The following is a 72,089-nucleotide window of genomic DNA, read 5'->3' as shown; positions in this document are numbered from 1 at the left end:
GGAGGAACGCATGTCACCTCTTGGAGGGACATGGTCTTGGAGAGATGGCGCAAACACTCTTCCAGAGCCACAGCTACTGAGCCCTTTTCTGTACAGAGAAGGGATGCTTCAAAAAGCTTTCCTTAGCCTGGCTGTTCTGCTGCTGCGGAATAGATCCGCGGGACTCACTCGCGCGCCCCAGCCAGCCAGAAAGTAGGTGCGCGTTCAGACCGGGCGAGGGAGCGAGCGATGGAGACTCCCCCACCGCAGGACAGCAACCTTACAGCCTCTCTCCTCCTGCATTCATCATTCACCCGCAGGAGGACACCCTGCGGTCGCTGCATAACCAGCAACCTAGAGGAGGAGGAGGCGGCGGTGATGAGGGAAGAGGGAGAATCCTACCTGTCCCTCCTGCTCCTCTCTCTTCTCGGCGGCGGCTCCTCTTCCGTGTAGTCTTCGCTCGCTGACAGAGCCGCCTCCCCAAGTCTTCCCCACTTACGTACTTTTAAACCCGAAGGAAGATACAGCAACAGCCCCGGCCTCGCGCGGTGGACCCCGCAAGCAGAGAGCCTGCTCCGAGCAGCAGGGCGGCGCCGGTGTCGCTATCCATAGTGCTGAACCTGGAGACCACCTTCAGGATCTCAGCAGGAGATTGGTTTCCTCCCTTCGCGCTTTCTCGGGACCTAAAAAGAGGTCTCCGACGAACCGACATTCCTCTTTTCCCTACTTCTCTTCTTCTTTGCTTCCCCTTCAGACGGAGATGGTAGAGACCTCCTGGGATCCAGCTTCAAACGAAGCAGTCCAGCCAGCAAGTCTTCCGAGAAGTCCTAAGCACTCAGATGAGATGCTCAGTATCGCGCCCATAAAACAAGCAAGGAGGATCTTGGAAGGCTCCATTAGGGGTGTGTGTGTGTGTGTGTGTGTGTTTCCCCCTATTCTACGATTTAAAATATACACGTGGAAGGAGGCAAGGGAAAAAAAGCTGTGCTAAAGTAACGGACGCAAACTTGTAATGCAATCAGGCACTGTTGTGTTGTAGGTTTTGTAGGAAACTGCATCCAAAAACACACTTCTCCCTTTCCTCCCCTCTCCCACTCGCTCCGTCCCCACAATAGTCTCAGATGAGAGTTACTGTGCTCTACTTCTACTTCTTCCTGAGCACTTTGCTTTTTAGAAGTCAGACTCCAGAAAACTCCACAAAGAGTGAGCAAAGAACTTCCAAGACAGCCAGCCGGAAACTAGCTACCAGCATTCTCAGTTAAACAAAGCTGCCACTTGCATCTTCATTCCACAGAATCAGCACCAGCTCTATTTTCTAACACTGGTGGCAGGGAACAATCAGGAAGAGTCTCCCAAAAACAGCCCCAACACCAACTCCAAACCTTTATATGACTTCTCTTATCTACCTGCCCCACCAAACACTACCCGTGGATGGCTTGCTGTGGAAGTACATATGTGAGGACGGAAGGGCTGTCCGGGTTCTGCCGCTGGTGTTGCTGAAAATCCACAGGAAGAGAGCTGTTCTGCAGCCAGCATGGAGAACCACAACAGTCCTTCACCTCTAGACCCCCACCCCCCATTAGTCCCAGGCGTCAGTCGCAAATAAGCTCTTGCTGTGGAGTCCTTGGGGTTCTCTGAGCTTGGTTCTTTTCTTGCAAACGTTTCATTACCCAGCTAGGTAACATCTTCAGTGCACTGAAGTTCAGTGCACTCAAGCTCTTGCTGGGTCTTCCCCTCTCCCACCATCTCCCTCTGTTCACCAGCTGTCACCTTTGAGGTAGAAGTCACACACTGTTGCCTATTTTATTGGTTTAAATGAAGTCCCCAATATTTCGGTGTTCCTTTTCTCTTGATATACGCAGGCCTTCCTCAAGGTACCAAGCCAACAAAGTATGAAAGACGGATGTCACTTCGCGGGGAGAAGGGCTTGGAGAGACGGAGCGGGATATTGGAAGAAAACGCTTTGCCCGCTGCCCCGCGCCAGAGTCCTCCTGTCCATACCACAAAGGGCTGCTTCCCAGAGCCTTCCGCAGCCTGACCGCTCTGCTGATTCTGTACAGGCACACGAAGCGCACGCACGCAGCCGGCCAGGGAGCAGACGAGGCGATAGAGGCACTCCCGCCGCAGAGGAACTGCTTGACCATCTCTCTCTTCCTTTACCCACCATTCGCTAGCCGCATCACCAACAACCTAAAGGTGGCGGGAGTTGGGAAGCAGGGAGGAGAAAATCTTTCCCTCCTGCTTCTCTGCCCTTTCGCCGACCCTTCTCCTCTTCCATATGCTCCCCGCTAGCTGGAAGGGCCGCCTAGCGAACCTGTCTAGTTTCATACCGAAAGGAAGCTAAATGCCCCCCCCGCCCCCCCCCCCGCAGCCTTGCGCAAAGGCCCGCGCAGGTGTGCCTACAGGGGAATGGGGAGGCGCCGCTTTCACCACCTGCTGAAGGGCGATGGTGCTGTCCATGGTACTGAATTTGGAAGCCTCTCCTTCTTGACCTTGCAAGGCGTTTGTTTTCTCCCCCTATTTTTGCTCTGAACCGAAAAATAACCAACCACCTCCTGTCTTCTGCCTGCTCCTCTTCTCCTTCGAAGCCCCCTCCCCCCACAAAAAAACTGAGATGGTAGAGGCTGTCTGCCTGTGCTCCAGCCTCCTGGGATCCAGCTACAAACGAAGCAGTCCAGCCAGCAAGTCTTCCGAGCGATCCTAAGCACTCAAATTAGTTGCTGGACACCTTGCCGGTCAAACAAGCAAAGAGGACTGCGGAAGGCTCCATTGAGGATGTGCTTATGTGTTTCCCCCCCCTATTCTGCAATTGAAAATACACACAAGGAAGGAAGCAAGGAACAAAGCTGTGCTAAAGTAATGGGAAGTGAATTTGTAATGCACTCAGGCACTATGGTAAGTTTCGTAGGGGGAGGCATCCAAAAGTCCACTTCGCTCTGCTTCTCCCCTCTCCTGCTCGTTCCGTCTCCACAACAGTCTCAGATGAGAGTTACTGTGCTCTGCCTCTTAGGATATAATGCCTGTTACAATTTGATTTTGGTTAATTAATGTATAATTAATGCATTCACTTTTTTTTTTTTACTCTTATGCTTGCCACTTTCATTTAGAAGGGAAACATAAAAGTGCTGCTGTTTGGAGGGAATGCAGTAAACATCTGCACGTGCACGCACACACACACACACACCCCACCCAGCAGGTTTCTATAGACATTGGACAAGTGATTGTGTACTTTATTCTGATGTCAGCCAACACATAATACATTTTTGCTTAATGGTTTAAACCTGTTAGGTTTGTCTGTTTGTCTGTTTGTTTATTTATATTGATTGGCCACCCAACTCCAGTGGACTGCACCTAGTTCAGTGGATCTGGGAACTAGATTAAAATTTCTCAAGGGACATAGAGATACCACCCCCAAGTGAAATCCACTGAATCACTGAGGATTATATTTTATTGATTTTCTTTCATGAATCAAATTTTTCCTTTTTTAAGGATCATGCCTCCTTTAACCAAATTATCCAGAGAGTCGCCTGCTATCACCCGTCTCATTCTCTAGCATGCTTACTTTGCTTTTTAGAAGTCAAACCAGAAAACCCCTCAAAGAGTGAGCGAAGCAAGTCGTTGCAAGAAAGCCAGTCAGCAACTGATCCAACTGATTGCCACCAGCATCTCCGCTCCAATAGCGATTGGCACCAGCTCCACTCTCTAGCAGTCGTGGCAGCATTGTCCCAAAAGGGATCCCCCAAAGCAACTCTGGGCCCTTACAGGATTCCCCTTGCCGATCTGCCCCAGCAAGGGCTACCTGTGGATAACTTAATATGGAAACGCAGTACTTACGCGAGGACGGAAAGGCTGTCCAGGCTCTGCTGCTGATGCTGCTGAAAATCTACAGGAAAAGAGCTGCTCTGCAGCCACCAAAGAGAGCCACAACCATCTTGCACTTCTAGTCTCCCCTTAGTCACAGGTGCCAGTTGTGCCAGGCTCTTGCTGGGCCTTCCTCTCCCCCACGATCTCCCTCTGCTCACTGATTGTCACCTTTGGGGTAAAAGTTTCTCACCTGATCTGTCAGGTTACACAAAGTCCCCAAGACTTTCTCTTAGTATATGCAAGTCCTCTCTGAGGTACCAAACCAAAGAAGCGGAGGGATGGAGTGGAGTATGGAGAGAAAATGGAGGGGGTGGCAGTGATGTTCCAGCTTCAGGTGTTGAGGCTGTGCATCCAGTTCTTTTGGTCTTCTTGAGTCCACGATGTAATGTGTAGGTGGTTTGTCTCAAGTTGTGAGAGCAGCTTCTTTACTATGTTGAAGTGCTGGGTAATGAGATGTTTCTCAGTTAGTGTGGATGTAGGTCTTCTGTCCATCCATAGTTCCCTCATATGTTTCATATATCCCCTCTCATTAGGACTACTATTGTAGTAGCATTCTATCAATTCCAGGTTCTCTTGTCTCCTCCATGTATGGTTTGTTCCAGTAGCCCACTTTACATCAGATTGTCCTGGTTCCCCAACATCTGACGCGGACCTTGTTAATCTGGGCAACGTCCGAGCCGGCATGACTCTCTTAGTTTGTGTCACTCTCATATGTGAGGTAGGCAGGTGAAGCATTAAGGGGTCTTTGCCCAAGGGCCCCTATTGGTAAGATAGGTACCAGCCAGGATTTGAACCCCAGTCTCCCGCGTCAAAGGGCGGTGTTCTAACCACTACATTACCCAGCTGCTCCACTACGCTATCTATCTATCTATCTATCTATCTATCTATCTATCTATCTATCTATCTATCTATCTATCTATCTATCTACCTACCTACCTACCTACCTACCTACCTACCTACCTACCTACCTACCCACTTCCTAGTCTTACCAGGATTTCTCATAAAATGTCTACCTCAGTATTTTATATCAGACTTTTAATAAACTCCATAGAACTCTATTAGATAATTTGCTGTACCAGCTTTCAGTTTGCTGCTGGGGGTTCCCTAGAAATTATTCTAAGCATCAGTTAGTCGAATGCTATGGCTATAATGAGTTGTTTGCAAATGGTGCTTAGAAATAGATAATAGCGATCTCGGTGACCAAGATCTATTTAGATTTTATTTATTTGTTACTGCTTGTTGATTTACTGCTAGCATTTCTGTTTCTGAATTCCAGAAAAACTATAACCAAACAGGCTTGGGTGTCTGAAAAAAAAATGACAGCAAAGACACTAGTCAAAGTGCTCTAAAAATAAAGCAGCAGCAGCCTTAAAACATTCAGAAGGAACAAGAGCAGCAGCTCCTTTGAAAAGAAATAATCTAGAAATGTTGCTAGCTAGGACCATCACCTAGTGCCACAGCAAAAGAGGGCCATTTTTTGTAACTTAGAAAGCATGGAACTTTTTAGACAGACTGATATGGAGGAGGCCAACAACTAGGATCCCAGACTGCTTAGGTAACCTTCCCTAATGTGGGAACATTGATTATGCTGGCTGAGAATTTTGGGAATTGTAGTTCAATACATTTGCAGGACCCCATTGTGGACAGCTGGCAAAGGGCTTTAGAACCTGAGCAAGGAGTGTCACTGGGAAGCAATGGAAATTTGGTACCCACCCCTCCCTTTCTTGCTCCACTGGTTTGCAAAACTATCCACCTTGCTGCTGGAGAATATATTATTTCCCAGGGAACTTTCTATTGCTAAGTGTAGTCTTGCCTGAAGTTCTTGCTGGGCAAGAGCCAGAGTGCATGGATGTTTGGATTTTCAAAAGCAGAGCAATCTTTTCAGTGCTATTCATCACTGATTTTTTTGCTTCTGTTTTTGGTCAGAATCTGAAGGTCAGCTTCTTGAAAGGAATTTCAGGGCAAATCATCGATATCCTCAGATACTTCAGTTGCAGTAAAAGAGATTTCAGTGCCTGACAGGTTTGTCTTTTTAAGATTGCTTGGAGGTTGGCAAGTGGTTGTCATGGTTTCTGAATGTGGCGTACGAAAAAGAACATTAAATCATTAAATCATTCCAAACAATGAACAGAACTATAACAAATGGAATAGCAGATATTTTATTGAAAAGGCCCACAACCCAGTGTTCCAATATCTTGCACAAAATTTCCATTCAGTGCTACTGATAAATGGAAGAGAGATGCTAAAATCTTGAAACCCATCACTGAACATCTGGAAATACAAACTGTAGCCTTTAAACTTGCATGAGTTTATGTTCAGATATGAAGTCATGTAATTTAGGATAATGATAGCAATGTCTCTTTCCCAGTACTTGCAGTCCAACAGTTTATTTGGCAAGCACATGGTAGGAAAAAAATCTTTGCATATCAGCTTTGACCTTTTACTGATTTCCTAGGACTGACTCTCCATCCTTAGACCAACTCTGGACCCTGCTTTTGAGTTATAGAATCTACTTGACGTTTCAAACTTTCTTTAAACTTCACACATGACTCCTGGGTTGGCACTGGGCTCTGTTTTCAGAAGCGTGTGTTTCATAAAAGACGTACATGTTTCAAAATGCCCTGCCCTCTACAGAGGAACTGGTTGATTTCAAAAGATTTAGGCTGGATCCTGGTTTGGACATTGTGCAATGATAAGATTTTGAAAATAAAAATACGGTTTTTTATCAGAAAAGACCTGGATGGTAGACAGTTTGGGAAAATAAAATTCTATTTTGTATCCAAGAAGCTCTGGATTAGGGAAGTAAGAACTTGGAGAGTAAACGTTTGGTTTTATGCCAGAAAAGCCCTAGATTGGAGTAATAAGCAGTTCTAGATAAGAGCTCTAAACTTCTTGACTTCACACCTCTGCTACCAACCGGGACTGCACTGCCCCTTCTGGCATGTCAGTAGCCAGTGATTTTGTATGTGTGTGTGTGTGCACGTGTGCATGAGTGTGCATGTAGTATATGCTGGCTTCCCCCCTCCCCCGCTATGATGACCTCCAGATAAGAGAGCTCCTTCATCTGCCTCACATGATACCACCTAAATTGTAAGTATCCCAGCCAAACAACTGACACTTTGCAAATAAGATTCCACTCTGTGTATAAACTCATGTATGTGATGGAATTTGTGTGTTTTACATACCTGCAGTAGGATTTATTTATTTATTTATTTATTAGATTTATATAGTGGCCCATCTCACAGGGGGCTCACAACAATTAAAAACAACAGGAATAAAACACAATAAAAATATCAATAAATGCAACAAGCGTACAGCCATATTAAAACCACCATTAAAAGATCAATTAGACACAAAACATAATGACAGTCAGCAGGCAAATACAACCAGATATCCCATTCAGTATAAGCCTTGAAAAGGCTCACTTCTCCTACCAGACCCCCAGGCACAAGGACACAGCCATGTTTTCAGGCCCTTCCTGAGGCCAGAAGGCCAGGGGCCAATCTCAGTTCCGGGGAGAAGATGTTCCAAAGAGCGGGTGCCACAGAGTGTTTTGGAGTGTATTGGGGTGCATGGGGAAGTATGCAGGGGTATCCACATATACCCAAGGAATGGGCCCACCCACTCCTGGCCTTCTTTCCGCCTTCCTTGCCTCTCACAATCAGTTGGGCCTTTGGGATGAAATAGATTTTCCACCTCTGGAGCAAAGAGACTTTGAAATCTTATCTTTTCTTACATGATATAATGGTCAGTGTCTCTCCTTCCCAGCCACTCCACCTGCCTAAGATATCCCAGCTCACAAAGTAAATCTCAAAGTAAATTAAATGAAGAGAGCCAGTTATATGGAAGGAAAGAGAAGTGGGCCAGAGGAACAAGGATAGAGAACAGAGGGAGGGGAGATGGTGAATTGAGAGGGAACTGAGTGATCCACTTAATCTCCCTTTGGCTGGGATGTTCAAGAGATCATCTCTAGTGCCTGCAACAAACTGCTGCAGTGTTCGTTGTTCTAGGATAGGAAGCCAGCTAAGCATCTGTTCCATTCCATTCCATTCCAATCCATTCCATTCCGTTCCGTTCCATTCCGTTGGTTTTCTTTTCTCTCTCCTCCCCCCCCAAGTATTTAGCAGTTTAAGGCCATTTTGTATGCTCAGTTTTCATTGGACTGTTTGAGGGACTGCCCTGTGTCTTTACTCTCCCATTTTTTGCTGCTTCTATTAACAAACTTTGCCTGAGACATTTGATACCTTAGGATCTCTCTTTTAGCTGTATAATGCAGCTTGTAACCCTTCAGATTCAAAGGTATACAGTTTTTGTATAACATAATACAAAATGTCATACACCATTTCCTGTGCTGATGTTTGACCGTGCTATACAGTTCAACATGGGCTATTTTCAAGGCATATACATCTCTGAATGTATCCCCAACTTTCCCAGTGAAGGCACCATGATGGAATGGTTTGGTGAAGATTGCGCTCGGGGAGATAAGCATTTCCTTAGCCCCCAGAATGAGCGTGGGAAGGTGAAGAGGATGAGACTGGCACCACCCTAAGGAATTCGCGGTGTTTGCTTGCTGGCATGGGAAGTTTAGATTCAGTCTGGCGAGATTGATGTCAGGTTCAGCCCAAAGAACTCCACAAGACATACAGATATAGTCCTATAGCATTTATTAGCTTCCACCTACAAGACAGAATCTTGTGGTGGAAGCTAATAAATCAGTCGTGCTTACTTCCGGGCAAATGTGCAAAGTTTAGGTACCATAGGGTATCAGTTGGTACCTAAGATTTGAGGATGAAGAAACAATGGTGAACACCCCCCGATAAAACTGTTGTTAGAAAAATTAGTGTCTTTCATTGTTGACGGTAAGTTTGTCTTTTTAAAACAGTGTGTTTTGGCACCGTGTGAAGAACTACTGGAAACAAGAAGAGCTCTGACAGAAGAAAGGAGACATTCTCAGGTATATCGTGTTTAGTGGCATTCAGTGTACAAGACATTAGCAATGAATGTAAGTATGACTGCTTTTGGTTAGGTCATCTTTATTTCCTTGCCAATCAAATCAGAGTCCATCCTTAAGGTGCTAAAATGGAAAGTATATGTTTTTTTAAATGCGTGACCTTCTTCCTCCATTATTTTTATTGTGGGTGGGGGTGAGGAAACCCTGGAAATTAGTCCCTCTGTATCAGAGCTATGCAACTTTTTTGTGCTCATGTGGCCTTTAAAAGGCCTGCTGGGCAAAGTGAATGAGGCACTTAATTAACATGACAATTACAACTACATTATATGATAGACTACTGCAATGCGCTCTACATGGGGCTACCCTTGAAGAATATCCGGAAGCTTCAGCTGGTCCAGAATGCGGCCGTGTGAGCAATTTTTGGGGCCCAAAGAAGGACCCATATAACACCTCTGCTCCGTGAGCTGCACTGGGTACCGGTTTGCTTCCGGGTCCAATTCAAGGTGTTGGTTATCACCTTTAAAGCCCTACATGGCATGGGGCCAGGTTACCTGAAGGACTGCCTCGCCCCCACGATCTCAACTCGTCCCACCCGATCTCACAGAGAGGGCATGCTCCGGATCCTCGTGGTAAAAGAACTTCGATTAGCGGGGTCCAGAAGGCGGGCCTTCTCTGCTGTGGCCCCCGCCCTTTGGAACATCTTGCCCCCGGAGGTGAGACAGGCCCCCTCACTCCAGGCCTTTCGGAGGGATTTGAAGACCTGGCTCTGCCATCTGGCCTGGGACGGGGAGGGAGGATATCAGAAATGGGGTTGGCTGGCCCCTTAGTGGCCTGGTGTGGCCCCTATCGGCCTCTTGGATTTTTTAGCTTTTTTATTTTTGTAATGTCTGGTTTTTATAACTTTTAATTGTATTTCTGATTTTAGTTTGTTGTAAGCCGCCCAGAGTCCCCCATTGTGGGGAAATGGGCAGGGACAAGTCAAATAAACAAACAAACAAACAAACAAACAAACTTCCTAGGCATTTCATCATTCCCACCTAAAATTTGCAGGAGTTTTGGAGGCTGTATTCAAGCTTTGAGCTCTGTAATTGCATACATACAAATTACTATCTGTAGATGTTAGCCAGACTGGGTTCTTTTTTTGGTTGACAATTTCTCTTTTTTGGCCAAGCTTACTGGCTACTTAGTGGAGGGTTTCATTTGAGTCTAATCAACACAGACTGCAGCACTAATACTATTGCTTGAAGAAGTTAACAACTCAATCTATACAGAATTCTAATTATTCTAGTTAGTTCAGTTCTAACTATTTCTGGAGTAATTTGGGTAGGATCTGCCTACCTACCCCTAACACATACGCTCACATTCATGGGGCCAACTATTCTTTGGTAACTGCTCCAAGACCCAGTTTGAGCTACTAATGCAGGCTATAGATTTTATAGTGTTACTTACACAATTAATGTTCACATTATCATTTTCACATGTGGATGAATCAGGCTGAGGGATCAGTTCTCTCACACAACAAATTCCCTTGTGAAAAAGCCATTTATGTTTAAATCATGAGAAATTATAGCCTGAAAAATATTTCATTTCATAATTAGAGGTGAAGAACCCCAGCATCAGTAGGGTGTGTATGTGTGAGTTGGCTGATATATAAATATATTTCTAATTTGTAATGCATTTTGACTTTTCCAGACTCTTCAGTTTAAAAAAAGCCTCCTGGAAGAAGAGCTCAGAAACTTTAAGCTACGGGCTTCTTTTAAGTCTTGGCATAATTGAAAATATCCTTATGTGGTGTATTTTCATATTGGAAAGGTGTACTTTCAATTGCCCAGAGTTCTTGCTTTTTTGTGTCGTGCTGCTTACATCCATCAAGTATCGAAGTTTACCTTATGGCAGTCATTTATAGCATGATAACTAGATTAAATCCAAGCCAAACTGAATTATTTAATGTCACTGGAGTTTTAAGGGAAGACTTTAATTTCTCAAATAATTCATACTGAAATCAGTTAAATTAAAAAGAAAATTCCTTCACGTTAATACTGTGTTCGTTCACCGTTATTTGTATCTCTGAGTAATGTAGAGGATACTCCATGTTATATAATCTATTACAATTGATTGAGACTGTAAATCATAAAATAATATACAATGATGGTAAATAAATGTATATTAAAAGGTAGGACATAAATATTCTAAATGTATTAATATTATACACACCACCCAAACATTTTTAGATACCCTCTCCAGAATGATTTCCGAAAACTATTTTGCAATAATTTGCTGTTTATTATCTTGACTGATTACATGCCATCAAGTCAGTGCTGAGTTGAGCTGAGAAAATGGACAAAAAAAGGTTAAGTTAGCCTTGTCAACCCCAAAGAGCTCTGATAGGGAAAGGTTTAATAAAGCATTAAAATGATTGACTTCCCATGTCAATGGCAGAGAACCCATTATCTATCCAACTCCCCTCTGCATTTTGGAACCGCAGAAGCTACTTGGTATATTGACGGAAACAACCCCAGGAACAGTAAAAAAGCCATCATACCTGCCAAGCATTTCCTTATGAATCACCTGATTGAATCTGCTGCTTCAAAACAAATCCCTGGTTTATTCTGTGAAGGTGTTATAATGAGACGATCAAAGAACTGAAGCACTCCTTCAAATCTTTATATAATCTTATGAAGTAGCTATACTTTGAACGGAATATTCGTAATTTCTACATTTACCATGGTACTGGCCATTGTATTAGGGAAAAAACCCGTCAGCAATGGAGTTTGAGATAGTTTGGTATTTCTAACAATGCACTCTGGTACTCCAGTACTAATAACACCATTGCGTACAGTGTGATTGTAATGGTAGAAAATTTACTCCAGTGCTGAAGTGCTGAAATTTTTCAGCAGAGATAAGGAGGAATAAAACAACAGAAAGCATAGCATGGAGGCAACTGTTAATTTTTCACAACTGAAAACAACTGGAGGAGCATCTATGCTAGCTGCAGACTGGTATAAAGTATGAATCAAACCACTCCTGGAATAATGAAATGGACTTGCATATAGCATAGGCAAGGGCAACACTTTTAATTTGGAAGACCACTTTGGTTACCAACTGAAATGAATTTGATGACACATGCACCCATTTCCTGATCTATATTTAAATTCAAATCTTTATTTGAATGAACAAGCTACCCTATAAGCTATGGAAAAATAAGTAAAAATTAGAATGACAGAAACAAAACTAGGAAATTACTATCTCACTAACATCCTTTTATAAATATCATTAATAAAAAGGCTAAGTAAACTTCAGTTTGATATAAAGTAATGCAATATAAAATAGTGGGATACAAATGTTAATACATAAAACACAATAGCAATAAAAAACTCAAAGGCTAAATAACTAATCAACAATAATATGTATCTATTTGCACAAGTTCATTCTTCTCCTTCCCTTGCTTCTCTCCATCCGAATGATCTTGAGCAATTTGCTGTAGGTCACTGGTGGCATCTATAGCAGATGACAAGGAGAAATTAGCCAATTTGAATAGATTCACTGGAAGTATAAGGAAATAAATTAAGCTTCTCCTTCACTCCCAGTAATCCTGCTACAGATCACTGCTGGGGAAAGCAAGCAGGACTCCCAGTGGATCTGCAAGCTGCAAAAAAATATGGGTGAACTCTGCATGTGGCTCAGGGGTTGCCAACCCCCATACAGACCCAAAGTTGGCTCTAGTCTCCTTCCCCATCACTGTTCCCTCTTTACAGACCTTCATCTTAGGACCACTGGCCAGAACATCACAGTAGCATCACTCTACTGCAGAGGCAGACAAAGGGGCATCTCTGTTACTCCTGGCTGCTCCTAGAAATCTAGACCTGTAGATCAAGATGGTGTAAATTATTTCCTCCCAGGGTCCTTTGCACTATAACTAGAGCTGGGTTGCTGTTGCTTCACCTTAGGCATTCTGATTGACCTGATGTCACCTGATGGTCCCAGTTCCAAACTTCTGCAGCTGACAGAGCAATGGGCAATTCCCTTTCTTCTGTTCTAGTTCTTGTTCTCTTCTGTCCTCTGTTGAAATATTTCTCATCCTGGCTGGGTTTGGCAGAGCTCCAGTGGAACTGGGCTTGGAAAACAATTAGCAACCAGGGCAGATTTTTTAATATGGGCATAGCAGCTGAAGGCAATCATGGACAGTGAATAAAAGAGAATAGAGAAGAATTCATATCACTATTGGTTTCCTTTTGCTAGCTTAGACTCTATCGTTGTGTTTATAAGACTATTCTTACTGTACCATTTTAAAAAGGGGTTTTAAAAATGTTATGTGTGATATTCGTCTTAAGTTTCCTTTCCATGGTAGAAAATCAGGATATAAAGGATGATATAAACAAATAAATAAAACTGAAACTTGATATCCAGAGAATAAGCAGTTATCACTGCCTAATAGAAAAATTAATTGTCTTCTTTCATGTTCCTACACACTAGTCAGCATCCCCAAGTTGATAGTTGCAGCAGGTTAAACACCATTCTCATAATCCAGAGCCTTAAAATTCATCACTTCTGGAGGCCACATTTGAAAGACAGTTACTACTAAATGTTATTGTACTATAAATATCCATCATTCTATAAAAAATATTCCAAAAGAGCAAAAAGAATCTTAATTTCTATAATGATATTATTACTATTATTGTTCCTAGTCACAAATATATATCACACTATTTTATATTGCATTCCTGTATATCAAAACTGAAGTCTTTTTATTAATGATATTTATACAAGGATTTTAGTGATATAGTGATTTCCTAGTTTTGTTTCTGTCATTATTAAATATAAATACCATCTTATAAATATTTAGATAAATTACAATGGATGTTTAAGGACAATGTAACTAATTATTGTTAGCTGAATGTTACATATATCACTCTTCAATAATTGCCAAATATTGAAAGTAATACCCCCCCCCAAAAAGGAAAGAAATTAATGTATTATGGTTCATTACAGTTGCAGTCCTACATATACAAATCTAGGAGTAAGTTTCATGGAAGTGAATGGGACTTTTCAATAGATATGTATTGGATAGGTCATTTGAACTCCCCCACCTCAAAAAATAAATAAATGTTTATATGCTTTTGGAGTGAGAGTTTCCCAACATCAAAGCAATTCTCATTATAATTAACTAAGAATATTTTGTTCAAGTTATTGTTCCAGATTCATATCTAACCTTCTGATTTTTACAGACAGATACAGGAGTTGAGGAAAGACTGTTACAGGTCACAGGTGTATGAAGTAGATAAAGACCATTTAGGATTACATATGAACAGAGAGGACAAAAGAATCTTTGTACATGTATGGCAAACAAGTGCAGATGTTGAAAAACCAGAAGATAAGACAGAAAGTCTTGAAAAGATGAAACCTCATTTGCTGGTAAGTCACCTAAAGAACCCCTTCATGGATCACTGCCTTGTCGTGGCGAAGGGGCTTGCGTAACTCAGTGAAGCCATGAGCTATACCGTGCAGGGCCACCCAAGACGGACAGGTCATGACAGAGAGTTCTGACAAAATGTGGTCCACTGGAGAAGGAAATGGCAACCCACTCCAGTATCCTTGCCAAGAAAACCCCATGGACAATGTCAAAAGGCTAAAAGATATGACGCCGGAAGATGAGCCCCTCAGGTCGGAAGGTGTCCAATATGCTACTGGGGAAGAGCGGAGGGCAATTCCAAGTAGCTCCAGAAAGAGTGAAGCGGCTGGGCCAAAGCCGAAAGGACGTTCAGCTGTGGATGTATCTGGAAGCGAAAAGAAGGTCCGATGCTGTAAAGAACAATATTGTATAGGTACCTGGAATGTAAGATCTATGAACCAAGGCAAGCTGGATGTGGTCAAACATGAGATGACAAGATTGAACGTCGACATCTTGGGAATCAGCGAACTGAAATGGACGGGAATGGGTGAATTTAATTCGGGTGACCATTATATCTACTACTGTGGGCAAGAAACCCTTAGAAGAAATGGAATTGCACTCATAGTGAATAAGAGAGTGGGAAAGGCAGTAATGGGGTACAACCTCAAAAACGACAGAATGATCTCAGTGCGTATCCAAGGCAAACCATTCAATATCACAGTCATCCAAGTCTATGCCCCAACCACTGATGCTGAAGAAGCTGAAGTTGACCACTTCTATGAAGACTTACAACACCTTCTAGAACTGGCACCAAAAAGATGTCCTTTTCATCATAGGGGATTGGAATGCTAAAGTAGGAAGTCAAGGAGTAATCGGAATAACAGGCAAGTTTGGCCTTGGAGTACAAAATGAAGCAGGGCAAAGGCTAATAGAGTTCTGTCAAGAGAACAAGCTAGTCATAGCAAACACTCTTTTCCAACAACACAAGAGACGACTCTACACATGGACATCACCAGATGGTCAATACCGAAACCAGATTGATTATATACTTTGCAGCCAAAGATGGAGAAGCTCTATACAGACAGCAAAAACAAGACCAGGAGCTGACTGTGGCTCAGATCATGAGCTTCTTACTGCAAAATTTAGGCTTAAATTGAAGAATGTAGGGAAAACCACTAGACCACTCAGGTATGACTTAGATCATATTCCTTGTGAGTACACAGTGAAGGTGATGAATAGATTTAGAGGATTAGATTTGGTAGACAGAGTGCCTGAAGAACTATGGACGGAGGTCCGTAACATTGTACAGGAGGCAGCAACTAAAACCATCCCAAAGAAAAAGAAATGCAAGAAAGCAAAATGGCTGTCTGATGAGGCTTTACAAATAGCTGTGGAAAGAAGGAATGCAAAAAGCAAGGGTGAAAGGGAAAGATATAAGCAACTGAATGCAGATTTCCAGAGAATAGCCAGGAGAGATAAGAAGGCCTTCTTAAATGAACAATGCAAAGAAATTGAGGAAAACAATAGAATGGGGAAGACTAGAGATCTCTACAAGAAAATTGGAGATATGAAAGGAACGTTTAGTGCAAAGATGGGCATGATAAAGGACAAAAAGGCAGGGACCTAACAGAAGCAGAAGAGATTAAGAAGAGGTGGCAAGAATACACAGAAGAACTATACAAGAAAGATCTTAATGTCCCTGATGTCCACGCTGGTGTGATCAATGACCTTGAGCCAGACATCCTAGAGAGTGAAGTCAAGTGGGCCTTAGGAAGCATTGCTAACAACAAAGCTAGTGGAGATGACAGTATTCCAGCTGAGTTATTTAAAATACTAAAAGATGATGGTGTTAAAGTGCTGCACTCAATATGCCAGCAAGTTTGGAAAACGCAACAGTGGCCACGGGATTGGAAAAGGTCAGTTTACGTTCCAATTCCAAAGAAGGGCAACGCCAAAGAATGCTCAAACTATCGCACAATTGCACTCATTTCACATGTTAGCAAGGTTATGCTCAAAATCCTACAAGCTAGGCTTCAGCAATACATGAACCGAGAACTACCGGATGTACAAGCTGGGTTTCGAAGAGGCAGAGGAACTAGAGATCAAATCGCCAACATTCGCTGGATCATGGAGAAAGCACGAGAGTTCCAGAAAAATATCTACTTCTGCTTCATTGACTATGCAAAAGCCTTTGATTGTGTGGATCACAACAAACTATGGCAAATTCTTAAAGAGATGGGAATACCAGACCACCTTACCTGTCTCCTGAGAAATCTGTATGCGGGCCAAGAAGCAACAGTTAGAACCGGTCATGGAACAACCGATTGGTTCAAAATAGGGAAAGGTGTACGACAAGGCTGTATACTGTCACCCTGCTTATTTAACCTATATGCAGAGTACATCATGAGAAATGCCAGGCTGGAAGAATCACAAGCCGGAATTAAGATTGCAGGGAGAATCATCAACAACCTCAGATATGCGGACGATACCACCCTAATGGCAGAAAGTGAAGAAGAACTAAAGAGCCTCTTGATGAGGGTGAAAGAGGAGAGTGCAAAAGCTGGCTTGAAACTCAACATTAAAAAAACTAAGATCATGGCATCTGGACCCATCAATTCCTGGCAAATAGAAGGGGTAGAAATGGAAGCAGTAACAGACTTCATTTATTTGGGCTCCAAGATCACCGCAGATGGAGACTGCAGCCATGAAATTAAAAGACGCTTGCTCCTTGGGAGGAAAGCTATGGCAAGCCTAGATAGCATATTAAAAAGCAGAGACGTCACCTTGCCGACAAAGATCCGCATAGTCAAAGCTATGGTTTTTCCAGTAGTAATGTATGGCTGTGAGAGCTGGACCATAAAAAGGCTGAGCGCCGAAGAATTGATGCCTTTGAACTGTGGTGCTGGAGAAGACTCTTGAGAGTCCCCTGGACTGCTAGGAGGTCAAACCAGTCAATCTTAAAGGAAATCAACCCTGATTGCTCATTGGAAGGATCGATAATGAAGCTCAAGCTCAGATATTTTGGCCACCTAATGCGAAGAGAGATCTCTTTGGAGAAGACCCTGATGCTGGGAAAGATTGAAGGCAAAAGGAGAAGAGGACGGCAGAGGATGAGATGGTTAGATAGCATCACTGAAGCAATGAGCATGAAACTGAGCAAACTCAGGGAGGCAGTGAAGGACAGGAAGGCCTGGCGCAATATGGTTCATGGGGTCACGAAGAGTCGGACACGACTTAACGACTAAACAACAACAACAACACCTAAAGAAGGGATGGCTTAAAGCTTCTATAGACAGACTCAAAATGAAAAATTCCAGAGAATCCACACAAAATATACTGGGATGGCTTCAGGAATCTCTGGAAAGCTTGAAAGAGGATTCTTCTAAAGCATCAAGACGCACCATGGCAGAATGGCTTAAAGGATCTGTGATAAGTCTTCAGAAGGAAGGTCTTGATGCATCCAGGCAGGATGTGAAGGAGTGGCTGGATGTCTCCATCAACCACCTCCAAGAGGAAGGGCCAGAAACATGCCATCTTAATGTACAGGAGTGGCTTGAAGCATTCAAGATCTGCAGAAGTCTGAGGCAGAGTTTCAAGATAGCCTAAGAAATGGATGGCTTGAAGAATCAATAGATAACCTCAAGAAGCAATATTCTGAAGGACCTGTGGAGAATACATTGCAGTGGCTTCAAGGATCCCTAGAAAGCCTGTTATCTTTTGAAGCACCCAGACCAGTTCTGGAAAAATGGCTTAAAGAATCCTTGAAAAACCTTGATGGGGAAAGTCCTGAGGCATCCAAACAAAATGCAAAAAAATGGGTTGAAATATCTATAAATAACCTTGAAAAGGAAGGACCTGAAGTGTCCCATCTAGGTACACAGAGATGGCTTGAAGCATCTGTTAAAGGCATCCAGGATTTTAGAGAACAGTCATCAAAAGCAAGCATGGGAAAGAGCAGGGAGGGAGTGATTTTTGTAGAACCTGCTTGCTCTGAAAGTTGCTTAAGGAATGAATGGCTTCAAGCATCTGTAGCAAGTCTCCAAAAGCATGGCTCTAAAGCATCCAGAAGGAACGTGCAAGAATGGCTACAAAAATCTTTGAAAAGTCTCAGGCAAGAATCCCCTGAAGAATCCAGAAAGAACCTGGAAGAATGGCTTAAAGAATCCAAAAAAAATCTTCAGGAGTGTCCTGAAGTATCCAGGCAAGATGTGAATGAGTGGCTGATGTCTCCATCAACCACTTCCAAGAGGAAGGGCCAGAAACATGCCATCTTAATGTACAGGAGTGGCTTGAAGCATCTTTGAAAGGTCTGTAGGAAGAAATGCTAAAAGAGAAGGTGAAACAATTGTCTAAACCCTCAGTGAAAAACCTTGTACTGGAAGATCATAAAACATCTAGGACAAATGTACAAGGAAGCATACTTCATGTTTCCAAAGGAATTCTTTGTCAAGGAAAACAGGTATATGAACAGCCAGTGTAAATAAAGGGATTAGTTGTATTAAGGGTGGATTAATTATTTATGTTTTCTCTCACCAAAAGGGAAATAGTTTTATTTCTAGTTCTGTGTAGCAAGCTGTCTTCAAAGAGGAACTCAGAAAGGAAGATAACAGCAAATATTTGCATGAAATGGGTTTCAGAAAAAAAAAATCTATTTAATCCAGACCCAGAATTTAATTATGTTAAGCTAAAAAAATGAAAAACATAGGCCAAAGAGGAAGTAGTTGAAACACCAAAACAAGAAGTTACCAAAGAAGGAAGGAGAGTTTGAAGGAGAAAAGATTATGAAGAGAAAAGGCATCTGATGAAGTGAGCTGTAGCTCATGAAAGCTTATGCCTTTTAATAAAAAATGTTAGTCAGAAAAGATCCTACCAGACTCCTCTTGATTTTTTACCAACAGTTCAATAGTAATTCTGAATATAAAGGGTTCAAGTCCTCACATCGCTTGGAAAAGATTCCTTTGTGAAACCTTGCAAAATCATTCCCAAGGAACAGGTGGCCCATCATTTCTTCTTTAATGATAGTCCAAGCATCCTTCACTGTGGATGGTTGGGGCTATGAGGAGTTGAACTCAAAACATATGGAAGGCTACATCTGCCCCATTCTTACTGTAGGGAATACTCAAAAGGATGAACAAGAGACTCACTTATATATTCCTCCCTAGAGGTCTCATGGATAAATGCTGCATCTTTCTCTTTTGAACTCTAAACTCAAGAGCCCAATCAAGACTGCAGCCCCTACCCTTAAGAAGAACGGTTACTCTTTTTTCAACGCTGTAAGATTGATGGAAATACCACCTTCAGATGGCATTTGGCTACAAAAGGACGCTTTTTCCTGCTGTAAATATATCCTGTGGAGGACATTGTTAATCCCATCTCTGTCTGTGTCCAGGGGATTCACAGATGTAGCCCCACAGCAGATAATTTAGAGCAGCCTTTCTCATACAAGAGGTCACTAGGGGTTTCATGAGAGATCATACAAATATATAATTTTTTAACTCTGTGCACCATACTATCTGTAGATATAATAATTTTTATGCAGGGGTTCCCTGAGATTTGAAAATTATTTCAAGGGTTCTTCCAGGTGAAAAGGTTGAGAAAGGCTGAGTTAGAGAGAGGGAGAAAGGTGGAGAGAAATTCAACTACTAGTAGTTGATCATAAGATAAAAACAGTTTGAATGTAGAGACTCAAGAATACAAAACCCATATCTGAGGGATTAGAAGTAAAAAAATGATCTTAAGATTGTCACAGGGCCTATTGCAAATACAGTGCATTGAGAAAGTATTCGGACCCCCTTCACTTTTTTCAATTTTGTTATGTTGCAGTCTGATACTACAATTGTTCAAATTCATTTTTTTCTCATTAATCTACACTCAGTATCCCATAATGACAAAGTGAAAACAGAATTTTAGCAATGTCTGTAAATTTATCAAAAAAGAAAAACTGAAATATCACATTGGCATAAGTATTCAGACCCTTTCCAACAACACTTGAAATTTAGCTCAGGTACCTCTTGATAGTTGCTGAGCTGTTTCTACACCTTGACTGGAGTCCACCTGTGGTAAATTAAATTGATTGGACATGATTTGGAAAGGCACACACCTCTCTATAGAAGGCCTTGCAGCTGACAATGCATACTGTACCAGAGCAAAAGCCATGAAGTCAAAGAAACTGCCTGCAGAACTCAGAGACAGGATTATTGCAAGGCACAGATCTGGGGAAGGCTACAAAAAACTTTCTGCTGCACTGAAGGCTCCCAAGAGCACAGTGGCCTCCATAATTCTCAAATGGAAGAAGTTTGGCACAACCAGGACTCTTCCAAGAGCTGGTTGCCCGGCCAAACTGTGCAATCGGGGGAGAAGAGCCATAGTAAGAGAGGTGACCAAGAACCTGATGGTCACTCTGACTGAGCTCCAGAGATCCTGTGTGGAGATGGGACAAAGTTCCAAAAGGACAACCATCACTGCAGCCCTCCACCGATCTGGGCTACCAACTAGACATAAAAAAATGAGCATAGAACAAGTATGTGCCCACTTGCAGTAGCAATAACTCTCCCCAGTCAGACTCATAGCAATAGTTTTGAAGGGTGGAAAGGAAGCCCTCTAAGAATACATATTTATGATGTAGATATTACACACACACACACACACACACACATCTATCTCTTGGAAGACATTGTCTTAAAAACTTTCTGAAACAACCAGAACACAAACAGGCCAACCTTAAAAACCTATAAAATACAAAACAGCATTAAGTTCATCCTCTCTATGTCTGGACTATTTGAGAGGGATCTCACAGGATCCTATAAAAACAAGAAAATAGGAGAAAAGGAACACTTCAGATGGTGATGAAGATCTTTATAATTCTCCTTCTGTTTAGACCTAAATGTACCTCTCCTCTCCTCTCCTCTCCTCTCCTCTCCTCTCCTCTCCTCTCCTCTCCTCTCCTCTCCCCTTCCCTTCCCTTCCCTTCCCTTCCCTCCTCTCCTCTCCTCTCCTCTCCTCTCCTCTCCTCTCCTCTCCTCTCCTCTCCTCTCCTCTCCTCTCCTCTCCTCTTCCCTTCCCTTCCCTTCCCTTCCCTTCCCTTCCCTTCCTTCTCTTCCAAGTATCAGAATCCAAATGCTGGTATCCAAATATTATCTGGATATTAAGATAGCCCCTCTGGGTGGCAGTCTGAAAGAGATCGATACGGGCCAACCTCCAGGTTTTGAAGAAGAAGGGAAAGAAAAACTGGTCTGCAGAACACAAAAATCCATATATGGGCTAAAGCAAGCAGCCAAAGCTTGGTCTGATCGATCAAACATTGCAAAACGCTGGCTTTAAACAGGAAATGCTGATCCATGGTTATATACAAGAACTAAAAATGGAAAATGCGTGTACATTTTCTGCTATGTTGATGAACCAATTGCATACACGTGTCTCTCCTTATGGCCTGTTATATACCTTTGGCGGCTGTCAGTAGCTTTTCATTTTTTCCTTCTCTGTAAATGCCCAAAACAACAACAATAAACTCTCTGAGTTTTAATTATAAATTTTGGATTAATATTAGAGTCTTGTTTCACCAGCTTAGGTAACTTTCTTCTACTGTACAAGGCAAAATCCAGGCTGAATTTATAGGTCGATACTTCTCCTATTATGTGGCTTATATGCCATCTGGTGGGGAAGTCTAGAACTTTCCATGTGTACGTGTGTGCCACTGTAAATAATTTATATGCACATTACATCTCTATGAAAAGGTCTCCAGGTTTCCCTGTTTTGAACAGTATGGGTTTGGGACCGTAACAAACTAATTACCGTAGGGCAGTATTTCTCCACCTTGGCAACTTTAAGACGTGGGAAGAATCTCTATGGTTTTTCTATGGTTGGATCCCATTTGGGAAGAAATGTTTTAAAAAGGCAGTGCTGCTGAATTGAAAGGCTCAGGGAGCCACCTGTTCATTGGAGAAGCTGGGTCTGAAAAGGAAGATGGCAAAGGCAGCCAGGCGCTTCAGCTTCGGCTGCAGTGGCTGGGCGCAAAAGGAGAAAGGTTGGTGTGGAAAACTGGGAGAGAAGGCAGCTGGAGAGCGAAGGAATGGTGGGGCACAAGCAAATGCTGCAGCTTGGGGGCAGTGAGGGAATGCTGCCACGCGAGCAAATACTGCTGCTTAGGGGGGAGTGAACGAATGCTGGCGCATAAGTGAATGCTGCTGCTTGCTGAAGCTTGCTGCCCTGCAAGGCAGAGTGCAGGGTGGCCAAAAGGAATAGATGGGGGGAGATAGGCAGCTGGGGGGAGTTGGCTTGGAGCTGGGAGGGACCAAGACCAGAATGGCTTGGATTGGGGTGGGTACTCAGTTAATGGCCTGCGATTCTTGGTTAACAACTGCAATGTGGAGAGACGGGATTGCGGTTGCTAAGTGATGCGGTCATGTGATGTCTCGCTTTATGACCGCATCGCTTAGTGACCAAAAGTCCTATCCCAATTACATGCTCCCACCTTTGCTTCACACTGTCAAAACTAAAGGGACATTACCAGTGTCCAAGAAATGCTAAATTAGTGATACAGCTGGCATCATCCTGTCTTTTGCCTCCTTAACTGTACATTTTTTATTACAATAGAATTGGAGTATATATATATATATATATATATATATATATATATATATATAAGTGAACCAAATCTCACTCTAGATCCATGCAACTGTAATATGTATCCCAGAAAGAAGTACAAAGAGCTATGAAGTCACACAGAACCAACTAAAAATAGCTAGGATCTATGATTGTTACCAACTGTATGCAAAGTTACCACTAACAGCAATACCTCTGTATTGCTACAGGACACTCCTAAATGCATCGGTGCGGAGGGAAGAATGTGAAGCAGTAAAATTTACTTAGAATGCCTAATAATACATAAAATGTCCAAACATAAGGGAAAATAGTTTAGAAATGATTGAGGTTGGGTAATTTGGGAGGATGATATGTGCATATTCCTAAACTTTGTCATGAAACACAAATACATTCCTGACATCTTTTTACTATTTATTTATTTGTTTGTTTGACTTATCCCGCCCATCTCCCCCCAATGGGGGATTTAATTATTGGGACAAACATGCCAGAGAAATAACCTCAGTGAGAGTCATAGGTAATTTTTTAGGGTAGGAAAGGTGACGAGGAGCTGGTGGGAAGTGATACAAGGAACTTAGCAACTTTTAGTACCCTACCGGTGCTCCACTAGAATGAAGAAGGAAGAATGAGCTGAGTAGGGCCAGCTAGCACACAGCTTGCTACTTTGCCAACGGACCAAAATAGGGCACTAATATTTGCGGAGGTTTAAACAAAAGGTAATTACAGAACATCAAAGCATGCAATGGGCGGAAGGAATAACCTTGAGGAACAGGAGGAAGAACTCAACCAAGACAATGATCAGATAAAAGAAATCTGGGTCCAAGGCAGAAATGTGAGAAAGTACCTCAGCCAAGACCCCCCAGTTCTCATGAAGATAAAGGTGGGGGAGGAAGCGCATTCAACTTGCAAGATCCTGTTACCATACCCTTATAATGAAAGTAGTGTTAGCTTCCACATCTTTGGTTTCTAACTTTGGTTTACCTTGGAGGGCTGACAAAACCACTCCAAACTCTGACTGCACACATCCTTGGCAGGTGTCAGGAAGAAATGCTGGTCACGTTCAAAAGCTCCTCAGCATTCATTGGGAATTTCTGCAAAATATGCTGACTAGTTCATGCTGACCTAGGCTTCCTTTGCTAGCTGTTCCTTTTGGTAGACTAAGGCCTGCTATGCAAATATAACAAAAGCTAGCTTTAAAAATGACCCAAGACATTGCAGTCTGCATTGCACCTATCGCTTGTACAGGTAGTTTTCGTTTAATGGCCGTTTAACAATGGTTCAAAATGGTGATGGCCTCAGAAAGGGTGCTTTATGGCCTGTAAAGCCCTTCCAGCCATCGTAAAACATTGTGCCACCCGCCCCCCCCATGGTCATATGGCTGCATTTCAGGCGCGTGGCAACTGGCTTGCATTTGCAACTGGTTGCCAAGCACCCTGTGATCATGTAATCGCCATTTGCAATCTTCCCTGCCGGCTTCCCCATTGGAAGCTGGCAGGGAAGGTTGCAAGCAGAGAGGATGCGGCGGTGTGCAGGAATGGAACTCAAATCCTGAAGGACTGAGCTCTGTAACTGCCCACCGCTGGGAGGTTTCCCCTCCCCTTTCAGGAGTGGGACCTCAAATCTTCAGGTGCTCCGTTCACCGCTGAGAGAGGGCAGGGGAAAGAGGATGGAGCAAAAGTGCTGACTGGTCCTGAAATCCTTCAGCAGACAGCTCTTTGTCCGCTTAACGACCCTAACAGAATGCCCAGATTGCAGTCATTGAGCAAAGCAGTCATGTGGATGTCTTGCTTAATGACCACTTTGCTCAACGACTGAGATTCTGGTCCCAGCTGTGGTTGTTAGGCGAGGACTACCTGCACTTAGAAGCCTCTGGTCCCAGCTGTGTTTGTTAGGCGAGGACTACCTGCACTTAGAAGCCTCTGAAGGCTGCAATCGGTCCTGGAGTTTGGGTTCCTCTATTCTTACATGTGGAAGCTGCTGTGTGGTGAGGTAACTGCACTGTCAGGCTCCAGCTGACATTTTTTTCCCTGATCTGCGCATGGATGTGTGTTTAAGCTTTGTGAAGTCCTGCAAAACTTACACAAATGCCATTTCCAAAATTACTTCTATTTTTCAGCTGAGCAATTTGGAAGGCCGTTTCGTTGAACTTTTTCAGGTGGAGGATAAATGACTCCACTGTTCAGTTGATTCTCTCTAGATTTATAGCTCTGTATTATTGTGCTTACTAAAAAGTACTATTTTGCATCCTGGTCCAAGAGCCTGGCTTTCACGTTGTTCTGAAGTACTGTAGAGAAACTTGGCAGTGATGCAGAAACTTCGTGGCAAATATTTGGAGAAAATTCTGCCAAGTGGGATGTTTCAGAAGTTCTGCCAGGAAAAGAAGTGCATTTTCAGGATATTGCTCATGTAAAACCAACATTTTGGGAAAACATTGTGTAATCTCAGGGAAGGGTGACTGAGTACATCCTTTAGGATAGACTGAGAAAATCCTGCTGGGAGAACTTTATAGCACACCCATAAGATGCAGCGGTAGCAATCTTATAATTTTGTCCGAACAGGCAAACAATCACGGGAGTGGCAGGGGGAAGGTATGTTTAGCAGCCCCTGTTGACATTTGTACTTTGTACTACAAGTCTTTGGGCAAAGGCCCCCTTTTCCAAGACTTCTTAGTCTACAAATATAGAGGCTGTGATATCATTAAGAGGAGAAAAGCTGCCACCCGTTCTCAAATGCTGAAATGGCTTATGTTTGCCGCGGATGTGCGTATTTCATAAAACTCAAACTGTAATTCTTTTATGTTTTTATATATTTTAAATGCATTTTACAGTTTTTAGCTTTGTTGTACGTTGCCGGTAAGCGCGAAAAAACCGCGTGCGCCCGAAAAGGGCGCTAAGCAACGGAAACCCCGCCTCCTGCGCTCGCCAGCTGGGCTCTGCCCTAGGAAGGAGGCTCTGGCAAACCACTTCCGAAAAAACAGTTGCCTTGAAAACTGCAAAGGACTTGTCCAAAAAGCAGTCACTGCAGGGTCAGCCATGACTGAGCGCAGACAAAAAAAAAAAAAAAAACGCCTCCCAGAGTCAACTGTGGTGAGATGAGCAGCTATATAAATTGAAATAATAATAATAATAATAATAATAATAATAATAATAATAATAATAATTTGGAAAGTGGCAGCACTCTAACTTCCTACGCATGGGGGTATTTTTAAAAGCCCTCAGATATATGAAGGATAGGTCAGTGGTCGTCCTCCGAAGCAGGCTGAATAACCAGCTTCCAGCTTTATGTGTCTGTGGGTGGGTTTGGGTCTTTATAACAGCGCGTCTAGTTCCAGGCAGGTCCCATCAACTTTCTTGGAAAACAGTAAAGCACCCTGAGGCTTTCTTAGGAAACCTGTCCAGACAAGGCAATGTTACACACGCTGCTCCCAGGTTCGGCTTATGGTCACTCACTCACACACTCACAGCCTGTTGAGGCACGCGGATCTTGTCAGCCCCCCTTGCTTTCTACCTGGGTTTTCCAGATAGGTGCGGCTGGAGCAGAGAGACACACAGCCCTGGTCAACAGCGGGGAAATAATTGGAGATGCACACAAATCACTTCCAACCGAACATTGAGGCACAAGAGGTTCTTTGTAATACATGGAGACCCAGTGAATTTAAAGTAACAGCAAAACTTTACTGGTTGCAAGGTACATTTGCTCTTCCTCATACACACACAGGCACTTACCCACGTCCTTCCCAACTAGGCTGCCAGGCACTAGCTAGAGGGAGGAAGCCGCCAAGTCTGGATGACTCAGATGACCAAGAGGACTCTGAGTGGGCGGGCTTTGGGACCCCTTTTATCCCCAAAAGTACTGTACAAATTGATGGGATTGGGGTGAGGGCTTCCATGTGCTCAGGCCCAACTTCTTCTTTCTGGTTCAGGTTCTTTGTTTTTTCCTTAACGACTTGCTTCCTTCTTATCTACCTCCCTGAAGGGATCTCATAGATAAGATTCCTGGCTTTTGTCCTCTCTGCTTATGTGCCTACTTCATCTTTAGGTTATGGCAGCTTCAGCCTGGTCTCACAGCAAACTGGATTAGCAGCAGCTTGGGGGGAAAGAAATGAAGGGTCAGAAGAAGGGGGTTAATCTCCCCCCAGGTTCATATGTGGAACTGAGGCCATACCAACACCAGTTTGAAGAGGAATGAGCCGGACCACCCACTGTTGGGGCAGCGGATAAGCGGGGGGGGGGGGGGGGAGATAACATGCTGGAACACTTGCAAGAGGGCCCACAACCTGGAAAACAGGATGTGTGAAATTTAGATATAGGCTTAAAGGACCTTGCGTCATATGGAAAGGAGGAGAATGTAGATAATTAGGACAGGGTGCTGTCCGTTTAAACTGCAGCCTGCAGGGACACGTAAGTAGAAGCCCCAAATATGGATAACTGTAAATAAGGGCAAGGGCCTTTAGAGTAGGGTAGTGGGAGATGTAAACTAAGGCGGGACAACTGGAAGTTGTATTTGGCGTACCTGATAAGTTGTGAACTCCATAGTACCTGACCAATGAAGAGCTGGGGAGGGAATTTGGGAAGTACAGTGGTACCTCTAGTTACGAACTTAATCCGTTCCGTGACTCTGGTTGCAACTCGAGTTGGTCTCAAGTCGAGGTAAAGTTTCCCATAAGGTTCAATGTAAATACGGTTAATCCGTTCCGCCCTCCGAATTTGGTCGCACCATGAGGCAAATTTCCCCATAAGGTTCAATGTAAATATGGTTAATCCGTTCCGCCCTCCGAATTTGGTCGCAACCTGAAGCAAATTTCCCCATAAGGTTCAATGTAAATACGGTTAATCTGTTCTGAAACATATGCATTTTATTTTTAAACCACAAAAACATGAAAAAAAGTACAGTACAGCACAGTATGAAGAGGGAGAATGGGGTGGGGAGGCAGTTATTGTTTGGAGGGAGAGTCCCCCTCCAAAGGGACATCGGGGAGATCTCCTTCGGGGTTTCCTCTCTTCTTTGCCTCTTAGCTGCAGGCTCAGTTCTGGGGAAAAACCTGTCTAAAGTCAGTTGCCAGCCTGCTCTGCATTTTCTTTGGAGCCATGCTGACAAGCACACCAAAAACCTTCCAAACACCACAAAACACACCACAAGCCTCACCGAACGTCTCCTTGCTACCACAATCTCGCCCACAGGAAGCTGCGACTGCGTGGCAGCAGGGAAAATGGCCGCGGATCCAGTTCGTAACTCGAGGCGGAGTTCGCAAATAGAGGTAAATTTTTGGGGTCGGAGCTGGTCGTATCTCGAAAAATTCGTAAGGAGGGGCGTTCGTAACTAGAGGTACCACTGTATAAAGATTGTGACCAAATTATGTTCGGGACTCCTGCCGCCTTACAGGCTGGAGTCCTTTTGTTCTGGTACCTTAATAAAAGCAACTCTTTATTCTGCACCTCGTGTTTGGATGTCTTTTGGCTGCGGCACCAAGCTCAGACCCGTTTTGTGGCGAAACAGAAAGGTTACGCAAGATGGTGGTTTTCTCATTAGCCTGAGAGTAGCCATTTTGTGGATGGATAAGGCCCAAGAATGTCCACCAATGCTACGAATTCTGCTCACTGACCCCGAAGGTTATCTAAGGATGACAGACGCTGGACGCAGCAGAATCATTTCCACAGGCTGGTTTCGGGATCTTTGATACGAAGTCTATGCAAGAGAGTGGATCACGGCCACTGTAATCAGGGAGACCTTGAGCAGACCAGATCTTTACTTAAACCACCATTCTGTTCCTTAATGTCCAGGTGAAGGCCTCTGACCAGCATTGATCCTCCACACATGCTGTTCAAACAAGACATCTACAACATCAACTTAAGTGTGTTTACATTTTAATAAACCTGTTTTACTTCACTAAGCCTGCCTCTCAGTGAGTCTACACAGAACTGCAGCTTTAGGCCTGACAGATCTATCCTTCGTATATCTGAGGGCTTTTAAAAACATCCCCGTGCACAGGGAGCTGCCTCTGCATAGGTATAAAAGACATACTTTAACCTGTGAAAATCTATTTTTTAAAATATTCAAAAAACAAAACAAAACGCAAGTCTTCCTAACAGACAGATCCAGAAAATTATCTTCTAAAAGTAGCGGACAATATATGGCTTAAGCGTTAGATTTTATTTCGTATTCTGATTGCTTCATTTTAAGCTCTGAGCACAAAGCACAATTTGGGCTGCTGCAGTTAGAAATGGAGAATTTCTTCTGTCGCTTAAGTGATTCAAATACAGCACTAGATGGTGCTGCAGGGTGTGGTGAGTAACGATTCTCCCTTTGTATTTGGAGCCGGGGAAACGCCTGAGCTGAAGACGATTTTCTGATGCCGCTAATTTGGGACACGGATGTGACCTCTGTTGTCAACACAGAATCTGCAGAAACAGAGTTTTGCCCTACGGAAGGCAGCCCAAATGTAAAACAGCCACATTTTCAAGCTGAAGCTGCTACCATATAAACAAACAAACAGATAAAAAGGGGGGATCTTGACAATTTTTTCATAAATTAGATGCTATGATTTAGCCTCAGCCAGTTTTTGGTCCGTAGCTCTGACATACAGTCCTGCAGGGCTGTCCGTCCTGTATGCACGGCCGATGAATCATGTTTCAAAATAATGTTATTGTAATTTTAAAAAAAGATAGAAAGAAAATACAGATGAATCATGCACTGTTCCCAGAAGGGAAAATTATACTTTTCAAAAACTACAGAGCACAGTTATATTGTGTAACTTTCATTATTGTGACACCTAAAAAGAAAAAAAGAAAGAAATAGAAAATAGAAGTAGAGAAAAAAAAAATCAGCGCAGGACACATTGGAAGGAAAACAAATACCAAAATAAGACCGTTTCCTCCATGGAAATAACAACTTAGCCACGATATAAACAGATCTATTTTCCTAACCAGCCTTCTCAGTACTGAAGTGCATATAAAATAAAACTGCCTCGGATGTTGAAATAAATATTGGGGAAATAGTAGGGATGGCCTAATCAAAAGGCTTCAGCTGTTATCTATTGTCTAGTGTCACAACGAGGGAATAGTTTACTTGCATTCCTGTTGCTGTAAACGGGGCATGATGCACAAAATCACAATGGTTTTTCCCGAGGTGTTTTAGCCTCCTTGTCAGCCAGGAAGAGGACTCGCTTAAGGAAAAGAAAATGAGGGATGAAAGGATGCCCGGTAGGCAAACATGCGTCTGCGGTTGCTCGGCAACCTTTGTGGGAATGGCATCCTCAGGACCACTTTCACCAGATTTGACGGCAGCCCGAAAGGAAGAGGGAGCTTCATCTAAAAGGCACCCGTAATTCCCAGCCAACATGCAGACAGGTTAAAATGGAAGCGTGCAAGATCAGGGTTGTAAGGAGGATACCTGATAAAAACTGACGCTCGGGTGGTAGGCTGACAAAGACTTGCCTCATGCTGTTTCTGCAAAAACCATTCGAAGAAAGAAAGTGTCACTTCCTGCCACAATCGCTTCAGATCTGATTTTTACGTTCAGTCTGCTAAGATTCCCGTGGCAAGTTTTGGGCGAAGGGCGTGGTGGTGCCACCCGACAGTCACGAGCCTGAGGGCCGCTTCCCAGACAGAATACACATCCTTGGGTCTAAGGAGAGATCCCTCACAACCTCTCCCTTTCCCGGTTGGAGACCACTGATTGATTGATTGACTGATTGATTTTTTATGGTTTAACAGGAAAAAAAAGAATTCAGCCTTGCGGCTCCTTAAAGATGACACCTCTTCAGGCATTTATTTTGGTGGTCTTTGGGCTTGGGCATTACGCAGTGGTTTAAAACACATAACCCACATTACGGTTTAGTTTATGCCATCATCAATTTGTTACTTCTTTTGCTATCGTAATGGTTTTTATTTTTTATTTTATTTTTTCCAATCCACCAGAACGTTGGAAAGAAATGAAGTAAAGGGGGCTCAATCCTGCAGGAGCATCTGTGGAGGGTTAAAAAAGTCAAGATGGTGCCCACTACCATACAAATGAAGCCCTGCCTCTTGATTTTGTTAAGTCTCTGCCTCCTTGCAGATGCCCCTGCTGTCCTGTCTGTCTGCCTGTCTGGAAAAACAGAGCAGAACAGACCAATGGGTTCCATCCAGGAGGGAGGAGGGAGGGGGCTTAGAATGGAGCAGACAGCAATTTTCCAAGCCCCTGCCCAGCTGTTCTCCCATTGGGATGCACTGGGGGTACAGGTAATCCTCACTTACTGATCCCAGTTGGGATCAGCAATTTGGTTGTTAAGCAAAGTGGTCACTAAGTGAAACCGCAACTGTGCTTATGATCTGACGTCAGCTTTCCTTTGCTTTACAGGCCTGCGAAGGTCGTAAATGCAAGAATTGGTTGCAAAGTTACTTTTTCATCCCTGTTGTAAGTGCAAACAGTCACTGTCCAAGGCAGTCACTAAACGAGGACTACCTGAAAGAATGATGTTTTTGTTTCAGACAATACCTGTTTTGACAACTGATGTGCCATTTAAACAATGGCAAAAAGTATCTAAATTTCTAAATTTATACGTTCTAAAAATATCTAAATATCTAAATTTATATGGCAATGGAAAAAGCCATGAGTTAAATATAAAGTGTTACAAGATGCAAAGGGAAGAGGAGGCCTGGGTTTACCGGATTTGAAACTGTATTTCACTGCTTGTTTGGTCTGGATGAAGGAATGGATGTTGCTGAGAAACACGAGACTTTTACAGTTAGAAGGTCACGACCTGAGGTTTGGATGGCATAGATATTTATGGTACAATACAGTTAAAATTCATGTGGACTTTAAAAAAGTTTATTAGACGTGCCATATTGAGAACATGGAATAGATATAAATCCAGGTTGTACCCAAAATCCCCGGTGTTTTCTTTATTGAAGAGAATCCCCATGGACTGTGTAGGGATCTACTGGAAATAAAAAGATGATGTACAGCCCCAAGCTTGTCTGGAAATATGCCCAAGCTGAGCTCTACAATGATGAGGAACTGCCTCGCAAAAGGTAACACCCTTTGAGTCAGGCTCAACTCCTGGTGACTCCAGGGTCATGTCCATGTAGTTTTGTGGCCAAGAAAATGGAAATGGTTTGCCCTGTCCTTCTTCCAGGACTTTTCTTTCTTCCCAATCTAGCCAATAGTCCTTGGATCTCCTAGTGGTCTCCCATCCAAGTATAACCAGGTCCAAGCTGCTTAGTTCTTCAAGATCAGATAAGGGGACCATAAAAAAGGCCGAGCGCCGAAGAATTGATGCCTTTGAACTGTGGTGCTGGAGAAGACTCTTGAGAGTCCCCTGGACTGCTAGGAGGTCAAACCAGTCAATCTTAAAGGAAATCAACCCTGATTGCTCATTGGAAGGATGGATAATGAAGCTCAAGCTCAGATACTTTGGCCACCTAATGCGAAGAGAGGACTCTTTGGAGAAGACCCCGATGCTGGGAAAGATGGGAGGCCAAAGGAGAAGAGGACGGCAGAGGATGAGATGGTTAGATGGCATCACTGAAGCAATGAGCATGAAACTGAGCAAACTCAGGGAGGCAGTGAAGGACAGGAAGGCCTGGCGCAATATGGTTCATGGGGTCACGAAGAGTCGGACACGACTTAACGACTAAACAACAACAAGCTCTGCTTTCTGCTATTTACCAGAAAGCAACAGTAAACCATATATCAGTAGATGCTTTGTGATTGTCTGAATTTAATTTGTGAACGGGCTGCCAGTCCTTTCCCTGTCTTATGTATTCTGCCATAGGCTAATTGTTAATAAGCTGCAGAGCAGTGTTTTTCAACCTTGGCAACTTTAAAATAGGTGGACTTCAACTCCCAGAATTCCCCACGACTGGCTTGTTTGGAAGTTTGAAAAACACTGCTGTAGAGCAAGCTGGCTGGGGAATTCTGGGAGTTGAAGTCCGCCCATCTTAAAGTTGCCAAGGTTGAAAAACACTGCTGTAGAACCAGGTGATGATAAAATGCACTTCAACCCAAGTTAATAGCGCATTTTTTTTCTTATCGTTGTACGTTTCTGGTTTCTATTCCGGTCATGCGCGGAGATCATGGGAGCTGTAGTCCACCCAGTCTGGAGGGCCCCGAGTTGGGGAAGGCCGACTTAAGCAGCAAAGCAACACCCGCAACAACGCCCAACAGAAACCCCAAGTGCGCACGCGCAGCAAACCTTGCTTCCTTCTCCCTTCGAAGACAGCCGTGAGTCACGTTGCGTGCGCATGCTCAGTGAGAGTCGTTCAGCGGTGTCGGCCGCGGGAGAATTCGAATCGGGCGGCGGAAGCGCCAAATCGAATCGGCGGCGTCTTGGCTGTGAGTCCAGGGAAAGGGAGCCGGGCAGCCGCTGTCCGTGGGAAAAATCGTACGTTTGAACTGTCGCCGGATAAGTTGGACGTGGCAGTGGTGGGGAACGTCTCCCAGCTCGAATCCCATATTAGACAGCCTGAGAGGGGAAGGCGTTCAAGTTACTAGTCCGCAGGAACCTGCCGCAACGCGCTGGAGATGCCAGAAAAGTGTGTGTGTGTGTGCTTAATCCTCCTGCAGCAGCTCTGCTGGTTTCGGATTATGGGTATTGACATCATCCATGGGGAGAGGGGGAGAGGGAGAAGAATAGTGTTTTATGTTTGGTCCTCCTCTTTTACTTTTAAACAATTTGTTAATTGTTTCTATACTGAAATAACGTTTGACTGACTGGCTACCTGAAATGCTGTGCTGTAAGTTGGTTAGGAAGATTGCAAGCCATACCTAGAGCTATTTCTGAGTTGAACTGGTCCTGAGCCCATTATTTAATCTAGGATGCTTAAAAAGTATGCATATTGTTGGAAAGTTGAGGGCCGCCAACACAATACAGTAATCCGTGGGTATGGCACTGAGCAAGTTGAAAGCTCCTTGCCTCTTTCCTAAACAAATCTTTCAGTCTACGTATGATTTCTCAAAAACTGATGTTTATATCCTTAAGTATTATTTGTATAATTGTAAATCATGGCAGTTCTCTGAATTAGAGGTAGGCCCCAGTTTAAGAATGAGTTCTGTTCCCAAGGTCTGTCCTTAACTCGAATTTGTATGTACGCTGGAACAGTATTATTGTATAATACTATATAAGGAGTATTGTGTAATGAACTCGAACCATTGTGTATTTAACTCGAATTTTGCTACAATAGGCTCCGTTCTTAACTAGGGGTCATCCGTAAACTGGGCGTTCTTAAGCCAGGGACTACCTGTATAAATCTCATCTCTTGCCATTTCTTCTCCAAAGAGCTAGTCTGTGGGCTGACCAGTGGCACTGTCTCAAACCTCATCAGGTAGAGCTTTCAGTCCGATGGTGGTCAACTGTACCAGCTGTATCTATCCATGGCAGATGATTGTAGCTATATACCACCCCAAATCCCATTATCCTCAAAACTTGCTAAACTTTTAAAGTGCAATTTCAAGAAGCTGCTTTCTCCTTTGCTCAGCATATGGTAATTGCTAGGCCAGTGTTTCTCAACCTTGGCAACTTTAACACATGTGCACTTCAACTCCCAGAATGCCCCAGCCAGCCAGCCATGCTGGCTGGGGCATTCTGGGAATTGAAGTCCACATGTCTTAAAGTTGCCAAGGTTGAGAAACCCTGTGCTAGACACCGAGTTGTTTTTTGAAAACCAGTGGCTGTCTTGGGCTGAGCCAATACTATGAGTTTATTTCTACCTTAAACTTCTAGTGGAGCCATTCTTAACCTTGGTTTCTTCCTGATATGTGAATTTCAACTTCCAACATTCATTCATTCATTCATTCATTCATTCATTCATTCATTCATTCATTCATCATGGTGATGTTACCTAGTTGGATAATGAAATGTCTGCAAGCAAACAACCAAGCTCAGAGACCACCAAGGTCTCAACATTCATTCATCATATTTATATGGCTGCCCATCTCACAAAACGTGACTCTGAGTGGCATACAATAAAAAACTATAAAACAGTAATATAAAAACAGTTAACAAGTAAAATAAAAATGCTATTATGATTAAAAAGCAAGGAGAGGGCAACAGGTATTAACAGCAATGGAGCCACCTCAGCAACTCACCATTCCCTTGGACCCCCAGGCCTGATGCCATAACCAGGTTCTGAGGGGCTTACGGAAAATTCCCAGGGATTGTTAGGAATTCTGGAAATTGAAATCCATACGTCTGAAGGCTGACCAGACTGGAGAAGGCTGTTCTAGTGATTTATTAAATTTGATACTGGCAAATTTATTTTACTTCATTTTGAGTCATAATTCCACAACTTTGGAATTGAAATCTTGATCTGGTAATAAGCTCAAACTGAGTGTCCTATGAAATTAGAACTTTGGCTGAATTGCAATTCATTTAATTGTGTTATTAAATTCTTTGTCATAATATTTTCTCTCTAGACTTCTGTGAATGACAAATAGTGCAACATGACAAAACGTGAGGCTTTCCTAGGGACTGTGTTTAATGGTGCCATTGAGGAGTTTTTGCATTTTATCCAGCTTCATGTGAGTAAATATGTCCAGATTTGGAAGGGAGGGAGGGAGGCAGTCAACCTTCTTTACACATGTAAAAAACAGTTTTGGAGCTTTGATCACACCATTGTGGTCACCATCTTGACTTTTTTGACCATACCCTGCAGGCAACCCAGGTGGCATTCCTTTAGCCTTTCCTGTCCATATCCTTCATCATTTTTCCTTCCTTCCCACTCCAGGGCTTCTCTTTCTACATGTTCTTTCCCAACTTTTTTTCCCAATGCTCTGTTTTGCTGAGTTTCTCTGGAGTTTTTTAGGGCCAACATCAGCGTTAAGATCAGAACGACCCCCTTTCTTTTGTGTGGGTTGCGGTTTGTAATTAATTGTTCTTGAATCTTATCTCTGTTTAACTTAAGTTTTTTCTTCAGCTTACAATTAAATCTGAGGACAGAAGAAACTGCCCCGGAGAAATGTACTTGAAAAATAAATGATTTGGCAAATGCATAATTGATAGGGGATAAAAAGGCAAAACTTTGGGGAATCATTTCTTGACGCAGGTATACATGGCTTTACAGATTTAAAATGCAGGTGGGTTTAGGTTCGACAGAAAAAAATAGCAACCATACAAATTGCTGAAGGTGATTTTAGAATTTTTCAAAGGAAAGCTGGTAATGAAACAACTGCCTAGAGTGCTTTTTGGCATAAGTGATGATTTCTTGAGATGAGACTCTTTTGGGTACTTCTGTTATTCAAAAAGGAGCATTGTCTATTGTCTCTTATTTGTTTTTTGTTAGCATCTTATTTTATCATTGATCATCATATTCATCCTGAGAGTACTGATATCCAAAGCAATGACTTCAACAGATACTTATATTTCATTTGGTCTTTTGTAGTATTGTTCTGCTTGAGAGTAAGATTTTTCATTGTCCAATCTCCATCCTGTAGGAGAGGTCATCTGAGTGGACATGTGTAATTGTACTGTAGGGATCTAATTTTAAGTCTTCAAAATGAGTTTTTTTAAAAAAATAGAGCTGAACTACTTTTTAAAATTGATATTTGGTGGCATTTTAAAGCCCAAATGTGATTTTATAATACAGTGAGATGCAGTATGAAACAGTTTGTTGAGTGATGAGCTATTTTTGACCATTTTTTAGAAGGATACCTCAGATTCCTTTGATCTAAGTGAACTGCTTCAAGAGCTATCAAGAAAGCAAAAGGAAGCATTGTGGAAGAGATTAAAGGACTTGTTAGCAAAGGTTTTGCTAGATAACCCCATAGAAGAATGGCAGAGAGTGAGAGAAGAAAGGGACGATGCTCTGGAAACGGAAAAAAATGCAACAAAGGTAATTTTACTTGAATATATTTCAGTTACTAGCTACTATGCTTTTGTATGCAGTTGGCTCTTAAAAGTAGCATGCTGGTCATGTTCTAAGGTGCACATATTGTTCAAGCTATTTTTGTTGTAATGTGACTCTGTACTGTCTGTTACTTTGGACTGGAATAGTGATTTGAGCTAATTATTGCTCATTTAAAAATAGGCATTTCCTTAATTTTCTTCCCAGAGGTATTTAATTTATAGTTATCTTTATTATAGCCACCCAATTCCAATGGGCTCTGGGTGGCATACAACCCTCCCCCCCAAAAAATCCATAAAACAGATGAAACATAAAATCACATAGATAGCCCGGACTAAAATAATCTAAAAATGACACAAAAATCAAATTTGGTACATACATGCAGTTCAACATTAATTCTGCATATGTATGCCATGCTGCTGGGGTGGGGTGGGGGTAATCTATCTTCTGCCTGTAGAAATATTTATTTACAGAAATAAAAAAAAAACTATTGAGTGCATTTACTGCAGAGGACAAAGTTAAGTGTTCTTAAAGCAAATGGATTTATATCCAAATCAAGCCAAGAGTTCTTTCAAAATCTTATTCACTAGATCTTTTGCAGTTCTTCCAAAAATGTGTTTGCTGGATCTTCTGAGCTTGCTTTTTTTAAAATATACACTTTTGTACTACATCTCTCTTTTTAATTATGTTGTCTCTGAACTTTCAGGAGCTAACTACAGCTGTGATTCAAGGTGTAGCAACTATAGTTACTGCATCCATTCCTACAGTAGATGAAAATGTTAACATCAAAGCTCTTTTAGAATGTGCTCTGATATTAAATGGTACGTATTATGTGTGTGATGAACATAACTGTATGCTACTGGCAGTAGTCCCGGCCTGAAGCTTGTGATTTTTCTCCATAGAGTCACATATTTGCTTAACCTACTTTTAATTTATTCAGGTTGTACTTCAGTGGTGCAATTAGAATGATTGCATATCCCCTATACGTGCTTAGCTCTTGTTGTTTTGAAGATTCTTATAACAGCAAGCTAGTAATCTAAAATGTTGACATAAATACTGAATCTCATGATGTGTTTACAACTTGGATATTTGAGTATCCAAGCTTTTTGGATATTTGCTTTCCAAGCTTAACATTCCTTTGATTGTATGAGTTTCAGATTGGAAAACATTATGGTTAATTTTTCAAAACCAAGGAGATTTGGTTGGACACCAATCTATCCAGAACTGCATTAACCTTGCATGATGTACCATTCTGTTCCTTAAGGAACATGTAAAATGTAGGCATATTAAATCTAACACTAAAACACACTTTCTAAAAGGTTTTTTTTTACAGCTGGCATTTTGGATAGCAATGTCTCAGATGTTCATGACTCTGTTACTCTAAGTCAGTGCTTCTCAACCTTGACATGGCTGGCTGGGGACTTCTGGGTGTTGAAGTCTACACGTCTTCAAGTTGCCAAGGTTGAGAAACACTGCTCTAAATATACCTAAATTCTGCTATGTCATATGCAAAATGTGGTGCCGATTGATCAATAAACTCAGTTGATTCTACAATTTGTACACACACGTAACCTATTTTATACTATTGAGTTTTATCATGTACTGGTCTTTGACTGCCATAAAGATACTTGATACCTAATAGCCACGTCAAAAACTTCACCTTTAGCAATACGTCTTTAGAGGCATATGCAGATTGCAAACATCCTTTCTGTTGCCCCCAAATTGATTGCATTTTCATTGAATAACTGTGTTACAGGCACGCTTTATGCATTACCTGATTCTGAAAAATCTCTGTTGGGAGCCATTCAGCGCCTGTGCGAATGCTGGTGGGAAAAGGGACTGGAAGGAAGAGAACAATTTGGGAGAACGGCTTTTGTTATGCTTCTGAAGAGGAGTCAGGGGAAGAAAGTTGTGGTATGCAATACATGTACAATGCCTAGAATGATACGTGCATGTTTATGAATGAGATAAGTGACACTTATTTTTTTAATGTACATCACAAATCTTTTAAAGGGGATTAATTTCCTTTCCTTTGGATAAACCCGAGGGAAGTCGGATGCTTTTAGAACTATGGGCAGGAATGGGTGAATAAGTAATAAATTGTATCTCTCCTGGGTTGAATGATATGCCAGGGTAGTGTAGCAAGACATCCAGGCTCCAAAATTTACAACCACAGCTAGGAGCTCTTCAGTGTCAACTCGTGAGAACCATCCAAGTGTCACCATCCAACCAGATGATGCTCCAAGCTGACGCGGGCATATCGCTGGTGATCACAACACTTGCATATCTCGTCATTGTACTTTCTGCAGATTTATGTCCCTCGCCTACTCGGTGTCATGAAACAATCTTATTCATCTCCTTTAGGGGGCAGATATAACCCGTCTATGGCACCACCACCGGGCTCTGCTGTGTTTCGATTATGACTCAGAAGAGAGTAATGAAATTAAAGATTTGTTACTTCAGTGCTTTATGAGTGTTGGCCATATTAAAAAGGAAGAGGTATGAATCTGTATATTTTTAAATGTGCATGGACTTCTTGTAATATTTACACCAGAGTAGTGAAATCATTGGGTTACATCGGCTGCTATTTGATGCTGTATTGTTTTTTGTATGTTTTTATGACATTTTTAATTATTATTAAAATAATAATTATTATATTATTAAACATAATTATGTTTTTAATTGTTGGTTGTATTTTTATTCTGTTTTTATTTTGCTTTAATTGTTGGCCGCCCAGATATGAGATGGGTGGCCTTATACATTTGTTAAATAAATAAATAGATAGATAGATAGATAGATAGATAGATAGATAGATAGATAGATAGATAGAGTATCTGCTGCTCAGAAATATCCAGAAAAGAAACTTTAAAGAGGGAGTGAGATTTATTGTAGGTAAATATGTTACCAAAAAGCTGAAAAATGCAAGGTACGCTTCCCTGCCTTCTTGAAGAAAGTAGTCAAAGCTTGCTTTTTTGGGGTGCTTAAATTTTGTTTGCTTAATGTTCTTCTTCAGAAACTTGCTTTAATTTCACACTTTGCTGTGAACATATTTAAAAGCTTTCAAGAGCATGTTGTAGCATTTAGTCCTATTCATATTCACTCAAGAATTGTCAAATGGTGCTCAATAGGCCATATTCCCCCTCTCTAAATATGTAGGATTCTAGCCTTAAGTAAAAGAAAGACAAACCGTATGAATATCACAGTTGTCAGTTTAAAAGGGTTTATGTCTACTTAAGAAGTAATATTGTCTGATTTTTTTCCAGGGAAGAAGATTCTTGAGCTTTCTTTTCACATGGAACGTAAATTTCATTAAGATGATACATGGGACTGTTAAAAATCAACTGCAGTGTTTTCCTAGGTAAGTTTCTCTTCCTACAAAATGGTGACTTGGGGATTTCCTGAATTCTGGTTTGTTGGTCACGGGCAAGTGGTCTCATCTGTATACTTTGCCGTGTTGCCCTCACTTGCTTACCAATTTGAAGCACTAATAACTTGCAGAAAAATGCTGAGCGTTCCATCTGCATGGAGATTCACCTTACCCATTTGGTGAAGGTATGAAGATGAAAAATACATTTTTACAGGAAGCTGTTTCTTTAGAAGGAGTCTTGCAGAACATTTCTAGGGTCTGTCTCAACCGTGACCAGCAGGAAGGAGAGTTAAAACTGCAAAAGCATCTGTTCACAAACACCAGAAAATAAAAATATTATTAGAAGATACAGAGTAAGATGTTGAGCACTTATTAGTTATAGCAGTTAAAGAAATCCTGTATGTTTAGAGGCCATAGGGAATGTAACAAAATGTTGAGGCTTAAGCTAAATTGTTTTGTATTCCACCAGACCTAAAATAGAATTTTAGCTTGGGGAAGGAAATTGCAAAATGCCTGGATGCCTTTTGAAACTAAATAAATGCCTGTAGGTTCACCGTAGTGTGTCTTTTAATTTACTGACCCAGGTCCCTGATGAACCATGTTGCTGAGATTTACTTCCGAGCCTGGAAGAAGAGTTCAGGGGAGATAACAGAGGTATAATGTTTCAGAATAATTATAATTCATTACAAAATGGATTTAAGGAAAATACATAAAGAAATGGTTAACAGGTATTTTCAGATGTGTGGGTGTTTTCAGTTTTCAAGTTAGCATGCCTTCATAGGTAGGTAGATAGGTTCACACATCACACTGGCAAATAGCTGGATTCACACAACATACTAAGCTTGAATTTGAGGGGCTACTGGTGTGAACACAAGGTATTTGGAGTTTGTCAACATTGGTTTCTGTTTCTGCATGATGTGTGAACCCAGCCATTTATGGCTTATTCAATAAACCATGGTTAAAACAAACTTGGCTTAGCATTACATGAAGTGAAACTTTGCTGGGAACCTATGCCCTCAAATCAGTCTTAAATGCCATCCCTGATATCAAAAAAGCTGGATATGGATGTTACATAACTTTTTCATTTTTCATTTTTTCTGCAAAGAGTTTTCAGGAGAATTGGGATCCATAAGAAGGGGACTGATGACAAGAAATGATGGCTTGTCCCTGGTGTGGGCCACAGGGGGTCTGGAGAGATGGTGACTAGAATGGTGGTCTAGACCATGCAATCAAAGTCCCATTGCTTTTGTACAAGTGTTGATGTTGTAGAAACATACAGAGGGGCAGGTCTTGGATCACACTGATGTGACTGCCATCTTGACTTTTTTGACAGCTGCACCACCCCTGCATAGATGCTCCTCTTGGCAACCAGTGGGCTGCTGGCAATTTTCCACCATGCAAGATAATAGTAGAGAATCTTTGTCTGCTAGAAACTGGGTATAGAGGGTTGAAAATCCACCCTCTGCCAGGGGAAAAGCAGTTTTTAAAAGGTTTCAGGGTAATTTCTTAAAACATTGATAAAAGATGAACCCCTGAATTGTAAAGAGCCCCATCCCTGGGGCAGCCATTTTGGGATGGTCCTGCAGAGCCCCAAATGTTTCTTGAGCCCAATACGGTGAACTACCCCTGAGTTAGATTTAAGCATGAAATCCTATCCCAAGCAGGTTGAAGTTGAGGTGAGTGACGTCTATGGTAGCAAGGTAGATAAATAAATAAATGCTTCCTGTCAGTAGTCGATTATGTCCCTAACGGAGTTCAAGTTGACAACGAAAATGAAAACGAATAAATAGTACCAAACTCAACTACTAAAATCAGCTGGGTAAAAATTAAAAACTGTGGTCAAGCTCTTACAGAGCAACATTACCTGCAGTCCTGTGAAAGTTCAGTAAAAGGGAGATGTTCTTCCTGTCCCCAATAAAGAAGGCTTCAGCATCTTGGCAGAAAGCCATTTGGGAGGAGACAGGATGAATGTCCTGAAATGGAAGAGAAATGGGAAATGAAATGAAATGGAGAAGAGGAGAGGCTCAAGACATAGTTAAGCTGATATTCCTCCAGATTTCTTGCTCCTGTCTTAATGGTCTTTATAAGTGGCATTGTGGATGCAAGTTGGATGCCAGTTTCTTTAAGGTGCTTGTATTTTTTTCAGCTTTTGAATATTAAGCAGAGCGTGTATTCTTATTTCAGGTAATTGAACATAGCTGCATTCAGGATTTCATGCATCATGCAATTCACCTTCCCCGGAACTCTCCTCTACACGCTAAAGTGCGAGAGGTGAGCTGTTATTTCAAGCCGTTGCTTTCAGATACTTCTGGGATCCCTGCTCAACAACAGTTTTGAAGGAATGTTTGACTTAGAAACAGTTTGCCGTGTGGCATGTGGGAAGGCTGCTTGGCTACCAAAGACTTAGTTGTTGAGATTCTCTTACTGGTTGACACACCTGTATTTTCATTTATATATGTTACTGAAAGGGAAAGCAGATATATATCGTCTTCTGTGCATATTAAAGAACTGTACTGCTGCAGAACATTGCAAATTTCATATATAGGTACCATGTGGGTCAAATTTTGCGAAGAGCTGGATAAAATTGTTTGGAGTAACTCTTAAATCATTTTAATTTATTTTTGTTTTATTAGCTGCTGAGCTATTTCCACAAACAAAATAAATGTCGCCAAGGAGTTGAAGAAGTTCTTTATAGACTTTATCAACCTATTCTTTGGAGAGCTTTGAAGGTAATATATTTCTATCAAACTGTCCTACTTCCCTCCAGATAATTTTCAAAAGCTAGACTAAATTTGATTCCAAATTCTGCTGTTGTATGTGTAATTTATCAGACCAGGAATTCTGAAGTCCGTTCAAATGCAGCATTACTTTTTGTTGACGCGTTCCCTATTCTGGATCCCAGTCTTAACAAAGAAGATATGGATAAAGAAATCCAGAAGCAATTTGATGAACTTTTTGTAAGTACTTTTTAAGTTCTTCATGTGAACTTTTCTGTTGGGTCTGTTTTATTTACTTTATTGTCTATCTATTTATCGAAGCCTGGATAGCTTTTCTTACTTCTCACTGACAATTAGGATTGATTGATTGATTGATTGATTGATTTCATTTCTCCCCCGCCCATCTCCCCCCAATGGGGGAACTCTGGGCGACTCACACAGAACACTAAAACCATAAATATACATAAATACATAAAAACATCAGTTTAAAAACATTTCTAAAAAAGGAAAGGAGAGTCCAAGAAAATGAAAAATCTGGGGCTGAAGACAGGAGGCTTCTATGGGGCTAGCCAACCCCATGCTTGAGGTATTCCCTCCCCACCCCAGGCCAAGTTTTCTTCTTGTTCTGTATGTTAGTATGCAGAGGATATTTAGAAAGGAAAACTGTGGTGACATAAATCCTCACTGCAACATATAATGCCATATTTTAGCATGGGGACTACATCCAAAACATATCAGCTGAATATTGAATGCTATTTCATTCTTCTTCCCTATGTAGATGTAACTTCTTGATTCAGAATCTAAATTGCTAATGAGCATCTTAATAACAAATGAAAATACAGGTTATGAGATATTTTGAAGATATGATAACTTACTTATATAGCAGTGTTTCTCAACCTTGGCAACTTTAAGACCTGTGGACTTCAACTCCCAGAACTCCCCAGCCAGCTAAAGTTGCTAAAGTTGAGAAACACTGCTATATAGGCATGGTAGCTTAACAAAAGGTTGGTATCTCTAAAAATGTTGTACAACATCCAGTATTACACGAGTTTTCCTTCTTCTGCTTTCCATGTAGCCTCCAGCAAACTCTTAGATCTGCTTCAGCAGGTCCCTGAATTCTACAGATCAGATGTGTAGAAGTGCAGAAGGGATTTTTTTCCCCCCACCAACATATTGTCTCTTCTGCTAATGGAAGGAGGCCAGAAGATAAAACCAATTCAAGTTAGAATCTCTTGAGATTGTCTCCAGCATTCTGTTGACATGGAGCCAAGTTGCCTAAATGCAAAGTAGAGTGAATGTCATAGTATTATTTCTGCTTATTTGAATTCTATTCATAGGCTCTCTTAGAAGATCCTCAACCCTTAGTCCGCTCAACAGGAGTGCTTGGTGTTAGTAAAATAGCATTTAAATATTGGGAGATGATTCCTGCAGCAGTGCTTGCTGATCTTCTGAAAACTCTGATTGAAGATCTTGCTTTTGATACAAGTTCGGCTGATGTCCGATGTGCTGTTTTTAAAGTAAGTGTGAGTAAATAAGGTATCTTTTGTTTAGCCATTATAATTTCTCCTTGAACTGTCAGTGTGCTCCCTTGTCGTATAACTCAGAACAAAATTACCTCATGCAGAGGTAACAGCAAATTTTGACTTGCTTAATGCCCTTAGGCTTTAGATTACAGGTATATCCCTCTTCCCTTTTCCTTCAAACTTGAGGAGGGACTAGTAGCTTCTGGTTAGCATCAAATAACATTGTTCTGGGCACTACAGGCTGCGCCTTGCATAACTCCAGATTCTGCTTAGGGATTCTGGTTTGCTGCAGTGGATGCCAAAGGCCACATTATTAAGGTGTAGACTATCGCAGCAAGATGATCTTTGTTCAGGAAAGTTATCGTATTAGTCAAAGCTGATAGCAGGTGCTCTTGAATGCTGAGTCCATATAAGCGTCCAGTGGCAAAGATGGATCTACAATACTCAACTTCCTATGCTGAGTACAGGTAGTCCTCGCTTAACGACCACAATTGGGACCGGAATTTAGGTTGTTGAGCGATGCAGTTGTTAAAAGAATCATCACGTGACCGGACCCAATTTTACGACCTTTTTGTGGTGGTGCTTAAGCGAATTACCATTGTCGTTAAGTGAATCATGTGGTCGTTAAACAGATCACACTGTTAAGTGAATCACGTGGTTCCCCATTGATTTTGTTTGCCAGGAGCCAGCTGGGAGGGTTGCAAATGGTGATCAAGTTACCCCAGTCCACTGCAACCGTTGTAAGTGCGAGCTGGTTGCCAAGCGCCTAGATCACAATCACATGACCGTGGGGGTGCTATGACGGTCATAACTTCAGGCACCAGTTGTAAGTCACTTTTTAGCGCTGTCGTAACTTTGAATGGTCACTAAACAATTGGTTGTTAAGTGAGGACTGCCTCTATTGTAGCGTTGTTTCCTTTTTAAAAAAAAATCTTCAAAGTAGGGCCATGGGAAGCGCACATCATAAATCAGAAGCATGCTGCAAAGTGTTGGTGAGCTTTGAAAATGTGCCATATCTCATTAGAATTTTAATATCTGAATCAATGTTGTTTCGAGAACTATAAGTGGACCAACGGGTACCTTAACCTGAAATAAAACATCTGAAGGGTAGAGAACCTTCTAAAATCTTTGGTTCTAGGTTCCTTCATAACTATCTGATGCCTTTGTTCCGCTTTAGCAGCACATTCTCTGAAGGAATATTAATAGAAAATTTATATAATCACCACACATACCACTTTGCATTTAAACGACATGCTTAATAAAAATGGATCATCTTGCTCTTTGTCATTCCCCAGCGTCTGTCCTCTTAGCTGCAGGTATTTGGCAGGTAGAATAGGTTCAATGCAAGAATCCCCTGTTTTCTTGTGATAACCTTTTATTGATATTTTTTTCTATTTCCCTTCCAGTGCTTGCCTATGATTTTGGACAATATACTAAGCCACCCATTACTGGAACAGCTCCTGCCAGCCCTGAAATACAATCTCCATGACAATTCAGAGAAAGTTAGGGTGGCTTTCGTTGATATGTTGCTGAAAATTAAGGCTGTGAAGGCTGCAAAGGTGGGATAAATTAGTTTGCTAGGCTGCAGACACGACGCATAAAACTAGGCAATTTATTCTGGAGCATGTGCATTCATCAATATTTTAAAAGGAAAGGGGTCCAAAGAATTCATTAGCATTTCACCCCAAACAATTTACCATTGTTATATTTTAATTTATTCAATAAGAAGGAACTTTTAGCATCCTTTCTTCCCTGCAGTTTTTCGAGCAGTTATCTTGATGGCAGGTCCAATAGAAAAGTAACAGCTAAAAAGTAGCATTTTATTATTTCCTGATGATTTATTTTTTGAAATCATGTGCCCTTGCTCTGCAAGGGATTGAATTTATTTTTTCAGCTGCAAAGTACCATCCCGCTGAAGGGATAGCATGGGTTTGAGATGTCACTGAATGGCATCGGAGAGTAGAAAATGAGTGATGGTTGTATTGTCAGTTTATCCTCAGCATCAGCAAATCAGATCAGTGAAGATCAGATGACAAAATAAACTATCCTGTCTAATAGAACTCTCTGTAGTCCAGACCTCATTCCCAGAAGATGTGCAATTATTTTAATACAGCTGTACAGTACTTAATTCTGAACACTGAATCAGTTTTGGAGTCAGAATTCAGAGTCCGAAGAATCCCTTGCTTAAGCGTGGGCTACCTTGGCGGAGGCGATATCAAAAGAACTCTGGCTGTGAAGGCACAAACAATTAGTTATTCTTATTTTAATCCATGGTTGGAAAACAAAGCATGTTCATATTTAATACTGGTAGCCCCCAGTTATGGAATTCCCTTTCTGGCCATTTGTGAATTCCCTTTCTGGCCTTTTGCCTGCTTAGGTGGTGGTGCCAACCAAAGACCTAGGTGTCCTCCCTTGGTTTTGGCTAAATTTAGGCTGCTCAAGGGCACTGGGGAGAAAGCGGGTCAAAAAGGTCAAGATGGTGACTATGGCTGTGCAAACAAAGCCTCACCCTTTTTTACACATCTCATGTGACACACACAAAAAGGAAACGGGGCTTTGGTTGCATAGGTACAGCTGCCATTTTGAGCTTTTTCACCCCCACCCCCCCCAGACATCCCTAAGGGTGCTTTGTAATCTGGTATGATTCTGACGTTGTGGGTCCTTTTTATGGCTTTAACTTTGGTAAGTTTGTATCATTGTGTCAGTGTCTTTTATTGCACCCTGCTTTGAGATTATTTTGAATGAAAAATAAGGTAAATATTTTTATAAAGAGGTGAATGAAATGCCTGGGCAGCTGCACGAGATGAAAGTGAGACTGTTAACTTGCAGTAGCATGAGTCAGAATTTATTTTTTTCCTGCAGCGTATATAACATCAGCCCAACATTGGACATTGACACAACGCTGCTATGATGTTCTGTCTGCAAGTGGTTAATCGGAAATCAATGAGTAAGGCAGATAATCTGTCTTGATTCCTGAGTAGCAAAAGACAAGTTGAATAGAGGCTGTTTGCCAGAGTAATGCTGCAAAACATAGGCTGTGTTTTTCCAGGGAGAGTTTTGTAGAAGTTTCTAGCCAGAAAAAGCAACTTGTGTAAGAATGCAGGATATCAGATAATCAGTCAGCAGGGAGTCCATCTGAAGGTACATTCACTATAAAATCTAATCACAGTAACTTTGTTTCTCCCCCATTCCCATCCTCTCAAATCAGTTTTGGAAAATTTGTCCTATAGAGCACCTCTTAACTCGCCTTGAGATTGATTCGCGGCCTGTGTCCCGACGGCTAGTAAATCTTCTGATCAGCTCTTTCTTGCCTGTCAATCAACCAGAAGAAGTGTGGTGCGAACGCTGTGTGGCACTCATCCAAATGAATGCATCTGCAGCCAGAAAATTCTATCAATACGCTCATGAGTACGCTAATCCCACCAACATAGGTAATGGTGTGAAAAGCAATGTTGGAGTTGTTGACCTGGGTAATGGAACAACTGGGGTGTTTTACTCCCCCATATCCACAAAGAAGCCCTCTGTTGCTTTTTGGTAAATGCCCAGGCACCCATAACTGCTTCTGAAGAATTCTGGGCCAAATTGAAAATGTCAGGAAGAAGGAACAGGAGGAGGTGACAAAAAGTTGGGTGTAATGTGTGCATAGAAGGTGCTAATTACGGGGCTGGCTTATTTTTAAACGGAAATAGTACTTAACTTTTCCCCAGAATATATCCATTGAGTGTTAACTACAGTCCCATTTAAATAATTTATTTTGATGTGGTTTTAAAATATATAGTCGGGAACATGCTCAAAGCCATTTAGAAATCCATTGAAATCCCTAACAAGAAAAACAGTTGATGAAATATTAATCCAAACAGCTGCATGCTTTTATTAAACTGCATTTATTTATTTATTTGTTTGTTTTGCTGGAGCATAAACGCACGGTGCTTCTCCCTTTTTTTAATGAAGCAATAATTGAGCCAGTAGCTTTGCTGTCCACTCTGTCGCTTGTCATTTTTCATAATTGAGACACTTTGTTCTTTTATTCTAGCTAAACTGATGCTTACCATTCAGAGCTGTTTGAACGCCTGTATCCAACAGCAATTAAAGGCATCTGAAAGTGGGGATGAGGACAGTGAGAAAGAAAACATGAGCGTAAGAAGAACAGGGTTTTAACTGAAAATGGTTTTGTGACAACTGACTTGGATTTGTGATGTTCTATGGGTTAATATAGCTGGCATGTTTTTGCCGCTTTATCTAATGAGAATGTTTCTCAGCATTATAGCCGTCCGTTTCAAAGGGAATCTTTCATAAATTGTGCTGAAGGATTGGTTTAAATTTCAATTTTGCCCTGAGTGAGTAGCGAGCTCAGTTTTACATGAGCCACAACATAGCGCATAACCTAGCAGGAATGTCCGTGGGCCATTACATCATTTTTGAGGAGTGTTAGATTATAGTTTTAAAGCTTTGTGAATATAAATCCCCAATCAATGCCGCCATCAGCAGTTGTGGTAGCAAGCTGTGCTTTTGATCTCACCTGTCTGTCCACTTACCTTCATCTAAAATATATATCAAGGTGATGTAGGTATGTGCAGGAAGGTGATGGTGTGAATTATATCTTGTGTGATGGTTTACACAAGTCATATGATGTCACTGTGGTTTGTTAGAGATGCCAATGAACTTATTGCTTGATGGCTCTGTCCATCCCGCCTTTATTTTTGGCCAACTCAAGGTGGTGTACATACCTAATGCTCCCTCCTCCTGTTTTCCCTACAACAACACCTGTGAGGTGGGTTAGCTTGAGAGAAGGTCACCCAGCTGGTTTTGTGCCTGAGGGAGGACTAGAACTCATGGTCTCCCGATTTCAAGCCCACTACTTTACCCATTAAACCAGACCGGTTCTCATAGTGAAGGAATTAACTTTGTATTATGTGGTTTTTATATCCAGAGCCTGGAGCTAGTACAGAGATGAGGTTTTGCTCATATAACAATTTCCATTGAAACATCTGCATTCAGTTTGCAGATGTAGAAGAGAAGGCATCATGAGCTTGGCATACTTTGCCTAACATAAGCTTGCTGCATATTCAGAATATCAGGGTATTAAAAGAAATGCTAATGATATTAATGGATTAGTCAGGAGCATCTGGAGGGGGAGTCAAAAAAGTTAAGATGTGTGCACATTACAAAAAGACTTTGATCATGGGGTTGTGTAATAGTATGTGGGAATGACCTTGGGAGACAGGTGGAAGAGTCACAGACTAGGCAACGGTCAGATAAGAGGCAGCTGAGCCCGCAGAAGGAATGGGGGCATGGCAATCGTCTCAGAAGGGACCCTCCCTAGTTTCTTGGACTGTAAAGGTGAGGGGGGAGGGATGTACTTTCAGACTTGCAAGATTCTGTTAATGTAACCTTACAATAAAGATAGAGCTGGTACTTCTGGGTGTGCTTCTTGTCTGGACTATCTCGCAAGGCTGACATCAATCTTGCAAGTCTCAAAGTACATCTCTCCCCGCTTGCCTTTACAGTCCAAGTGTCAGGCCCAGCCCAAGATCGACCGAGAAACAGACCAGCCAAGTTCAGTTCTTTTATTTCTTATACCATATAGACAGAATCTTGCCAGACGAAATCTGTATTACTCTAACTTAGTGGATATACCCTGGGAGATTCTAGGGAGTGCCTATCCTAAATCTCTTCCTCTTCCCATGATCCAGCTCCAGACTGTGTGGTCTGTTGTCTTGCCCCCTTCCTGGAATGTGCTCCCTCCTTCCTGAGAACCTGCTCTGTTACTGTAGTCCATACATCACCTCCCCCTTTGTAGACACATTCCATCACACCAAAAAACTAGGGAGGATCTCTTCTGAGATATTTGCCACACCCCTATTCCTTCTCTGGGCTCAGCTGCTGCTTGTCAGACCATTGCCTAGCCTGTGGCTCTTCCTCCTGTCTCCCAAGGTTATTCCCACATATCATTACAGGTTGTAATTTTTTTTTATTCCCCCTGCAGACACTCTAGGAGCACCGATCCTGACTTAAATAATGCAAGTCTTTTTAATATGCATATCAATTCAGATTCCATTTTTTAAAGTAACCTTAATTTGAGACACATTATTTAAGAATAGCAGCCCCCTAATTATAATGTATTTTGCATTTCAGGTAACAAATAATGTACTTTCAGTTGATGACATACCTTCAATGGCTGGCTTGCTTGAAGTTATTGTAATTCTCTGGAGGAGTATTCAGAAAGCACTTGATCGCAATGAAGAAGCAAAAAATCATATTGTCCAAAAGTTTGCTTCTGTGCTACCGGAATATTTAAAAATATTTAAGGTAAAGTCAGATAAAATAGAATTTAATTTGTTCTCTATATATGTACCATCCACTGTGATTGACAGCTGAGAACAAAACATCAAATAACATTAACTAGTCTCAGATCCCACAAAGTTTGTTACTGTGAGCTGGAACAATTCATACATTGCCATTAAACACCTAGTTTAACCTAGAAGCACAATGGGCTGAATGCAAAGGCTTAATGTCATTCATTAAAGAGATGAAACTATAAGGATTGTAGCATTTTCTAGCATGGCCTTTGTCTCTGACTAGGCTAAGGTTAGAGTTTAGCTGGGGGAAAGCATGGTCTTGAGATTGGGAAGGGAACAGGAAGTATCTTGAGGAGTAGGGCGGACATGGGGTCAGAATAAGGAAAATAATGATCTTTTCAATGTTCTATGAAGTCACTTTTGCGCATCATTGTACCTCATTGTTGACACCTCTTATTTGATACTGTAATTGCAATCTTCATTTACATTTGATAAATCTTATTCTAATTTAAGGCATGAGTGCTGTTTCAGCCTAGAGCTTTTATTATTCATGGAGCTAAAATGAGTGGGGTCTTTTTTATACAGAACTACTACCATTTTATGAAAATGCCTTTAGGAGCAATTATCCAGCTGTGAACATTTTCAGCCAACCGAATGCAGGTTCCAATAGGGTTGTTAGTTTATGTTTGCAGCACAGTCTAGACAGCCCAAATTAGTGGGTAAGCGTTGTACAAGAAGATATGTTAATGAGTGTCAGGCTGACACTTGCTGATTTACCTTTCCGAAAGCTTATTGTTATGCTTTAAAATACAGGGATACCATTTGACATATATTGTACTCTCAATTCTTCTCCTTAATAAAGATTTCTGGGGTTTTTCTTTTTGTGTCTCTGTGTGTGTGTGTGCTTCTAACAGGATGATCGTTGTGTGTCTCCAATAATTATTCTGGCATCTTTCATCTCACCTGCTGCTATTCCTACATTCAGGTATGGCTTATTATTTTGTGAAGCTGAAAATGTAGGTCAAAACCTTTTCTTTGAAAGGTGTGGTCTAGGTCTGACTGGGAAAAAAGAAGTCCTCTAGCCAAAAGGGTGGAAAGATTTTTTTGAGTTAGATTTTTCTGTTTGATCTAATCTAATGGATCACCTTTTCTCTGCTTGTCACTAGCTGTGGTGTGATTTCAAAGCTGAAGAACCTGGAAAATGGCGTGACTGAAAAGAAATACTCTCCCCTACTTGACTGTCTGTGTCGCTGGGGCAAATTAGGACATATTCTTGAATTAATCTGTGATTGGATAACAGCTGAGCCAAGCAAGATGGAGGTATGCTTAAAAAAAGAGAAAGTTTCACCTCAAATGTATAGATTTGTGCAGCTTCTGAGGTTGATTAGTTTTATTGTTCTCTGTTTCTTGCTTACAAATAAAAGGATATTATTCCCTCTTCTTAGGCTAATGAGACTGAACGGCGAGTACGTATCCAAGAAACGAATGAGCCCAAACCGGAATTGGCCCTTGATTATTTAGAGTATTTACTGACTCATTACATGAATCGAGATTGCCTTTTGTCCCTCTCCAGAGACAAACTGAACCAGCTTCTGAAAGTTCTTGAATGCGGAAAGGTCAGCACCACCCTTTTCACCCTATCATCTGAATCGGTTCTAACAAATATCTCTGACGAAGCTTTCTTTAGATGCAGTTCATTTCCTCTTGGATGTCCTTTATTCATCCCATAAGGGCTTGATAAACTTCTAAGCAGCTTCTTCCAACAAGCGTACCAAACGCTTCTTTGACTCGGGGCGGGCTGATCTTTAGAAAAAGGGCTGTCTCCGTGTGCCCGGTGCACATGGCAATATGGGGCAATGCTGATTCGGGTAACATTCCCTGGCCATACAGAGCAGAGGCCCCCAAGGGAACCGACTGGATGGAGTGATGTGTATTGACACACGGGTCTGTGGTGTGAAATTAGTTTTCTGCCAGGATGAGTCTGAAGTTGCTTTAGATGGGCAAGCTACCAAAAGGATGATAGTGAGAAGCGGCCAGAAAACCCTGCATGGACAGAAAGCTTTTCTCTCGGATGGGGTTCAGTCGTTACCGTCCTTCTCCTGTCTTTTTAAAAACGTAGTGGAGGCACAAGGACTTTTGGAAGGGGCATAAACCTCTGTTTCAAAAGCAAACCAACGCATTGACCATTTGCATCGATGCCACTGCATTGGCTGTCTCCTACGACATAGTCTGTTAGAAGAAAAGCAGCCTGCGCAGGTTACTCCCAGTTTCTTTATCACTGAATGCCTACCCCACCCTGCTGTTTATACACACACTCAAGCTTTATTGCAATTACAGAACTACAGAATATAAACGTGTGTGCACGTGGCGTGGTCCCCGCCCTATGGAATGCCCTCCCCCCGGAGGTGAGGCAGGCCCCTACTCCCGGAAGGGGGTTAAGACCCGGCTCTGCCGATTCGCGTGGGGCGAGAAAAGGGGCAACCAACCCTGGGGGTGGTTAGCACCTTGAAGATGCTCCTGTATGTTAATATCCTTTTTACCAGTAGCACCTTGGAAGGTATTATTTACGTATGAATATGGTTTGTACTGTATTTTAATATTTTTTTTTTTTTTACTGTAAACTGCTCAGAGTCACTTCCTAGTGAGATGGGCGGTGACCAAATTTGAAATATAAATATAAGTAAATAACAGCAAAGTACTTGAATAATATTTGCATCGGATAAGCGTATCTATAGAACTGTAACTGCTTGCTGTTATAATGACATATCATACTATTTTTTTTCCTTTGTCGTACTTCTTTCACTTTTTTGTAAAGCGCTTTTTATGGTTTTTTCCCCCTCTTTGACAGTGTACCTCCACCATTATCTTCATTGTGTTTTGCTCTTTTTCTGTTTTTGTTATTAATTAAAAAGAAATATAAAATAATAAAAAAAACATAACGAGATCGCTGCAATTAAAATCAAAAGCAGAAATTAAAATCAGCTCCCATCAAATGTGATGTGTCACCCAACGTGACTCGAGTCCCACATACTTTTAGGTCTTGGAATATTGGACGTTTCTGTTTTGAAAGGCAGTATAAAACATGTTAAAATAAATAATTAAACATCCATAGATTTGAACGAAACCCAGGAAGGGCACCGCTCTTTCAAAGAGCATGCCTATAGTGGGATATTTTTTAAAAGGTTAATATTTCTTCTCCCAACTTGTAGGATGTCCTAGATTCTTATATCCGAGGGCATGACCCAGCATATTGTGGCTTCTATCAAGCAACAGCAGTGAGAGCCTTCAGCCTCTACTGCAGATTAAATATACATCTTTTACACAAGGTGCCGTAAGTCGGAGAGTTACTGTTCATTTGAGTAGAAAGGTTCTTGAACCCGGCAACTCCCCTGTAGCTGGATATGTTTCTTTTTCTTAACAGTTTGCCTCTGAAGAACAGGATTATCTGTCGGCTTTGGAGGAGTCGGGGGCCTGGATAGAAAATAGCATTCTGCCTCCTTTCATGTTAGAGGAACAGGAGGACAGCTTGGAGCGATCCAGGGAAATCCCTCAACTGGTGATTCAGGTACTCCGTGTGTGTGTGTGTGTGTGTGTGTGCGCGCGCGTGGGTGGGTGTGCGCGCACGCGTACCCTGGTTAGCATGCTCCTTATGTACGGTGATTATTGGATTGTGCATTAATATAATACTGACTCAGTTTAGACATCACCCCATCGTAGACTGCATTGACTTTAGTTTAGAGTGGCCCAAACATAATTTGTTTTCCCAGCTTAGAGGCAACCTAGAATTTAGAACTGCTTCTGCATTTTAGTTTTCCCTCTGATCAGAAACACCTTATTTTATGTTTTTCTTTATGTTAATATTGCAGTTTTCCTCTAGGAGCTCAACCCCACTCTCTTCCCCCTCCTTTCATTTCATCCTTTAACAATCCTGTGCAATCAACCAGGCAGGGAGATGGTGGCCAGTACATACATTGAATGTGGTAACAAGGCTGGGCATCCTTTATTCTTCACTATGGTCTCTCTGTGCACCCACAGGGGATGTGCGCCTGTGGAAAGCTGGTTTCAAACCTCCTACAGCTTACAGAATCATTTGGCAGGATTGATTGATTGATTTTAGATACCGTGATAATGTTCCCTCCCGGTTTTCTTTTTTCCAAACGAATGAGTTCTAAGCATTCATTCTTTTCTTGTACAGAAGACCCCCTGATAATTTTGGTTGCTCTCGTCCGCACATTTCTAGCTCTTTTATATCCTTTTCTCCAACGTGGCAACTAGAACTGTTCCCATTACTCCCAGTGTTGATGTACCACAGATTTGTATAAGGAAATTGCAACATTGCTGTAATTATTTTCAGTCCCTTTTCTATAGATTTCTATAGAATTTGCCTTTTTGACAGCTCTTGTATACTGAGTTCACACCTTCGCTGGTCCACCATGACCATTTTACTGGTCAGACCCCATTTGTATAAATAGGAAATTAAAGACCTTTGCCCCAGTGTACATATCTTTACGTTTAATTCAATTGAACCATATTTGCCATTTGGTTGACCATTCACCCATTTTAAAGAGACCTTCATGGAGATTTTCCAACTCACTTTTGATTTTCACCACCCTGAATACTGTGGTGTCATTTGCAGACTTAGCCAGCTATGGTGGAGTTGCAGGGTTCAAGAACTTAAAAATCAAATTTGTTTAGGATTATTTAGGATCAACTTAAGAATCTGTTCCCTCAGATCCTTGAAGGACTTCACTTCTTATCTACCTTCATTGAGAAAAGTGCCCATTTTGTTTCTATTCTTTGTTTTCTGTGTTTTAACCAGTTAGCAATCCATACAATGAGAGGTCCTCTTATCCCATGGCCACTAAGTTTACCCAAACGCTTTTGATGAGGAACTTTATCAAAGGCATTTGAAAACCCAGTTATATAATATCTATATGGTTACCTTCCTCCACACACCTACTGACACACTCAAAGCACTCTAAATTTTTCCCTCTGCAAAATCCATTCTGTTTTTCCTTCAGCAGGGCTTGTAGGACATGAAGAAACACTGGGATTTCTAAAAACAAATCTGACAAAAGCATTTAAACTCCTAACCTTTCCTATTTTATTGAGAACTAGTAACTTGTTTCTTAATAAATCATCTGAAAAATGACCTAATCTTAGCTGCTCCATTTTAGAAGTATATGAAAAGTAAGTACTTACTGGTTTATAAATGTAATATGTACCCATTTTCTGTTCTTTGTCCAAAGACTTACCTAACGGTGTGCAAAGATCTAATAGCTATTGGACTTGGTGATTTCGAATTTCAAGCCAGTCTTCTGAACTTGGTAGCTATGATCATACACAGAGGTATGTTTTTTTAAATATTGTGTATTTCTATCTTCCTATCAGATTGTATCAGATAGTAAAGACTGATCTTGTCTTACCCTAAAACCATTAGGACAGTATAAGGTCAGTGACAAGCAACACAATCTATAAATATAGTAACAGAATAACAGAATTCTCACATTTATGTCTTATACCAGTGTTTGTCAACCTTGGCAACTTCAAGATGCGTGGACTTCAATTCCCAGAATTCCTCAGCCAGCATGCTGGCTGGGGTACTCTGGGAGTTGAAGTCCATGCATCTTGAAGTTGCTATGGTTGAGAAACATTGTCCTATACAGTATAGATATATCGGCCTTCACTGTTGGTGTGCTTTCCCATGTATTTTTCTGAATGTTTTGTTTTCAAGACAAAACTTGGATGTTTCTTTATTTCAGACCGCTGAAAGGTAAGCTTTAACCTTAGGTAACCTTTAGAATTAGAGTCGAGCATTGCTTGTCATGCATGAAAAGAGATGTGATGGAATGTAACTGAACTGTTGCTGTTTTCTTAAGAGAATGTTTGGGGTTCAGTTTATCTCTATAGGGGGAATACCTGTAACTTTAGTTTTATTGAAACATTACAAATTCAACAACTTCCAGGAATTGAAGGAAGGAAGGAAGGAAGGAAGGAAGGAAGGAAGGAAGGAAGGAAGGAAGGAAGGATTTATCAGCCTTCCCCAACGTGGGTCCGTCTAGACATGTGAGCTTCAATTTCAGAATTTGAAACAGTCAGGACTGTTGCTGAGAATTCTGGGAGTTGAAAACAGCTGGAGAGTGACCATGTTGGGGAAGACTGAACGATATCTTGGAATGGAATAACTAAGTTTACTTTCTGCTACACATCTTATGTTTTCATAGAATGTAAGGGTTGGAAAGCTCTTTGGAAATCAGCTACTGAATTCTCTGTACTGTCCAGGAATCCACTACTGTGCCGTCCATGAGAAGTGATCATATTTGAACACCTCCAGCAGAGGAGAGGTTACTGCCTCCCAAGGCAAGCTGTTCCATTGTGGAGCAGATGATAGGAAATATTTCCTGACACCCAACCAAAATCTGCTTCCTTGTAATTTAAGCCCATTGTTACTTCTCCTGTAGCAATTCTGAACAGTTCTACTCCACATTCTACAAGACAGCCCTTCAGATACCTGAAGACAGCTATAATGTCTCCCCACAGGCTTTTCTTCTCCGTGCTAAACCTGCCCAATGTCTCCAACCATTCCTCATAAGTTTTTTCTTCCTGTCCACTTATCATCTTGGTTCCTCTCCCCTGGACACACTCCAGTTTGTCCAAGTTTTTTCTAAAATAGGGTTTCCAAAACTGGATATAAGGAGCAGTCTGACTAGTGCAGAATGAACAGGTTCAATGGCTTTTCTTGATCTTGACACTACACTTTTGCATATATAGCCTTGGAGTGTACTTACTGTTTTTGCAACAGCATCACACTGTTTTTTCTTTTCGTTTGTTTTGTTAGAAAAAGGCTCCATTTTCATTCCAATGTTACTTTCTATCCTGAGAGAGATGGTTGAAGCTTCTTTGGCCCATGACACTGTCAACACTGATCACATAGCAGAACTTCTAGACGGTGTTCAGAAAATGTTCCAGAAAATTCTAGAATCTATCGCACTTAGGCTCAGAAAACAAGAAGAAGAAGGGATTCAGGTACTGGTTGCATTTAAAATTGGCCATCATTTTTGTATTTTTTTTTCCATCTGTGAACTTTCCCATTTCAGCTATTGTGCTTAATTGCATCAACCAGGCCAGGCCTCACTTGTTTATAATAGAAAGAATCTAGCAACTGTAATTGGAAGAAACGGTCCTCAACAAAAGTTGCAGACTATCAGTTTTGCTTTGAATATTTCCAGTATATTTCAGACTTCCTCTTTCTTTTAAAATAACAAGATACAATTACTTTCTAACCAATCCCTATTAGCAATGGTGTTCCGTTTTCTAATGAAAAGGTTGACATTTGGTGATGTTCAGTGACAGAACGAAAAATCGCTTGGAACGTGCTGGTGTTGTTTTAAGTGGGAGCTTTGACAACTCCACATAAAGATCATTATTCAGTCCCACATTTTCTGAGATAACACTTACCCTCCTTTTATTTTTTAATTTCGCTTTGAAAACCACTTTGTAAGAAAGGTCAGTGATAGGCAGGGCAGGAGTGTAATTACAAAAAAAAAAAAAATCTGGAAGTTTCAGAGATGATAGGATAACTTTTCTTAGAGACACGATAACATTGGCTAGAGCAGTGTTTCTCAACCTTGGCAACTTTAAGATGTGTGGACTTCAACTCCCAGCATTCCCCAGCCAGCATGCCAAGGTTGAGAAACACTGGGCAAGAGAAATAAAATGATTGCCTCCTAACAGGACAATGTAGGCATGAGATGCCCTCACAGGACTTTCAATTGCTTTACTAGATATCGTGCCATGTTTATTCTTGGTTTCTTTTCATGGACTTGTTGGTAATTCCAGGTCAATATTAATTAGAGATGGACTAGCTTAAAAATTAAACTTTGTATTGTTTTATCCAGAAGGTGTCACCTTTATTCTCTCTGCTGCCTGCCTTTTGTATTTCCAATTCTTGGCAAGGCTCTTAAGCTCTTTTCTCAGCCTCAGGTTTTTTTTTGTTTCAGATTATAAAGATTCACGACTGTTTCTTCTTGAGCCTTTTAACTCCTCTTTATATTGGAAAAATAATTCTATAAAACGATTGCACCTGGACTCTGATATTGATTTCAACCTCCTTGAAGCAGCACTGGGAGAATTGGAATACTTTAAATTGGTTATTTCTTCTGAAGTTTGTGCTGTAGTGTCATAAGGAAAGTGGATACTGTAAACCTGCCCCTATACAAAGCATAGACAGATGGTAGACTCGCCTGGTCCCTCCAGAATGGAGAGTTCCCATTTCTGTGTGAAAAGAGAAGCATCTTGCTCCTGTTTTTTAGAAAATAATCTGGAAAGGATGCAGCTTTTAAACTACTCAAAGTTTTTCTGGGGATTTTGTACTGTATGCTTTAATCTGTGTAGTTGTGCCATAAAGACATACTTGTCTCAGGTTTTTTAAAAGAAATATATCTATTTGTGTAGGCATGTTTGCTATAAAGCTCATTTTTGCTCTTTCCTAGTTAATTCACTCTGTTCAAGAGCCTCTTGGAGAATTCATACATGTAGTCCAGTCTTGTACGTTGGCTTTTCCAGCTGTTCACCGTGGAGTTATTTCTTCTCTGTTAGCGGCAGCAGTGGTTGAGATAGGTTGCAACTTGAGGCAAAAGGTAATGGGTTTTGCTTTACTGTTCCTGCAAATATGCTCTGTGTGCATGTAAGGATGGTCTAAGCAAATAGTCAAGGGTCTGTCAGATGTGGTAGAGATCAGACCTCTTGAGGTTCACCAGTACAACGGCATCACATCCCTTTTTTGAGCCGTAATTAAAAATGACCAGGGAAAGACAGCATCACAGGGACATGATTTGCACTCTGTGATATAATGTACTTTGGGTTTTAGCCTGTTACATGAATCTGAACATTGTGGTTAATAAGCTACATTTTATGGCTTACTGTGATGTGTGAATTTAGCAAGTATTTAACTGTGGAGTTCTTGGGGTTCTCTGAGCTTGGTTGTGTTCTTGCAAACTTTTCGTTACCCGGCTAGGTAACGTCTTCAGTGCTAGAACCCCAAGGACTCCACAGTCCAACCCTGAGCTACATATATTCTCTTCTGCAAGTATTTAACTTTATGATCTGGCTGAATGTGAGAGCCAAACATGCAGCTCATCATTGGCTACGTCCTCGAGAATCAATAAAGACCTGCATTCTTCTTCCTCACTCAGATGTGAGCCCAGTGTAAGCAGGACTGAGGCCCCCATCAAGAACCCAGAAGAAGGCTTTGGATAATAATATTTTAAGATTCTTCTAAGAGAGAGCAACTGGCCCCAAGCCATCCATAGCTGGGGGTGGGCTTCAACCCATTGCTGGTCCAGATAGAATCTGATATTCAGAGAGTTGATGGATCAGAATCCTCATTCCTACTCACACAGAATACCAGGAGATGCCAAAGACCTTTCAGGGTTTTTTCAGCATGGAGTGTGTGGGGAGAGATTCCCACAGATGGCTGGAAACAGGAAGCGCTTTCATCACATCACCCTAGCTCAGCATTTCTCAACTTTGGCAACTTTAAGATGTGTGGACTTCAACTCCCAGAATCCCCCAGCCAGCAAGGCTGGCTGGGGAATTCTGGGAGTTGAAGTCCACACATTTTAAAGTTGCCAAAGTTGAGAAACACTGCCCTAGCTAGTGCTGTATTTGCAAAAGGAGTGCAATTTTGAAGGGCTTTTCTATAAACATCTTCTGCATTCATGTCTCTTTTTACACCTGTAGAACAAGGGCTCTCGAATTCTTAGATGGCCCTTGTTATCGAACGCTCGTCTGCGGTAAAAAGAAACCTTCCCTTGAATATTTTGGGATTGCTTCGAGTGGTGTGAAGGGGCTGAGCAGAAAATGGCTGGCTCCAACCTCTTTTTCCAAGGCTCAAGGCAACAGGTCCTGAGCTGTCAGTCAAGCTTTTAGCCTTCAAAGGGGGATGATATTATGCGCCTTCCAGAAAGCATGATTGCAGCTGTGCAGCTGTTCTTTCTTCACCCACAGGATTATGCTGCCTGGCTTCCTCCTCCTTCCAGACAGTAGCTATTTCAATGATCGTAAAAGACTGAGGAAAGTAATATCAAATGCCAATTGTTTTTCTTCTGTTTATTGACTTCTGGTTTGTTGGAAGCATTCCTCTATATTTCTTTTGCTCCAGGCACCAAATACAGAAGAGCTAACACCACCTAAGACGTTCTTAGATCTCCCGCCGCTTTCGAGCGTTTTAATGGCGATTGTGAATAAATCAGCAAATGGGGTTAGGTAAGCTCTCTTTTAAGCGGAGAGGGGGTTTTGACCACCGCTTAGCCCTGATTCTTCTGTTTTCCCACAGTATTGCTTCTGTTCTCAGAATGGAGGAGAGATTTTTGTCTTCTTCTTCTGGTGCCCTGCTGGTGACCTCACCTGTTATGTTCTTATGTCATTGCTCAATTCTAGAATTAAGCCAAAAAGTTTTGACAAAGTAAAGAAAGAACTGGAGCAGTTAATACTTAAGGACCATGATATTGACCAACTTATATGCAATTCTGGTTTTGAACTGGATTTTTATTTTTATTTTTTGAACTACTGAATATATTCTACAAATACTCCTGGAATCTCATAACTGCAGTCCATTTGCAAGTAGCCCTTTCTTAAAAATTAGAACTATAATTTAGTAGTATTAGTGGTAGTTTACTGAAAACTCGTTAAATGCTATTGAATCATAGGGCAAAACAGGATTTTAAACATTCAGACACCTTTTTCTTACATTTAACATGAAAAATGGAAGCAAAGGAACTCTTGAAATAATTAGTACTTTTGAGTACTTATCAGTGCAGAGCAGTGATTCAGGAAAATTGATTTTACACTCATACAAAGACCTACTTCTGCTAGGTCACTACTCTGGAACATAAGCTGTTGGCTTTATTAAAATAGCATGTCAAGTTTTTAGATTGTCTGTGGGGCTATTCCAGCCAATTACTGTAGTTCATGTTCCAAAGCTCAGCATTGTAGGGAGGCCAGTTTGAGCATGGCAAAAAAAAAAAAAAAAAAAGCAGATATTTGTAAAGGGAAGGATCTGCATTTAACAGCATCAATTACAGGTTGTATCGAGGGATGAGCACGTGGATATCAGTCCATAGCTCAAGGTCCACCATGAAGGAAACATCAATCTTGATTGATCATGAGAAAACTGCAAGCTGCATTTATAAAAACAATGAATATAATTTTTTGACCGAGCACTGTGGGCATATGATTATATATTAAATATATGGGAACAAGAGACTGCTAGTCCATCTCCCTTGTCCAGATCATCTTAGACAAATGGCTGTCCAACATTTGTTTAAAAACCTCCAGAGATGGACCACCCCTGACTCTAGGATTGCTTCATAGCTCTCATAGTCAGGACATTTTCACTTTGGTGGTTCTTGTCCTACTCTTAGGCACTACAGAGAATTAATTCATATCCTCTTCCTTGTGACAGCCCTTCAGGTATTGGAAGAGTATTATCATGTTTCCCCTTAGCCATCTCTTCTTTAGGCTAAATATACTCAGTTTTTTTAACCAATCTTTGTAAGATTTAGCCTCCAAGCCCCTCACTATCTTTGTTGCTCTTCTCTATGCACTTTCCAGTCCTCAGCATCCTTCCTGCATTATGATGACCAAAACTGGGCACAATATTCCAAGTGTGGTCTGAATAGTGCAGCATAGACTGGAACCATCACTTCCCCGATCTTAACATTATACTTCTGTTGATGCAACCCAAGATTGCAGTGACTCTTTTGGCAGCTGTAGCTCACTGCTTGCTCATGCTTAGATGAAGCCCATGCTGGCTATACAAATATGAAGGGATTTTTTAGCTGAAAGGATGTTACAAACCTACTTTTGATGCCTCTAAAGCATCAGTGCAGCTAAATGAATCTGGAATGCTATTCTCTCCACTTGAATATGGCTTTTGGTCTCTGGAGACTTGCTGATTTTGTGGTTCTCAGTTCCAGAACCCCCATCCATTTTCAAAAGGCAGAAATTATATATTTGATTCTAGAAATAAAATCCCTTCTATTTTGTTCCATGCTCTCTCTCAAATATATTAGAACAGGGAGAGTAAAGAAGGAGCATTAGAGATTGTGAAAGGAAGAGAGAGGATTATGGTCTGAATGCTAAAGGTGGAAGCAATGTCTGGTGAGGGAGGAAGGACTGGATTTCAAAAGGTTGCAAAATGAGAGTAATGGAAGTAAATGCTGAGAACCTCTAACAGTCTTATGAAGACCTCATAAAAGGTTCTAAAACCTAAACATTCTGCAAGTTCATGAATTCATACTTTGATAGCTAATCTGTTTACCTTTAATTTCATGCATATTTTACTCAGGTCTTTTCTACATGAATTAATGGAATCCATTGAGTCTGAAGAAATTGAAGGAATTATTAGTCTTACCGCTTCTGTGTATATTGTTGCTTTAATGGAAGGTGAGCAAAAGCTAGTCTCTCTAATCCAGTGAAGTTGTACAAGATTAATTCCAGTTTCTGAATTTCCAAAGTGCTTTTGGCGGTTCAGGGTGAAGGAACAGGAGCGATTAGTTCTTGCCTCGCTTCTGGGAGAACCATGAAACTTCACTAGGGTTTGTATGGGGCCGATAGCATTTGTTATAAATGATATGCCTTCTGGTGAAATAATGAGATTTGCTACAGATACCAAATTATTCAGCACAGTGAATGTTTAAGTGGGCTGGGAAATGCTGTGGAAGGATCTGGGTACATAGTCTTTAAAAAAGCAAACGTAGTTGTATAAGTATTGATGGACGATGAAACAAACCCCCAATCTTCAGCAATACTTAGATGGGTTTAAAACAAGTGGCTTTCCAAGGGGAAGAGAAGTCTAGGGGCTTTTAATCTGCTGCCATAGAGAACAGGCATATTTCTCTTTTCCGATAAGTCTCACAGGTCTTCAATATAATCATGTATTTTGACAGGTAAACAAAACCCTTCATATGTGAAGGACATTGCATCTACCCTTCAGAGAAAATTAACATTGTACAGTGAGTTTACCAAGGAAGATAATGGCATGGAAAGGTAATTTGGGAGGAGTTTTATTTCTTTAAGAGCTTTTATTTTATATATGTATTTGTATCTAGGGGTCATGGATGGTTTCTGTAGTGTTAAGACAGTCGATAATAATACATTCTTTGAAGTTCAGTTGCTGCATCTAAATTGGTGGAACAATACAGAGTTTTAATCTAGAAGCTGAGCAACGTATACAGCTAATTGCATGGGAAGCTTACAGTTCCTTTTGGTAAACATTATATTGCTGTTCATGGAAAACAGAAGCTTCTATGTACCTCCCTCTTGCTGCATTAGAGAGAAAGGAGGAAGCGTTGTCTTCTTTTCATCATGTCACACCACAGTTTAGCATGATATCTCAATGTAGTCACTGACCTGGTTAATACAAATAACACCAAGCCAACTGCCCCAAACCTGGGCTTTTTCCACATTTGTGGACTCCCAGGAATCTCAGCAATGACCATGTTAGATGGAGAATTCTGGCAGTTCTGGTCCACAAGTTGGGAAGACCAAGTTAATCCATCATATCCTTCCACTTCAACTTCGTTGGATATGTGAAGTCACCCATCAAAGCTTAATATTAGCTGCGAATCAAGTCACTGTGGCTGAATCAATCTGGGATGTTTTTAAGAATCCTTGCTTAACATTATTTGTGAGCTCAGCCACCACTTCAGTGTTGTAGGAAGTCTGACACATCTTGGTGACCTTGGATCCATCAAGGGCAATCAGTATTTTTTTTACAGGCTATTTTATGTGGATCATTCCATGCAGACAGTGAGATTTATCTGGAGATGCAGTGGGAAATAGGTTGCATGGAGAGAGCTTCTACTTATGGCATGCATACAGCTCCCATTTCTTCACAACAGCTTTTTGCTCCTGCTCTTGCAAAGGGATAAAATCCATAGTAGGAACAAGAGATCTATGCCATGCACGCATTGCTAATAATAGTGCCATGAAGCAATTAACTTTCGGTGATGTCTCATCTGCATCAGGTGTCATATTAGAGCTAAAGAGGAACAAATGTACTTACTGTCATTCATATCTTATGCAGTTGTTCACTATTTTTATTTTTCAGAATGCTGTGTGAAGCTGCTTTGGGCACTGTGAATGAAATGCTATGTCCTTGATCATGTAGACAAGAAAACAGGATAGAAGATATATTCAAAAGTTTCCAGAGAGAACCACATGCCTTATAGTTTTTTGCCTCAAGTGGAAAAAGAATATTGTTTTGACTGGTTTTTCTTTGAAATGTTTTTGTTATAGATGATTTTTTAAAAAAAATCCATTGTATTTTCATTTTATAAAAATTTATAAAAAATGTGCAGATTTTTAAAAAAACTGTTTTTAGCATTGTATACTGTAAATGCTTCTGTTATCCCTTGTACATATATTTTAAGGAATTCTGTGCTTTGAATAGTCAGAGCTTTTCTCATTAAACCTTATTTTTGAAGAGCGGCATAGACTCATAAGGCACATATTTTCAATCACTGATGCTTAGCTAAAGGATTTTATATATTAATATGAAACACTGAGTAATCTTTTGTGACCGGTGATGTGATCAGCAGTAATAGACATTTTCATTTCGATAACTGATACAAAATAATGGATAAATTAAACTTTAGACCTATGCAATGCTTTGGATTCATTTTCAAAACAGTGCTTCAAGTTATGTGGGAATGGGAAAATAGTATTTTTCTGCAACTCTTTAAAGGAGCCTTGTCTTTTTCTAGGATCAAGGGGCAATTGCACCATCATGGGAAAAGACACAACTGCTTTAAAGAGTCTCAGACAGGTGCTACATTTGCAGTTGCACATGTTCCAGAACAATTTTTCCTGATTATTTCTGAAGCGCTACACAGCCCTGTAAAAGATGCATGCTATCTACAAGAAACTTTATTGGAAGGAGATACTCTCTAGCTGTTCATGTATGCATCTATAAGTTGTTCCTTGATTACTTACTTATGCAAAGAGAAACTATGCACCCTTCTCTACATCTTGGCAGGCAGGAGTCTCAGTAAAAAATTGTTACAAGGGACCTCCTCCCCCCCCCCAATAATACAGTCAGTCAATTTGTTGTTTCAGATTCCAGTATGGTCTTAGGGGAACATATCTAGTCAGCTGAAAAATGATTTTGTTTGCCAGTGGAGATAATGATACTTTAAATGTCAAGAAGTAATAAAAATAGAAGCTTCCTTTTTAAAAATTCAAAATGTTTTACCTATAATTTATGGTTTCCTAAGATCAGCTATGTCAGATGCAAAACATGTTAGGAACACTGTAGGTGGGCAGTCATGATCCAGCTCCCCAGAAATAGGTGGTTCCAACAGAGGAGGTCTCTATGAAATGTCTTCTATGAAATCTTTTTTTAAGGCAACATTTGACTCAAATTATGCAATCGGTAGAACAACAATACAGCAATAGTTATTTTGCATAGGACTGCATTTTGTATGATAATCTCTGGGTGTGAAATAGATTGGAGGTGGAAACCATGGAGAAGAAACAGGATGCCTGCCTGGGCCAACTGGGAAAAGTAGGGACCATATTTCATTTCTCTCTCATGCTTACACATGTATCTATTCGTACAAGTTCACATACAGTAAATAGATACCAAAGCAAATCTCATTTGTTTATGCATCATTCCCACTCATTCTCTGTTCCATTCATATTTATTCTCATATTTAACTTTCTGCCATAGTGCCAGGACCACTACCTACCTGTCTTATCTCTAGCCTGCAATGATCCTGCCCTTCTTCATCTTCTCTCTGCTGAAGTTTATGTAAGCTTTATTTAAAGTTAGTTTAGGAAGGTTTCTAGGTTTAACAACTCTTACAGAGGTAACCTGTTCTAGAATCTCGGTTTGATCTGAAATGGTAATAGGCTTCTCCTGGAGTCATCATTTTGTGCTCAACCATTGGGCTATCAACTTGATCTTTTGATCTTCCATTACTGTTGGTAACATCACTGGAAGGGCCTTGTCTGAAATTCTCTTGGAGGTAAATGACTCTCATTTTCATCCTTAGCCCAGGCTCCCAAATCCCAGATTATTAGCATTTTTCCCGATGGAAATTCAGTGGCAAAATACCTGTCAGCCCTGACTAGATTACACAGACGTAGTATCTTCCAGGGCTCAATGATAGTATACACCTGGAAAACCTTAAACGTTAACATCAATAGACTTCCAAAAGTAGTAAATAAAGAGCCAGTTTGGTCTAGTGGATAAGGCTCCAGGCTAGAAACGAGGAGACTGAGTTCTAGTCCTGCCTTAGACATGAAAACCAGCTGGGTGACTGGGCCAGTCACTCTCAGCCCAACTCACCTCACAGGGTGGTGGTTGTGGGGAAAATAGGGTTTTTTTGCCACCCTGAGTAATTTATAAAAAATAAAGGTGGGATAAAAAAATCTAAAAATTGTATTTTTAATCTTAAAGAATGATAAACATGTGCAAACACATTACAGGGGACTGCTATCCATTCTATTTAATTTTTCTTACTATTAGAGCAGCCATAAAGGCCCTGGAAAGATATTCAAATGCCATGATGTGTCCATACCTACAAAGATCAGAATCATGGAATCCATGGTATTCCCTGTAACACTGTATGAAAGCGAAAGTTGGACTTTAAAGAAGTAGGATAGGAAGAGTATTGACGCCTTTGAACTTTGGTTTTGGAGAAGAGTCCTGAGAATGCCATGGACAGCCAAGAAAACAAACAAATGGATCATCAAACAAATCAACCCAGAGTTCTCACTCAAGGCACAAATGACCAGGCTCAAATTATCCTACTTTGGACACATTATGTTAAGACCCAGCTCTCTGGAAAAGGCTCTGATGCTAGGAAAGATGGAAGGAAAGAGAAGAAGAGGACAACCAGCAGCAAGGTGGATGGACTCAGTGACAGTGGTGATGAGTGTGCTGTTGGGAGACTTGGAAGAACAGGTTAAGGATAGATTGTCATGGAGTAAATCTATGTGGTCACTAGGAGTCAAAAATGACTTGATGGCACATAATCAACCATAAATAAAATAATGTTCAGATTTTGGCCTGGTTCCACCCATTATTTTTTGGAGTAGGACCCCAAAAATCAAAGCCTAAATATAACTTAGGATAGTTGTGCATTCCTGATTTGCCAAAAGATTTTCTTCTCAATTTGGAAAGATTGCTCCTACACAGACCATCCCGAAATAGAAATGTTAAATAATGTAAGTTTTCTCCATAGCAATTTGATACTTCCTTCCTGATTAAACAAGAGTTTCTCTGTGTTTCTTTAAAACTTGTTTCATATAAACTTATTTCTTAATAATTTCTATAACTCTGATTAAATATGATACTGAAAATGAATTGTGTTACTCTGAATGATAGACTATAGGAGAGTTACAGCTTGTTCTCTCAATATAATGTATTAGTAGGCCAAAGCAGAATATTTAGTCCTTTGGGATAAAACCTATTATGACAAACTTTTAGTACCCCCTCCTTCAAGTTTCTGTTCCATCATTTCCAGTTATCTCACTTGCTACATTTAGGAAACTAAGGGAGATTTTGGGTGGAAACAGTATTCTTACCCTTCTGCAGAGATTTTAGTCCATATTTTCAGCACTGAAAGTGGCTATTTTCACATGAGGCCTCCTCGATTGAATCGAGACTTGTTTACATTTATTTATTACATCCTTTATTGCCTACAATACAGAGGTCCTCCATGGACTTGGATCTTCACCAAAAGCAGTATTTCTATTGCTCTCCAAGAAAAGCATTTCCTTGAAATGCAACCCAGCTTTAGGAATATTTTTAATGCATCAAGTACTGTGTGATGTAGTGATTAAGGTACTTGATTAGCAGTAAGGAAATTCAGATTCAAGTCCATCCTGACTTTGAGCTAGTCATTATCTTTCAGTCAAAGCTGCCTCCCTGAATGGCTGTTGCAAGGTCAGAATTGAAGGAGGAAGAGTTATGGACCCCACCTTGAATTCACAGAGTAGCGTTTCTTCAAGTGTGGTCCTAGAACCCCTGGGATCCCCCATGACCCTCTCGGGGATCCGCGAAAACAAAATTATTTGCTATGTTGAAAAATAATACAATATTAAAATCCCATCAAACAATCGTGAGAAGTGGTAGTGGCAGTGAACGTCAAATTTAATTTTTAATACAGTAAATATTGATAGATATAACCCATACAAACAAAATCTTCTTTGGGGTCCTCCATAATTTTTAAACATGGGAAGGGGTCCTGAGAGAAAAAAGTTTAAGAAATGCTGTCTTAGAGAAAAGGTGGGATATAAATCTAATAAAGTAGTATCTTTTTTAGAATCTAAATACTTCCAGATGTTTATTTGGAATATTACTGCAACTAAGGTGTACTTTTGAGTTCTTTCTCACATCTATTATTTTCTGGAAGGTGAAAATATTTCTAAAAGGCTTACTGTATAGAACTTTCTAGAATTTCGTAGAATTATGGAATCGATAGGGCCATTGAATCCTCTCTCTTCCTTAATGCAGGAATCCCAATTAAGAATCCCTTTAAGCTATTCAATCTCTGCTTAAAAACATGCACCAAATAAGAGTCCCCTATTTCATGCTGTTGCTGTTCCCATTGTCAAATGCTCTTACCATTAGGGAGTTTTTCCTGATATTCATCTGGAATCTGTCTTCCTGCGATTTAAGTCCATTATTCTGGCTTCTGCACTCTGAAATGAGAGAGAACAGGTCTTGGTCTTCTGTGTGATACCACTGCATCTCCTTCTCCCCTCAGTTGTATTTTGCAAGACTAAATCTGTCTAGTTTCCCTGTTCCATCTTTTTCTTCTTCTTTAACTCTTTCCCAGTTTGTCTGATTTAAAGAGCGATGACCCAGCCTGACCAATTCAGAGTATAGTTGGAATGATTACTTCCTTTGATTTGGAAATGATACTTCTAAGTGTGTGCAATTCTTGTCATCTTCATCCAGTTTCGTGACATAAACAGCATTTCAAAAATCCATTGACAGAACCACAACTCTAATCTAAATCAAAACAGCCTGAATTGTTCCTCCTGTTGTTTACAATATGCCTTTCTCATCCTTTTTCTTTTTGTTGTCTTGAATGACTAATGGAGACCATTCTGCTTTAAAATGTGTCTATTGTTCCTGCTATCAAGAAGAAGCATTCTCTGCAGATTTATAGGACCAATCACTTTCTGAGCAAAACTGTGTGGAAAAATCTTGGACTTTTTGCTAGTCTAGTGATGACAGTGATTGGAGGCTTATGCTGCAAAGGATGCCACCATTTGGTGCTTTAAAAAACACCCATATAGTTGTAAGTAGAACAATACAGATGCGGGGGTGTGTGTGGAAATTAGGACAAACACAACTAAATACAGTATAGGCAAAGTAGATTTTGGAGCCTACTTTGTAAGGGATGGAGATGACCTCCCTGTCCCACTGTATCCACCTGAGGTCCAGAAGAGTCATTTAAGGGAACTTGGGATTTTATCCATATCATTATTTAGAGTTCTTACTAGTTGCAATATTTCATGGGTAAGATCATTTGCACCAACTCTAATTCAGATGTGGTACTTTTTTCAATATAAGTATAGGTCCATCCAACTGTTTCTCTTTGGATGAATTTCATTAGTAAAACCAGAGGATGTTGAAAGAGTTGGAGATGTACAGATATTTCTGTACTTGAATATTGCTTGTTATGACTATTAATATCTAGTCAAGAAGAAATTATGCTGGTTACCCTCTCTGAGAAGAAAGATCAGTCTAAACACTTCCAGGTTGGCTGTGAGACCACTTCTTCAATCTTGTAGCCAAAAATTGATCTTTTGGGGGGTGGGAGCTCTCAACAATATTCCTTTCTAGGATAAAGCACTGGAGTTAATTCTAACTGGGAAAATTGTGGCACATGTTAAAAAGGGTGGGGCTTTGATTGCAGGGTTGTGGCCATCCTCTTAATTTTTTTGACAGCCCCTATGAACCCCTGATTAACACCAATACTGGTACCACGCCTGTTTTACAATAATGATAAGAACAAGTAACATTTATGGAAATTAATGAATAAGTGAAAGACCACCAAAAATTGATAAATTCATAAGAACTTGGTAGACCTATTATACCTCCACAGCAATTCACAGAAGGCTGGAAGTGCCATAGGTTGAAGAGATGCATACAGGTAGTCCTCAGCTTGTGACCACAATAGGGACTGGAAAATTCTTCATTAAGTGGTGCGGTCATTAATTGAGGCATCACGTGACCATACCCAATTTTCGTGGCAGTCATTAAGCGAATCACATGGCCATTAAGTGAATCATGTGGTTCCCCATTGATTTTGGTTGTCGGAAGCTGGCTGGGAAGGTCGCAAATAATGATCATGTGACCCTGGCACACTGCAACTGTTGTAAGTGTGAGCTGGTTGCCAAGCACCTGGATTCTGAACATGTGACTGGGTGGACACTGCAATAGTTGTAAGTGTGAGGACCAGTCAGCCCATTTTTTTCAGTGTGTCATAACTTTGAATGGTTGCTAAATGAACGGTCATAAGTCAAGGACTACCTGTATCTAAACAATGGATTAGCAAATAGAACTCAGACAAAACTATAGTTGACAAAAATATTTTAGAGAACCAGCCAAATCACGATTAATCTTTCTGACTTGTTTTTTTAATAACATTAATGTTAACAATAGTTGGGAGGGACATATTGGGATGGAAGAGAGAAGGCCTGAGCCTCAAGCTTATCATAATGCTAGACTATGGTTAAGCATTATATTCAGACAGCTGTATTTGCTCTGATTTCTAAATCAGAGGGGAGTCATGTTAGGAAACATTTCCATGGTTCTTAAATTTGGTTTCTCCAGGGAGGTGATAAACCTGCAAATAACTTTCCTAGAAAGTACAGATCTTCGTTCCTGCTAATTGCTGAAGGGTTTTAGTTAAGGTTGGATCGGCTGAAAATATGCTGAAGTAAACATTAAACAGATGCTCAGGTCTTTGGTTAACTCTCACTTATCATTAGCATTTTCACTTAACACAAGTCTTAGTTCCTCTTTAGCTTTTCTCCCAGGTATTGACTAACTACACTTTCAGCCTCAGAATTAGGAGACACCCCCTTTCGAAAGCTCTTTTCCAGCTGCTGTTTCATGACATTGCAGAAATATCATCATCATTTAGCTATAGCCTAGGAGACAAAATATCACATCTCAAGCTACTGGTAGTTACTAAAAATCAGTATTTTTAATACTTCACTGAGCTCAATCAAGACAAATCCTTCAATTTTCCTTCCCTTGGTAAACTATTTGGCAAGGAAGACATTGGAATATGCTTACAGACTTAAGGAGCAAAAGAAAGAGACAGTTATTTCTGATGTAGTTTTAATGAGCTATTCAGAATATTAGAATCTCTTCAAATATTACAGGAAATCTCAACCCACTCCTACCATTATGAAAACAATTTTGCAACGTTTTCCCATCTGGATGATAAATGCATTCATCTTAATTTGTGACAAAACTCTAGAACAATGCAAGACTAGATTTTAAATGTATCTTATGTCCTCCTGTGGTTCATTACAGTGATGAGTCTT

At 41.1% G+C, this 72,089-nt stretch overlaps 1 protein-coding gene and 1 pseudogene across 3 annotated transcripts; both read left to right on the top strand.

The window, feature by feature from the left end:
- The first annotated feature begins 17,486 nt into the window (after positions 1 to 17,486).
- LOC148214558 (uncharacterized) lies at positions 17,487 to 18,663 on the top strand (annotated as a pseudogene).
- A 14,367-nt stretch (positions 18,664 to 33,030) lies between these two features.
- Positions 33,031 to 65,150, top strand: NCAPG2 (non-SMC condensin II complex subunit G2). 3 transcript variants are annotated; one of them, XM_088150424.1, is made up of 28 exons: positions 33,031 to 33,095; positions 35,175 to 35,279; positions 36,401 to 36,589; positions 37,308 to 37,422; positions 38,358 to 38,515; positions 38,966 to 39,100; positions 39,865 to 39,959; positions 40,553 to 40,622; positions 42,153 to 42,239; positions 42,602 to 42,697; positions 42,800 to 42,925; positions 44,023 to 44,202; positions 45,615 to 45,767; positions 47,417 to 47,639; positions 48,242 to 48,345; positions 50,344 to 50,517; positions 51,422 to 51,492; positions 51,674 to 51,827; positions 51,953 to 52,123; positions 53,717 to 53,833; positions 53,929 to 54,072; positions 55,757 to 55,856; positions 57,346 to 57,533; positions 59,000 to 59,146; positions 60,670 to 60,773; positions 62,857 to 62,954; positions 63,458 to 63,557; positions 64,621 to 65,150. In XM_088150424.1, the coding sequence occupies exons 2-28, from the start codon at positions 35,202 to 35,204 to the stop codon at positions 64,670 to 64,672; spliced, it is 3,429 nt and encodes a 1,142-aa protein (XP_088006550.1). In that variant the 5' UTR covers positions 33,031 to 33,095; positions 35,175 to 35,201; the 3' UTR covers positions 64,673 to 65,150. The 3 variants fall into 3 exon arrangements, with proteins under 3 accessions (XP_088006550.1, XP_025028871.2, XP_088006551.1); XM_025173103.2 differs by having other exon boundaries at positions 33,068 to 33,144; XM_088150425.1 differs by lacking the exon at positions 53,717 to 53,833 and having other exon boundaries at positions 33,068 to 33,144.
- Positions 65,151 to 72,089: the final 6,939 nt, after the last annotated feature.

This window comes from Python bivittatus, unplaced genomic scaffold, assembly GCF_059951505.1.
Source record: "Python bivittatus isolate LINGU-HERP-01145 unplaced genomic scaffold, Pbiv_v1 ctg000610_np1212, whole genome shotgun sequence".
In the NCBI taxonomy this organism is placed as follows: Eukaryota; Metazoa; Chordata; class Lepidosauria; order Squamata; family Pythonidae; genus Python; species Python bivittatus.
This window is presented reverse-complemented; position numbering and strand designations above follow the sequence as displayed.

Excerpts from the sequence above, each read along its gene's own strand:
- NCAPG2 (XM_088150424.1), top strand. The coding sequence starts at position 35,202 with ATGACAAAACGTGAGGCTTTCCTAGGGACTGTGTTTAATGGTGCCATT. Across the intron at positions 39,101-39,864 it reads GCCATATTAAAAAGGAAGAG|GGAAGAAGATTCTTGAGCTT; the intron begins GTATGAATCTGT and ends ATTTTTTTCCAG. Across the intron at positions 51,493-51,673 it reads GCTGCTATTCCTACATTCAG|CTGTGGTGTGATTTCAAAGC; the intron begins GTATGGCTTATT and ends GCTTGTCACTAG.